Raw genomic sequence first — 72,089 nt, 5'->3', positions numbered from 1 at the left:
TTATAGCAGTTTTAGGTGCAATATAAATACATGCCAGTGTAATTCTCCACCCTTGCCAGCAGCCCCTTAGTACTACAAATCTACCATTATTATCTTTTTTCCTCTTCTGTCATTGTTGGAGCTCCTCTTGCAATTAATATAAGTTTTTACTTGGTCCCAGATATTCTACTGAATAACCATCTTGAAATCCTTTCTTTATCAAATTCACTTGCTCAGTTCTTTCCAAATATGTCTCCTGTAGCATAATTAATTGTACTCTACATTTTTAATATAGTTCACTACACTTTCTGTTTTGTGTATATCTGTAAGACCATTTACATTTAAATATGTGAAAGTGTTGTCATTATATTAAGAAATTATTATTCCCACCTGTTATGTGTATCAGTTTTTTTAAAATGTCTAGTTTCAGCTTTTGTTTTGCATACATACACTAATGTTTGGCAAGTTGATCTTTGATACAGTAGTTTCTTGTCATATCCATTTGAACCTATGTCACATTTTACAAAACTTTTTCTTTTAGTAAAAATCCTCAAAAAAATACCACCAAAACACCCCTAAAAACCTATTAACTTAATATTGAAGTTTAAGCCTCATAATAGGAAGAATTTTCCCAGATTGACAGCCACACTAATGGACTTGGATTAACCTATATGGAATGTTATCCATGTCCAAGCTAAGACACATAGTACAGCCTGTACGTCTACTTCCACTTAGTATTATGCATTTTTGTCTTATCTTTATTCATCTCACAGATTATAAAAGCACTTGAATGCTTTCAGAAAACATTACCCCCAGCCATCAAAAGATAAAAATATTCTGTTTTTATTGCTCCTTATCAGATTATCTCCATAGAGACATGAGAACAAGATACACAGTTGTGTTTACTATAAGCACTCATTTATTTGCTAGAGGAAAACTTTTATTTCGTTCAGTGTTCTTTTTTATTTATTTGCTTCCCCTTAAATCGAGTTACTAGATTAAGCCAACATGTATTTATATTGCATATAGGGCATTGTCAGACCACACTATGATGGACCTCCTGCATATCCACAAAGCAAACAGTACCATAATTACCAATTCTAAAGGCTTAAACCTTGCCTGTGATATAAATAGGGCCTGCTGAAGAGATAGGTATGTATCCCAGAGACTACCCCATCTGTGGAACAGGCTCCTCATCTATGTGAAGCAGAGTTCCTCCCTAATCTGATTCAAGTGCAGCTTGGAGAATTGGATAGGAAACCAGACATTCATCCCTGGTTTGACACCTGTGTCACTAATGGACACAGGTAACCTGTAAATGGTTCATCTCCCAGGCCCATGCTTACACTTATCAAGGGTATCAAAACTTGCCAGAGATTTGGGATGCATGGCTAGGCTTAAAAAGGCCCTTGTGGTCTTTTGCCTAGTAAACACCTATGCACCTACGCCAATGGCCTTAATCCAGTCACTCCCCTATGCAAGAGTAAGAAAAAGCATATAATTTTTTGTATCATGCCCTTTTGCCCAGACTTGTTTTTTTTTTTTTTTTACATTAAGAAAGAAGAAAAAACAGGGGCACTTGTTTACTTTAGTATCTCTATTATGCTTGAAAATAACTGATCAAGCTTTATTTTATAGCATACAGGTTATGTCATACATTACAAAAATACTACTGTTAAGAACAACATTTTATTTTACTTACAGTTAACTCTTTTCTTTCTCCTCCCCCGCCTCCTAAATGTTCTTCCAAACTTTAATGACATGAAGTAGGGCATATGCTTTGGAGACCCTACAAGTTTAACAAAGTCAAAGAAGTCCAATATTTCCAAGTTTTTCTTGTTCTGTCACATTTCAGAAATATAATTAATCCTTTGTAATCCCACATTTATTTGCCAATTCCTGAGCAGCTGCTTTTCTTCTTGTTGATCTCCATCTCCGAAATCCAGTCTCTGCTTCATTTGCAACATATTTCTGGTTCTTCTAGTCAACTCTTGCGCCTTTTTCTGTCTCTCAAGCATTTTCCTTTGAAACACTGGAAAAGGTTTCACTGGCACAGTCTCTCTATGGGTTTTATTAAAAGAAGAACCAGAAGCATAATCTTGTTTTGTTTGACAGCTCACTTTTTGTTAGATAAACTTTTGTATTTCCTCCTTAACATGCTCTGTATCAAAAAATGATTTTGACTCTCCAGGGAAGAATATTCTGAAAATAGCTGGATACAGCAGCTTGAATTTCATGCCCGCTTCTCAACATTCCATTGAAGGCGAAGGCCGAGGTACCAGAATCTAGTAAAGTGAAGTAAAGAAGTAAAGATTTATCCAGTTGGCTGCATTCTTCGTTTTGGTGTTTCTTTTTTTTTTTTATACTTTTGCCAGAATCAACTCTTTCTGCTGGTAGGATTGCATCTTCACTATTAAAGGTCTAGGTTGCTTTCTCATGGGCAGGTTTGGAGCTTACACATGATGTGTCCTTTCAACTCATAACTCCTTCTGTGGAATACCAGTCCAGTTGCTTATTTGTGCTTTCATAAAATTAACACAGTCTGTTACTTCCAGCTTCTCTGGTACAGCAAAAAATCTCAGGTTTGCCCTATTTGCTCTGTCCTCTAATTTAATTATATTATTATTTTTAAACATTTCTTCTTAAACTGTCTCATACTCAGACAGCTTTTTCTTCATCTTGACCTCTGATTTTTGCAGTTTTATTACCTCATCTGAAAATCCACTTAAAGCTTCTTCTATTTTTTCCAACATTTTGTTATTTGAGTTGATATACTCCTTCAGTGTTTCATTTATTGTAATCAGGTATGAGTACATTTGCCATATTTTTTTTCCTCTAGGTTACTAGAAGTCATGTCTTGCATTGCTTTTTGCTGAACAGGAGCAGAGTTCTTCCCAGTCAATGTTTCTCCTCACCTTCTCACCTTTTGTGATTGATTTTCTTTCAGGTTTTCTGAATTTCTTTTTTTGCTGTCATCCAGCATCCAGGCAGTGCACTTACTAGTCAGTTACTGAAATTTATCCAAAAGATGAGTTTACTGGCTCTCTTTTTCTGAGTTTCTTTTTTCACACTGTGATGGAATGTAAGCAGTTCAGTACTATGGCAGAGAAATGTTTTCTGAAGTCACAGATAGGAGCAAAATAATCCCATGAAAGTGAAACATGGTATGCATGTGTGTATGTCTGTGTGTGTGTGTGTGTGTGTGTGTGTGTGTGTGTGTGTGTGTGTGTGTGTGTGTGTGTGTGTGTGTGTGTGTGTGTGTGTGTGTGTGTGTGGGCCAAATACAAAGCTTAGTGACTATAAATTTTCTGTGCAGGTAATCCTTACTGTTGCACTCATGCCCTGGGATATGGCTTGAAAAGATCTGCATGTATTAGTTCACCTACCCAGCTTATTGTAGTGTCAGTGGCTTAACAGGAAGTGCACTTGCCCTTGGCATTAGAAGATATGAAAACCATGGGTCCTATACCCACCACAGGTGATTGGATTAATTTCCCAGTACTGACATTGCAATGCAGAATAAGGAGGTGCTGTACTCCTGAGTGTTCTGACTTTGGATAAAGTGTTAAATGAAGGCCCCATCTGCCTGAGTTGGTAGTAGCTCTTGTGATGTAAAATATCACATGTCACTTATAAAAAGAGTTAGGAAAGTTTTCCAGTGCCATGCCCAAATTTACCCTAGTTAGTATAAATACCACGTCAGGTATAAATAAAAATGCATATAAGGACAAAAAGCAAAAGCCGAGTCCAAAGGACAACAAAACAGCCAAATTTAATATTCAAACCACATTTAATACGATGTAAGCGCTTTCGTTTTTAAACTTTAAAAACTTCTTCAGACATAGTTCTAATTACAGAGTGCTTCTTAAATATCAAAGAGAGGCAAGTCATGTGATCACTAGCTCCAGATGAAAAATTTAAATACATATCCACATACTATGTATATGCTTAAACAGTTTGTGTTTAAAAATTACAAGCAATAATAAATAATGCAAAGATCAACACCATAAATCTAAAAAAATTCAGATAGCCTATATAGGTTGTCTAAATACTTTAAAAATACACTCCTATCTAAATGCATGTATTCTACTCATAAGGTTAAAAAATGAAAACCTTTGAATTTTTTTTTTTAATCTCTCAAAAGCTTTTAACTTTAACATGGCAGGGCTATACTAACTGCTTCATTAAGTCCTGGGTGCCTATAGGCTTCAAGTCACAGTTGCCATATTACTTCCTGTCTCTCCAAACATACTGACCAAAGTCCTCCCCTCGGATTCCTCTCCACCTTTTCTAACACACTAAATTTAAAAGTGTGTTCAGGGAAATTCTCCAAGTGCCTAAAAAGAGCATTAGTGGTCTTTTTCTTCTTTGCCATAATTATGCTCATAAATCAGGATATAGAATCTTCATTCAGTTTTTCCTGCATAAAAACCTTCACAATTTAGGCATTGAGCCCCATAAATCACCCCCATAGTGTCACATTATACCTCCCTTGAACTTTGATAGCCTTCCTTTAATTATTATGCTGTCACCCTCCAAAACATATCTACTCATACATCGCCCACCCTTAGTCATTCTTGGATGAATGACCTTTTTGGTGACTTTTCTTTCCACCATGTTCTTTATGTTCATCCCCCTTCTATAAATAATTCAGGGCCCACTTCCCAGAACATTTAATATACTAATATTCTCGCGAAAGATAATCTAGTTTTTTTGCATTATCCACTTAATTTTAGAACTATCCCTACTAAATGCAGTTACCAGTGCACTTGTATAGTTCTTTAAATCACTGTTCTGGTTAGCAGTTGTTCTGTCAACTACCCCTGTCTTGCCAATATAGGTTTATAATACCCTGTCTCCCTTTTAAAATGAACCTCATCAATTAATTCATGTACCATTAGATGGGGATAACCCCTCCTGTCGAACATGCTCGCTAATGTTTCACATTCCTTTAAAAAATCATTGTCCAAACTATGCACATGGGCAGCCCTGAAAAGCTGCCCCTTTACCATTGCCCTTTTCTGTTTGAACAGGTGGCAGCTTGAGAAATGTAGCAACATGTTCAAATATGTGGGCTTCCGGTACACAGTAGCAGTGTATCTTCCTAAATCCCTGTTTTTTCTATCAAAACATCCAAGTATGGTATGCTCTCCTGATTATACGAATGTGTGAAAGCCAGGAAGTCTGTACTTGCATTAATGTAGTGAATAAATTCCATTAATTCAGGGACCCCTTTACTCCAAATAAGGAAGATGTCATCCAGGTAACGTAAATAAAACTTTATAGCACTGTTATGCTGACTACTAAAGACATACCTACACTCCCATTCCAGCATGACAACATTTGCTAAGAATGAACCCACCGGGGACCCTATGGCTACTCCTTCTTTTTGTTTGAATATATTGTTCTCAAAATATATAAACTTATTCTTTAAGACTATCTCTAATAATTCAATAGCATTATTGATGTTCCCTAGTTCAATCCCATTTCTTTGTAAGTAATATTGTGTCCATTCTAAAGCTATATTGTGTGGAATGACAGTATAAAGATCCTGTACATCTATAGTCACCATAAAATCATCTTCATTATAACTGACATCATCCATCTTGTTCAAGAAGTCCCAGGAGTCCCTGCACAGGTACATTTCCTTCCCAAGTAAATATTTAAACTTACTATCTATGTATTGGGTGCATGCCACTGTTACTGATCCTCTCCCATCCACTATTGGTCTAAGTCGTGGATTTTCTATGGATTTATGAATTTTCAGAACCCCAAACATTGTGGGTGTTATAGGGGCTAAGATATTTAAGTATTTAAACTCATATGCTGAAATTCTCCCCTCTATGAACATGTCTCTTAATTGGTTGTTAATGTTGACATATGCTCTGTTTAGTTCCAAAACACTAACCAATTCATAAGCATCACTTTGCAATATAGTGTTTATATGAATGTTATAATCATCCTGTGTCATGATAACAATACCCCCCCCCAATCTGGTTTTATAGTGCTTCATTTATTGTTTTGAATGTAACTTAAAATGTCATTCTCTTCATGTTCCTGCCCATCAAATTTTCTTTTATTTTTCAGCATGGCTCGCAAGTCAGTTTCACAGAGCTTTTCAAATACATACAATATAGGGTGCAATGGGGTGTTGTACAAGCTACTTACACTAAGCTGGTCTAACACAGAGTTGTTGTCTTTAAACAAGATGTTAAAGTTCAATTTACGCACATACATTTTTAAGTCAATAAGTACGTTAGTTAAATTTGCATCTTTCATAGGGACAAAGTTCATACCTTGGGAGAAGAAATCAGCAAACATAGTATTCAAGTCCAAGTCCATAAAGTTAAACAGTTTAAAATCTCCTTCTGTGTTGTAAATAATATCAGGTTTATTTCTTGATGGATAAACCTCATAAGATGATGTCTCATATTCCTGCCCATAGTTAAATTGATCATTCTCTAAGATCTCCTCCCTGCATAAGGTGGACCATTGGCTTGATAAATAGTCCTCCCATAAGTTCTGCAAGACCCCCTGCCCTGGTCCTGATTGGGGTAAAACACCCTCTGCTGATTCCTGATGCAGTCCAACCTCCTCAGTTGGGGAAAATTCCGGTCATACTCCTGGTTTTCATCTTCCATCACGTTGTGCTGCCCGTCGCTGTTCTCCTCCCACTGTGGTTGTACCCCCAAAGGATATCCATTCATGGGTTCCACTTTTTCCTCATAATAATTGGCAGACTCTCGATTCCCCCAACTTTGAGATTCAGGTGGGAAGGGGTAAGCTGTTCCATTTCCATACTCCCTCCTGTCCCTTTCAAACATTTTCATCTTATATCCTTTTGTCTTGGCAATGCTTTGCTCAATACTGCAAAATATCCACCCATGTTCCACTTTGAAGTTAGCGTAACTGCTATCCCTCAAAATACTGACATTAAGTGAAGTAACCTCCATGGCTAGGTTATCGATAAACTTCACATTGTGTTTTATGATAAGCTCCATAAATTCACAGCCTTGTTTATCAACAAGGCCAGTAAATATCTATGCAATGCCGAGTCCTTTTTCTAGCCCAGTTGGGTATCTCCACTGCCGAAACCCCTTTGGTACTCATTTGACCTTTAGATTCTCAGCAAGATAAAAGTTCTCCAGTTGCAGTTTTTTTTAATTTGAACAGCTTATTATCTAATTTTTCCAGCTTGCTGTTCATATCCACATTTCCTTGCCTTGGAATCATGTGAGCAAACCCCACACCATTCTGTATCCACTCCTGTAAGTTGGGTACTATATTCCACGCTGACAAGTGTCCACGATTCATATCAGCCACTCTTAACCCACCATTTTGATAATTTCCTAGTGTATGGGTGGTAGCAGTACAATTTACTGTAATATTGTCATTTACAGTGTTAATTCCAGCAGTTTGTGATGAAACAACTCCTTGTCTGTTCTGTTGAACACTGTTGTAAATAGTGTTAAATGCAGGTCCTTGCAAAAGCAAACCTTCCACTCATTGCGACAACTGCTGTACAATTAATGTCCAATTCCCAATAGTTTGTTGTAATGCTGAAACTTCACCTATGAAATTAACATCATGAGTCCCAGAGAAAAGCGTCTGTTTAGAGGTCTCTGCCCAACTGCCATGACGAATACAAACTCAAAATACACAAAATAAAAACTGAATATAAAGACAAAAAGCAAAAGCAGAGTCCAAAGGACAACAGCACAGCCATACTTAATATTCAAACCACGTTTAATACGATGTAAACGCTTTCATTTTTAAACTTTAAAAACTTCTTCAGACATAGTTCTAAACACAGAGTGCTTCTTAAATATCAGAGGCAAGTCATGTGATCACTAGCTCCAGATGAAAAATTTAAAGACATATCTACAATCTATGTTTATGCTTAAACAGTTTGTGTTTAAAATTTGCAAGCAAAAATAAATAATGCAAAGATCAACACCATAAACCTAAAAAAATTAAACAGTTCATAAGAAGCATCCTTTCTAATGCTTCTCTCTAGGACAGTCAATTCATTACTTAAAGTTTGGATATCTTTTTCATTGTATTTAATTAACAGTTCGAGTAACTCTAAGCCGAAACTATCGAGCAGTTAACTAATGAACTGTTTAAGTTTGAGCACCTAAAAATCTATAACAGTATTGATCAGTACATTGAAAAATTGAAAACAGGAATGAGCAAAGGGCTTAGTAAAGATTTAAATGAATATGCTAATGGTTTGGCGTAGCCGAAACTACCGGCTCAAAATATAAGCGCAAACAAGGCAATAATTCTTATAGGATTCATCTCACTAATAATTTAGAGGATAATTTAGAAGTTGTGAATAATGTGGACATGGATGATAATGAAGTGATTAGAAATTATGACACTGAGTTTCCTGGCCTACGAAGATTGAAGAGAATCAGAAAGAAGAATGATTCTCAAGTCAGGCCTGGGCCACAGGCAGGGTTTCAAGGAGCAGGTTTTTAGAGGGCCAGACCCATGAACAAGAACTGGAGGGCATAATTAGAGCACCTGGATTTTTTTGTCATAATGAACTGAATGTTTCTGAGATGTATGAAATGGGAGATGTTAACTCCCAAAATTTGTTAGATGGATGTACTATCATTTCTAATGATCAAAATGACTTTAAAATCTATAATTTTTCTAAAGTGAACATGAATATGGAGGGTGATAATTTGTTAGCTAAGGGTATAACCTTCATTCCAATGAAACCATTTAATTTTGCAAATACAATTATAGATTTAAAACTCTATTTAAGAAAATTAAATTTTTCATTATTGTACCAAAATAATTTCTATGGAGGTAGAGAGAATACTTGAAGCATTAGTTCAACTTAAAACCTGCCCCTCCATCCTAGATTGGTGATGTATGAGAAGTAATGTGAACTCGATTTAAAGAGTTTGCAGAATTACAAAAATAGGCATTACCGTAATAATTTAACAAAAAATGAGTTGAACATCATAGACAGTTTGCAAAGAGAGAAAATAAGAGTTATGAAACCAGATAAAGGGGGCGGGGTTGTGGTTATGAGTTTAGACATGTATAATAAGAAGATGCATGATTTATTAGATACAGACACATATGAAAAGGTCTCTCTAAATTAATTAAATGGTGCATATAGAAGGATTCACACCCAGTTAAGTGACATATTTTTAGAAAGAAGAATAGATATTCATCTTTACAATTATTTGAAAATAATGACTCCCAGAATACCTGTGTTTTTTGGCATTCCTAAAATTCACAAGAGTATTGCCAATCCTCCTACGAGACTTCTTGTGGATGGAAGAGGTACTATAATGTCTGCCTGTGCACAGTACCTAGATTATGAATTAAAGGAAATAATAGAGAAAGGAACTCAAATTTGCAAGGATTCTTGGAGTTTTTTTGGCACATGTGAACCAAACTCCTTATAACACTGATGATATACTGGTTACTGTAGACGTTAGAGACATTTACACTGTCATCCCACAGGATATAGGATTGGAATGGGTCAATGAAATGTTGTTGGATCACCGTACACCTCATGATACCACCACTCTTATTTTAGAGATTTTAGAGTTAGTACTTAATAACAACATCTCTTTTGACAATAAATACTACTTGCAGAAAAAAAGGTATAGCCATTGGCTCACCATGTGCCTCACCATGTATGCTAACACAGTCATGGCGTACTGAGAGAGAGTATTTGTTTTCCAGTCTAGTTTCAATTCTCATATTAGACTGTATTATAGGTTTCAGGACAACATATGCCTTATTTGGAGGGGATGACTAGCAGAGTTGGATGAGTTTTTGCAATATATTAACCAGACAACTTCTTTCCTTAATTTTACTTGGAAGGTCAGCCTACAACACAGACTATCTAGATGTTCACCTATTTAAGGATGATATTAATAGCAGGTACTGTGCCAGGATTTATAGGAAGGAAATGTATTCCAACTCTTTTTTGCATTTTAATAGTTCACACCCATTTCATCAAAAAAGATCTGTTGTCAAAGTACAACTTGTAAGGGCAGCTCAAATGGTTACGATACATGAGGACTTTATTGATGAATGCAATATGTTGCGCTCAATGTTCCTCAAGACAGCATACCCTATGGAAATGATAGATGACTTAATCTCAGAATTTACAACAAAGAGAATGAATGGCTACTTTAGACCTATTTTACATGGACTAAATCCCCTTCATCTACCAATAGCTAATTTTTTTGAGACAGTTGCAATTGAGACTGGTATTAATACAGGAATGCAGTCTGTTACAGGAGAACAGGCCTAGAATTTTTCAAAGGCATTTCAGTCTCTGAGACTTATATTTGAGAAAAAAATTCCTATCTTAATAGAAGACTCTACTATCAGACAGTTTGTAGGTGACAAACCTGTTATTATTTATAGAAAAGGACTCAATTTTAAAAATCTCCTTAAAAATAGGCATTTTATAGAGACAGGTGGAAAGCATGGTATGTTCAGGTGTGGAGCTTGCACACGGTGTCACAAAATTAAAGTTGCAGACAGTTTTGTTGTGAGGAATTTTAGATACCAACTAAAAGTGAAATACACTTGTAATTCCAAAGCAGTAGTCTACTTAGCACTGTGTGACTCCTGTCCATGTTACTACATTAGAAAAACTGAGAGGAAACTATGGCAAAGAATTTACGAACATGACTATGTTATAAGAAAACAAAATTTGAACAATACCTTGGCCAAACATATTAGTAGCAACATGGACCACCAGTTCACCTTTGTAGTTATAGATCAGGTCATCATAGATGACAACAAACCACGGGGATTGAAATTAGAAATTAGTCAACTTAAGTGGCAAATTCGCCTACAGGTGGATAGTTGGCCAGGTATCAACGTGCGTAGCTCAATTTCCCCTGTATTAAAATTGAAAGCACTTGAAAGAAAGAAAAAAAGTCTTAGTACATAGTGTGGTAGTACATGAATATCCTTCTTTTTTATACATTGTTCAGACTTACATGAGGTGTATATACATTCTAGTCCTGATTTAAATATATTTTTAATTTTAATATTTTATATATAAATATTTTGTATAAGCACATATTTATATATATATATATATATATATATATATATATATATATATATATATATATTTTTTGATCAGGCAGGCATAGGGGTACAGTGTATAAAGATTTTCTGTAATGTGTGTGTTTTTTAATGTTTTAATATTAAAGCTGAAATTGTCCAATAGTAAGTTTTTAAGGGTATATAAGGAAGTGGTGTCATAAAGATGTCTGATGAAGTTTAATACCTTATTAAACGAAAGTGCTAACCAGTTTACTTGTCATTAAATAAAGTTTTTCTATTTCAATTGGAGACTTGTTTCTATAAAGTAACTGAACTATGTTTTGGGTCTGGTTTTGTTTCAACATTACATAATTGCTGAATTCCTGCCTTCCCTTAAACCTTACTCCTCTTCATGTATTGTTCCCACACTTTCCATTTATTTCTATGGAATTTGCTCCTTCCCTTTTGTAAAAATCTGTTTTTCAGTTCTTTTATTCCAATTATAATATTCAATACAGTTGATTTAAACTTTGATTTCCATTTTGCTTTTTTGGCAGCCAACAGAATTGAAATTAATCAGGCTTTACTATGTCTAAGCAATTCAGATCCTGTGTTCCAGCTCAAAAAATTCATATCCTCAGTTACAGCAATTTGCTCTCCCAATATTTCTGACATAATTAAAATAATACAGTAGAATAGTTCTGACATCAATATAAAAAAACAGCTGGACTACACTTACTATTTTCTATCTATTTCTATGAGAGACACTAAAGTCTAAGATCCTACTTACATACACACAGAGCAAAGCAAGTGCTGGTGAGTGGTCAGTTCTGAACACAAATGCAAAATGCTCTCCCTCTGTCTCTGAGAAAGTCCTTTAAATTGATAATACATCCTGCTGACTCATTTTAGATTACATCATTCTTAACAATTCTCTGGTTTCCCAGGCTAAGAGAAACTCTACATTAACATTTCTTAGTAAGCTTGCACCTGGTCTGGAAACTACAGCAATTAAAGACATTATATATGTAAAATCTAGCAATTAACTCTAGTCTCAAAACAATAGACAGAATCTGCTGATTCAGACACCACAGCTCCGAGCCCTGAGATCAAAACAGTCATAAAATGCTTGACTTAGCCTTCTTACAGCAGAGTGTACTGTTGTTACATTTCTGCAGTTCAACATCCAATACAGTCTTTTCACATTTAAGAGAACAAGCCTGTGGCTTATATTACTATTTACAAATGATAGAACTATCTACAGAATTCTAGCTAGCTAGGCTGGCAGTCTTCACATATCTTCACACATTTATATAAATTAAAACAAACCATATTGAGGTATTTTTAGTTGTAAACATTATACATCACTTATAATCTATCCAGTCATTGTCAGTCAGCCATTACATAGCTCATTCAAATCTTGCCTTTTTTAAACCTAATTCCTCCTCCAAAACATTATTTTGCATGTATTATCACAATTCCCACTTTTTCTATGCAATTTGCTCCTACCCTTTTCTAAAAGATCCCATTTCCAGTTGTTTTATCTCTGTTATTATATTCACCATTTCTAGTACAGTTAGTTTAGATTTTGATTTCCATTTTCCAGTAACTGCTTTTTTGGCAGACACCATAATTAGACTAAGCAAGGCCTTACTATGTCTAGGAAATTCCAATTCTGTATCATAGCTCAAAAAACAATTTCTTTAGTTATACCAATTTGCTCACCCAGAATTTCTGATAGAGTAGTCTGCATGGAATTCTTAAAGTCTGACAACTCATTACACTCCCAAAAATATGTTCTCAATTACCTCTTTCTTCCCCATCACACTTCCAACATTTACCATTTAACTGAGGAAAATTTCTTTGAAGTCTATGTGGGGTTTAAAAATACCAATGTAAACAACTTCAAGTAAACATACTAAATCTTCTAGACTTTGTTGCATATTTGGGAGACATACATATATCCCCCATTGCTTGTTTGTGAATTTCTTATCCAGTCTCTCTTCCCAATCCCTTCTGACCTCCCCTAATTTATTCTTATAGTTATCATGTAATATTTTATATGCTCTACTAATTATCAATTTTTAATGGCATATTTTATTGTAGATTCTTCTAAAAATCTACCAGTGCTGGTCTTTTGCTTAGGATCCCCATGTTTCTTTTTCTTTGCCTCTGCCCATACCTTACTTGGATAGAAGGAAGTTTCTCTGTTCACCTGTGAGAGAGGGGAGCTTTGAGCAACCTATCTGTCCTTGGAGGAGTGGTTCCAGCCCAGAAGTTAGTAGTTTATTGGCCATTTTGGGCTAATTTCTCTCTCTTTCATTTCCCTACTATAAAAACCATGTTTGCTCAGTTTTGCGCACCAGGCAGTGCCGGTTAGCTATGGTTAAATTATTCCCGGCTCCACTAAGTCTCCTCTTCAGTTTTTCCCTTGAAACTAGTCTAACTCTCAACCTAAGCACTCAAAAAATTCTTGCAGCCCAGCACTTGTTCAGACCTAATAGCAAGCACTAATATACCCTGACACTGATTGCCCAGCAGGGCAAGGCTCTTTATTCACCCCTCACCAACCAAGTGACTAAGCAGCTCACCCTACTATTCAGGCATGACCAAAGGGCAACTGCAGGTGCACTCTCCAGTCCAGCTGGTGAATCTGGGTATCCTGAGGCAATGTTACAACTGCCTCATGTACACAGACAACCCTCTCCTCCTACCACAAAACACTAACATATGCAAGAGATGCAATTATACAGCCAAACTGGAAGCTAAGCTGTCTCCACCCAAGACTGGAACAGACAGTCAAGAGGAGAAGGTTAGCACTTGCACCACAACTCCAGCTGCACACAGACCTACTAAAACAGCACTGGCAAAAAATACACATAAATACACAAAATCATACTCAGAGGCTCTAAATAAAAACCTGCAAAAGCATCAGAGACCTCCAAAACAGACACCCAAACAACCTGCACTTCCCGGCACAAACCAGACAACACATAAAACATAAAATCAGTGTGCCGCACTATCACAGTCCTTAACGCGAAATAACATACCTAACACACTAGTAATAGGTGACTCTATAGTCAGGCACAGTGACATCCCACTCACTAGGCTGGACAAGCAGATGGTTACTGTTAGCTGCCTTTTGGGAGCCAGAATCCGCCACATAACACAAGCACTCAGGTCACTCCAGAACAAGTACAAATATGACTCTGTCATTGTTCATGTTGGTGTGAATGACCTGAGACGTACCTCCCTGGACTACATGAAAAGAGACATGGAAGAGCTCTTTGATCATGTAGCCCAGACTGGTATGACCCTGACCCTGAGTAGCATCCTGCCCTCACCAAGAATGATACCTCAGTATAAAGAAAAAAATTATCAGTTTCAACAATTGGCTAAGCTTCTGGTGTCATTCAAAGGGGCTCCAGTGTCTGTCAGCCTGGGACAACATGCTCGACAAGCCACGTTGCTCTGCAAGAGATGGCTTGCACCTGTCACCCCTAGGCTTTTGAATACTGGCTAAGGTTCTTGCTGCCCCCATAGTGCTTTTTTTAGGCAAGGCTCAAAAGTCAAACCCACCTCCGTAACAGCACAATTCACAAAAAAACTGAGGGTTATGCTACTCAACGCCAGGAGTTTAAATCTCAAAATACTCAGTATGGAGAACGTCGACATCTGTGCAGTAACTGAAACCTGGTTCAAGGCTCCAGAGAGCACCCCAGCACTACTGGGCTACAACTCATACCACACGTTTCGGCCACAGAACACGGAACAAAACACAAAAGGGGGGGTGTATCCATATTAATCAAGGATACCTACACCTCCAGGTTAGTGGCGCAGCATGATACCTCTGAGATCATCCATGTGCAACTAACATCGGGCATATCTGCAGTGCAAATTGTGGCCTGCTACAGATCACCCTCCATGACCCAGGACCACCACTCCACCTTTCTGGAGACACTGGAAAACATGAAGGTCCTACCAAACACCCTGATATTGGGCAATTTCAATTACCATACCGTTCACTGGGAAAACTACTCAAGTACAAATTCCCAGGCCCAGCGCTTCCTGGAATTTATCAACTCAAATGCCCTGGATCAGCTGGTAAACTCCCCTACCAGAGGTGAAAACATATTGGACCTGGTCATCACCAACATGGGTGACAGGTGTTCCACACCTGAGGTCAACCAGTCACTGGTTAGATCAGACCATAAACTAATCACTCTGGATGTCCACACCCCACCACCACCCCAACTAAGTAAACCACAGTAAAAAACTTTACCTTACTTAAGACAGAGATGGTAAGTTTCACAGCCCCCACACTAAAGGATAATGCTGCCCAGGATGCAGAAACCTTTACAAATGCACTCTATGAGCATCTACAATGATGCATGGATCGTGCCATCCCTAGAAAAACCAAGACTCACCCTCTAAGAGAAGGAAACCAGTTTGGTGGACCCCTGCAATAAACAGGCTACACAATAGAAGGAGGAAACTAGTACAGAAAAAAAGCAAATCCCAAGAAGGAAAGACATCCCTGATCAGTATCAGTAAGAAACTGAGGTCCCTCATGAAATCATCCAAGGCTAACTTCGAAAGAAAGATAGTCAAGGATTCAAAAGATAACCACAAAGCCTTCTTTAGCTATGTTAAGAATCTAAGTGGCAACTCGCAGATATGCACTGAACTAGTGTAAAATAGCACAAAATATACTGAACCTACTGATACTGCCAACATCCTGGAAGATAGATTCAGTGCAAACTTCACCCCCCTCTCACCACCAAAAGGGCCCACAACAATACCAGAAAAGTGTAGTGTCCCAAAAATCACAGACGCACAGGTGAAAACAGCCCTTTCAAAAGCCAAAAACACAGCGTCAATGGGACCAGATGGTGTCCCAGGCTGCATCTTGCACGAACTACAGAAACAAACTAACCCCCCCCCCACCTAAACACACTGTTCAACCTCAGCCTCTCCACAGGCTATGTGCCCATAGAATGGCACATAGCAACGGTTATTTCTCTCCACAAAGGAGGGGCCACAACTGACCCTGGTAACTATCGCCCCATAAGCCTGACTAGCCTGGTCTGCAAGGCTATGGAGCGCATCATCATGGAACTCATTAACAAAGACATTGGAAACCTCCAAACACTTGACCCGACCCAGTTCGGCTTTGTTAAGGGCAGATCATGCTTACTAAACCTGGTTGACTTTTTCGACAGGCAGAACTCACACGGTAAGAATAGCGGGCTCCAGGTCCGACTCTAAAGCAGTCACAAGTGGTGTCCCACAAGGCTCGGTCCTGGGATCCCCACTGTTTGGCATATACTTCTCAGAAGTACAGGCAAACACAGGAGGACTATGGCTAACCAAGTTCACTGATGACTGCAAACTGGGAGCCACAATTGACTCTCCAGCGGACATGGACATCCTCCAAAAGGGCCTTACTGAAACGGACACCTGGTGTCAAAGTCATGGCCTCAAGCTAAATGCCAAAAAATGCATAGTCATCTTATTTGGAAAAAACAAAACACCCACGGATTACCACATAGGTGGCAGCCCCCTTAAAACAGAAGAGGTAATAAGAGATCTGGGGACCCAGGTAGATAGTAATCTCTCCTTTGATAATCATATTGCCAAAGTAGTTAGGAAATCCTTCTATGTGGCCCATCTAACTACTAAAGGGTTCGCATCTAGAAATAAAGAGGTTATAGTGCCCCTCTACTCGTCACTCATTAGACCCATCATAGAGTACAATGCCCCATTTGGGATGTACCTCACAAGACACTACCAATAGCTGGAAAGACCACAAAAGTACCTCACCAAGAGGATTACTGGTCTCAAACATATGTCCTATGCAGCCTGACTGAAAAAACTCTGGCTGTACTCAATGGCATATCGCTTACTCAGAGGTGATCTCTGCCTGACTTACAAAGCCATGTCCAACTCAGAATTGATGGACATGCTCCACCTAAAGAAATCCAAGTCACTGCGAGCCACATGCTCTAGTGAGCTAAACCTCACCACAACAATAAATAGAACATGTTGGAGGGATAGATTCCTGTCACAGAGACTCCCCATGCTTTGGAGAAAAATTCCAAATTACATCAGGCAGAGCCCCTTACTAACACTCTTCAAGAGAAATCTTGATGAGTGGATGGGTAACAGAAAATACACCTCTGGGATCACTTCATTGGCTCTGCTTGACAGAGGATCAGTTAATTAATCAATGGGGCAGCGAAAGCCAACACACTCTGGCTAGGCTTACAAATGCCCTCAGGCAGATAGCCTAGTACCTACCTATGAATCTATGAACCCATGCTCTGATGTCAATCCTTGATTGGAAAGATAGTCTCTAATCTACAGTCCAAATAAATTCATGGCCTCTTCCCATTCTATTACCTTTCCCTCTCTAATTATTTTCTCACAATACAATCATTCCTTTACCAGTTTTCTCCAGTAAATTCTAGCCCCCCTCTTGCCTAGTGTCCATATCCCTAATTGCATTCATCCCTATTGACATAATCTCCTTTCTCCATTCCTGTTTTGGCTTAGTTCTTAGAATACTTTCTGCTACTTTATGAATATAATATTATGTATGGTTATTGTTATTCCCCTTAAGGATTTGCATCCAAAATCCTAGTCTGTCCTTGTTTCTTTAGCTTCCCCCCTGTTTTGTCATCGTCACTTTCCACCTTGAATTATAGTCTTCTGCTTGTGCTATGTATAGGAGCCTTAACTGTGTAGCTCTGAAATACACCTTCAAATCCGGAAACCCCAAGCCACCTTGTTCAGTTGGAAGAATCACCTTATCCCACTTGATTTTTGCCGTCTTCCCCTCCCACATAAATACCTTCAACGCTTTATTAATTGCTATCCACAACTTCTCTGGTTGATAAAAATATGCCTGACCTGTATATAAAACTTAAGGGACTAAAAACATTTTGACTACTTCTTCTTGCTATCCATATCCATAAAATAGAGCTTCCAATTAGTTTTTATATTATTGTTTTGTTTAGTCTCTTCCTCACATATCCTTAGCTGTCGTAACCAAATATTTTTTAATCCATAATCCTAAGTAGCTAATTTTATCATGTTCTCATAAATATGAGTATTGCTGAACCAATTTATGTAGGGATACATAGTTTACAGCTATTGTCTTTGTTGTATCTTCATTAATTTTGTATCCCAAAAAGACCTGAAACTGTCCCAAAAATGTTCCACAACACTAGTGTCCTTTTCTGATTTTATTAGGTATAAAATAATCTGCAAATAAAACCTTCTTTTCTTCACTGCTATACCAATTATATCCTTGAATTTCTGAGTCCCTTATTTCTTTTGCCAGTTTTTCTAAATATAACACAAACCTTGCCTGGTTATGTTGTTCCAGCAGAACTTATCAGAGAGGAACCCATTCACTTTAATTTTCACATCAGCTCCCTCATGCATCCTCCTAATCAATCTTATAATTTTATAAGGAATTACAAATGCTTCCACTGCCCTGCTCATAAAATCCCAGCTTACTCTGTTGAATGTTTTATTTGCATCAAGACCCACCAACAGCAATGGTATTTTCTTATATTCTGCTTCCCTCTGGATCATCATTGTTCTATTAATGTTGTCAGATGTTTGCCTCTCCTTCATAAAACCACAGTGATCTATATCTATCAATTTAGCATCACCTTTGCCATTCTTTTAGCCATTATAGACATAAACACTTTATAATCATGGTTTAGAATTGAAATGGCCCTATATGAAGCTAAATCAGATGGGTCTTTACCATCTTTAGGTATTACAGCCACCACCACTTTCTTCCAAGATGTTGGTGCTTCTCCTCCTTTTAACAAACTGCTAAACAAAACCTTTCAGATGGTTATCAACTTTTCCCTCCTAGCTTTCAGACTTCCACAGGAATACCATCTATTCCTGAGGATTTCACTGTAGATTGGTTATACCATTTGAATCACATCTCCTCCTATCCAGGCTGTTAGTAATTGAGCCTCATCTACCTCTAACCCTGGCATATTTAAATCTTCCATAAACATTTTTATTTGCACCTTTTCTTGATTTCTGTATTTCTCTGCATTATACAGATTTTCATAAAATTAACTAAATATTTCTAGTACATCTACAGGACCTCTAGTTATCTTCCTTGTTATAGGTTCCCTAAGCTTGAAAACAACCCTTTTTACTTGCTGTTGCCTTAGTCATTGTGCTAAAAGTTCTTGTGCTCCAGAGTTATTGCAAAAACATTTTCTTAACAGCAGTCTTTCTAAACTCATCCATATCATCAAGGTAATCCCTTATTTTATGTTTAGCATTCTGAAATTGCTCCCCTTCTTGTTCTGTGAGATTCCTCCTCTTCTGCAATACTTTAACCTTTGTCAGGCCATCTAAATAATTCTTGTTACTTCTTAACCATATCTCTCTTTATTTTAATTCCATCCTCTTTTTAAAGTCCACTTTAATTTTGTCCCATTCTCTAGCTATATTTTCAGGAGAAATTTCTGTCTTCCGAAACAACTGCTAAATAATTTCCACTACCCATTCCTCGAATTACTCTAATTTTAGCACATAGATGGAAAAGCGCCAATGTCTAATTTTTATTTTATTACCCTGCATTTTTTATTTTACTTATCATTGGCACATGATATGAAATAATTGTTGAATGCATATCAAAACATTCAATTAAATGTACATGTTCCCATGAATTATAATTTCTGTCTAGCCTAGCCCAGTTGTTGTACCTTGGGGAATAATATTTAAATTCACTTAGAACTCCTACTGGTGAATTCACATATTCCATGCTGAATATTTTCATAAATTTCTTCAAACATCTACCATGTTTTGTTATATTTCCCCTTCTGGCCCCCAAGATACAACCTTACTGCTACAAATCAAACTCTAGTCCCAACTTATAAGTAATATTCCCTGCCAAAAGCTGATTATTTCTCCCAGAATTTTCTTAACTCCCATTATAGCAGTTTTAGGTGCAATATAAATACATGCCAGTGTAATTCTCCACCCTTGCCAGCAGCCCCTTAGTACTACAAATCTACCATTATTATCTTTTTTCCTCTTCTGTCATTGTTGGAGCTCTTCTTGCAATTAATATAAGTTTTTACCTGGCCCAGATATTCTACTGAATAACCATCTTAAAATCCTTTCTTTATCAAATTTACTTGCTCAGTTCTTTCTAAATATGTCTCCTGTAGCATAGTTAATTGTACTCTACATTTTTAATATAGTTCACTACACTTTCTTTTTTGTGTATATCTGTAAGACTATTTACATTTAAATATGTGTAAATATGTGTAAGTGTTGTCATTATATTAAGAAATTATTATTCCCACCTGTTATGTGTAAAAGGTTTTTTTAAAATGTCTAGTTTCAGCTTTTGTGTTGCATACATACACTGTTTGGCAAGCTGATCTTTGATACAGTAGTTTCTTGTCATATCCATTTGAACCTATGTCACATCTTACAAAGCTTTTTCTTTTAGTGAAAATCCTCAAAAAAAAAAACCCAGAACACCCCTAATAACCTATTAACTTAATATTTGAAGTTTAACCCTCATAATAGGAAGAATTTTCCCAGACTGACAGCCACATTAATGGATTTGGATTAACCTATATGGAATGTTATCCATGTCCATGCTAAGACACATAGTACAGCCTGTACGTCTACTTCCACTAAGTGTTATGCATTTTTGTCTTATCTTTATTCATCTTCCAGATGAGAAAAGCACTTGAATGCTTTCAGAAAACATTACCCCCAGCCATCAAAAGATAAAAGTATTCTGTTTTTATTGCTCTTTATCAGATTGTCTCCATAAAGACATGAGAACAAAATACACAGTTGTGTCTACTATAAGCACTTATTTATGTGCTAGAGGAAAACTTCTATTATGTTCAGTGTTCTTTTTTATTTATTTGCTTCCCCTTAAGTCTTGTTACTAGATTAAGACAACATGTATTTATATTGCATACAGGGCATTGTCAGACCCCACTATGATGGACCTCCTGCATATCCACAAAACAAACAGTACAATAATTACTATTCTAAAGACTTAAACCTTGCATGTGATATAAATAGGACCTGCTGGAGAGATAGGTATGTATCCCAGAGACTACCCCATCTATGGAACAGGTTCCCCATCCGTGTGAAGCAGAGTTGCTCCCTAATCTGATTCAAGTGCAACTTGGACAATTGGATGGGAAACCAGAAATTCATCCCTGGTTTGACATCTATGTCTCTAATGGACACAGGTAACCTGTAAATGGTTAATCTCCCAGGCCCATGCTTACACTTATCAAGGGTATCAAAACTTGTCAGAGATTTGGGATGCATGGCTAGGCTTAAAAAGGCCCTTGTGGTCTTTTTCCTAGTAAACACATATGAATCTAAGCCAATGGACTTAATCCAGTCACTCCCCTATGCAAGAGCAAGAAAAAGCATATAATTTTTTTATATCATGCTCTTTCATCCAGACTTTTTTTTTACATTAAGAAAGAAGAAAAAAACAGGGGCACTTCTTTACTTTAGTATCTCTATCATGCTTGAAAATAACTGATCAAGCTTTATTTTATAGCATACAGGTTAAATCATGCATTACAAAAATACTACTGTTAAGAACAAAATTGTATTTTACTTACAGTTAATGACATGAAGTAGGACATATGCTTTGGAGTCCCCTACAAGTTTAACAAAATCAAAGAAGTCCAATATTTCCAGGTTTTTCTTGTTCTGCCATGTTTCACAAATATAATTAATCCTTTGTAATCCCACATTTATTTGCCAATTTCTGAGTTGCTGCTTTTCTTCCTGTTGATCTCCATCTCCGAAATCCAGTCTCTGCTTTTTTGCAACATATTTCCAGTTCTTCTAGTTAACTCTTGTGCCTTTTTCTGTCTCTCAAGCATTTTCCTTTGAAACACTGGAAAAGGTTTCACTGGCACAGTCTCTCTGTGGGCTTTATTAAAAGAAGAACCAAAAGCATAATCTTGTTCTGTTTGATAGCTCACTTTTCATTAGATAAACTTTTGTATTTCCTCCTTAACAAGTTCTGCATCAAAAAAATTATTTTGACTCTCCAGGGAAGAATATTCTGAAAATAGCTGGATACAGCAGCTTGAATTTCATGCCCGCTTCTCAACATTCCCTAATTACTGGAATAAATGTACTCCTCTTCTGTCTGGTGTACAGTGAGTAATCATTTTCCACAAACTCTCTACTGTCTTCCACTTTTAGTACTTTGCCCTTCTGCCATACTTTTACCAGAATCAACTCTTTCTGCTGGTAGGATTGCATCTTCACTATTAAAGGTCTAGGTTGCTTTCTCATGGCCAGGTTTGGAGCTTACACATGATGTGTCCTTTCAACTAACAACTCCTGCTGTGGAATACCTTTCCAGTTGTTTATTTGTGCTTTCGTAAAATTAACGCAGTCTGTTACTTCCAGCTTCTCTGCTACAGCAGAAAATCTCAGGTTTTCCCTATTTGCTCTGTCCTCTAATTCTATTATTATTTTTAAACATTTCTTCTTAAGCTGTCTCATACTCAGATAGGATTTTCTTCATCTTGACCTCTGATGTTTGCAGTTTTATTACCTCATCTGAATATCAATTTAAAGCGTCTTCTATTTTTTCCAGCATTTTGCTATTTGAGTTGATATACTCCTTCAGTGTTTCATTTATTTTAATCAGGTATGAGTACATTTGACAAATTTTTTCCTCTAGGTTACTAGAAGTCATGTCTTGCATTGCTTTTTGCTGAACAGGAGCTGAGTTTTTCCCAGTCAATGTTTTCTCCTCACCTTCTCACCTTTTGTGATTTATTTTCTTTCAGGTTTTCTGAATTTCTTTTTTTGCTGTCATCCAGCATCCAGGCAGTGCACTTACTAGTCAGCTACTGAAATTTACCCAAAATATGAGTTTACTGACTCTCTTTTTCTGAGTTTCTGTTCTCACACTGGGATGGAATGTAAACAGTTCGGTACTATGGCAGATAAATGTTTTCTGGTCACTGGTAGGAGCAAAATAATCCTGTGGAAGTGAAACATGGTGTGTGTGTGTGTGTGTGTGTGTGTGTGTGTGTGTGTGTGTGTGTGTGTGTGTGTGTGTGTGTGTGTGTGTGTGTGTGTGTGTTTTGAGTTGTGTGAGGTAGAAGTGGACAGAAAAATGATAAATGATTCAATTGGTTGAAAGTAGGAAAGTTAGAAACAGTTTAACTTTTAAATTAACTGCAAGGGCATCATGGTTTCAGAGTCAAATAACCAAATAGGAGGGCAAGAAAAAAGTATGGACAGAAAATAGTTGGACTGGACTGGGGAGATTTTTTGGAGGAAGAGTACTATTACAAGCTGAACAGATTTAGGGGCTTACACATTCTTCCTATATCCATGTGTGTTTCTTAAAAACATTCTGTTTTTTTTTGCTAACTGCCAAAATACGAATCTTAGTGACTATAAATTTTCTGTGCAGATAATCCTTACTGTTGCCCTCATGACCAGGGATATGGCTTGAAAAGATCTGCATGTATTAGTTCACCTACCCAGCTTATTGTAGTGTCAGTGGCTTAACAGGAAGTGCACTTGCCTTTGGTGTTAGAAGATCTGAAAACCATGGGTCCTATGCCCACCACAGGTGATTGGATTAATTTCCCAGTACTGACATTGCAATGTAGAATAAGGAGGTGCTGTACTCCTGAGTGTTCTGACTTTGGATAAAGTTTTAAATGAACGCCCCATCTGCCTGAGTTGGTAGTAGCTCTTGTGATGTAAAAGATCACGTGGCACTTATAAAAAGAGTTAGGAAAGCTTCCCAGTGCCCTGCCCAAATTTACCCTAGTTAGTATAAATACCACATCAGGTATAAATAAAAATGCATATAAAGACAAAAAGCAAAAGCCGAGTCCAAAGGACAACAACACAGCCAAACCTAATATTCAAACCACATTTAATACGATGTAAGCGCTTTCATTTTTAAACTTTAAAAACTTCTTCAGACATAGTTCTAAACACAGAGTGCTTCTTAAATATCAAAGAGAGGCAAGTCATGTGATCACTAGCTCCAGATGAAAAATTTAAAGACATACCACATACTATGTATATGCTTAAACAGTTTGTGTTTAAAAATTGCAAGCAATAACAAATAATGCAAAGATCAACACCATAAACCTAAAAAATTCAGATAGCCTATATAGGTTGTCTAAATACTTTAAAAATACATTCCTATCTAAATGCATGTATTCTACTCGTAAGGCTAAAAGATGAAAACCTTTGAATTTTTTTTTAATCTCTCAAAAGCTTTTAACTTTAACATGGGGGGGGTATGCTAATTGCTTCATTAAGTCCTGGGTGCCTATAGACTTTAAGTCGCAATTGCCATATTATCTTCTGTCTCTCCAAATATAATGACCAAGGACCTTCCCTCTGATTTCTCTCCACATTTTCTAACACGCTAAATTTAAAAGTGTGTTCAGGGAAGTTCTCCAATTGTCTAAAAAGAGCATTAGTGGTCTTTTTCTTCTTTATGTCATAAGTATGCTCATAAATCCAGTTATAGAATATTCATTCGGTTTTTCCTACATAAAAACCTTCACAGTTTAGGCATCGAGCCCCATAAATCACCCCCATAGTATCACATTATTCCTCCCTTGAACTTTGATAGCCTTCCCTTTAATTAGTATGCCGTCACCCTCTAAAACATATCTACACATACTACATCGCCCACACTTAGTTATTCTTGGATGAATGACCTTTTTGGTGACTTTCCTTTCCACCATGTTCTTTATGTTCATCCCCCTTCTATAAATAATGCAGGGCTCACTCCCCAGAACATTTAATATACTAATATTCTCACGAAAGATATTCCAGTTTTTTTGCATTATCCACTTAATTTTAGAGATATCCCTACTAAATGCAGTTAACAGTGCACTTGTATAGTTCTTTAAATCACTGTTCTGGTCAGTAGTTGTTCTGTCAACTACCCTCTGTCCTGCCAATATAGGTTTATAATATCCTGTCTCCCTTTTAAAATGAACCTCATCAATTAATTCATGTACCATTAGATGGGGATAACCCCTCCTGTCGAACATGCTCACTAATGTTTCACATTCCTTTAAAAAATCATTGTCCAAACTACTCATACAGGCAGCCCTGACAAACTGCCCCTTTACCATTGCCCTTTTCTGTTTGAACGGGTGGCAGCTTGAGAAATGTAGCAACATGTTCGAATATGTGGGCTTCCGGTACACAGTAGCAGTGTATCTTCCTAAAGCCCTGTTTTTTTCTATCAGAACATCTAGGTAAGGCATTCTCTCCTGATTATAAGAATGTATGAAAGCCAAGAAGTCTGTACTTGCATTAATGTAGTGAATAAATTCCATTAATTCAGGAACCCCTTTACTCTGAATAAGGAAGATGTCATCCAGGTAACGTAAATAAAACTTTATAGCACTGTTATGCTGACTACTAAAGACATACCTACACTCCCATTCCAGCATGACAACATTTGCTAAGAATGAACCCACCGGGTCCCCATTGCTACCCCTTCTTTTTGTTCATAGGTTCATAGGTTCATAGGTAGGTATTAGGCTATCGGCCCTTGGGCCTATACAAGCCCAGCCAAAAAGGTACCCAGGCTTTTGCCACCCAAGAAAATTATTTTCCTGTGCCACTGTCGAGCAGAGCCACAGAAGTGATCCCCAGGGTGAATTTCCTATTCCCATCCAATCATCAAGATTTTTCTTAAAGAGTACTAATGAGGAGCTTTGTTTGATATAGATAGGTAGTTTATTTCAGAGTATGGAAAGTCTGTGGGACAGGATTCTATCCCTCCGGCATGTTCTATTTATTGTGGTGACAAGGTTTAGGTCCTTAGAGCGTGTAGCTCTGAGGGATTGGGACATCTTTAAGTGAAGCATGTCCAACAGCTCTGGGTTTGACATAGCTTTGTATGTTAGGCAGAGATCATCTCTGAATAGGCGATATGCGATGGAGTAAAGCTGGAGTTTTTTGAGACAGTCTGCGTAGGGCATCTGTTTGAGGCCGGTAATCCTCTTTGTGAGGTATTTCTGCAGCCTTTCTAGTTGTTGTAGATGTCTTGTGAGGTACATACCAAAAGCGGAGGTTGTACTCTATAATGGGTCTAATGAGTGATGAGTAGAGGGGAACAATGACCTCTTTTTTTCTGGATGAGAAACCTTTTGTGATGAGGTGTGCCACGTAGAAGGATTTCCTGACTACTGTGGCAATGTGATTATCAAAGGAGAGACTACTGTCCACCTGTGTCCCAAGGTCTCTTATCACACTTTCGGTGTTAAGTATACTACCACCTATGTTGTAGTTCATGGGTACAGAGTTTTTACCAAAGGGGATGACAATGCACTTTTTGGCATTGAGCTTGAGGCCATGACTTTGACACCAGGCATCTGTCTCAGTGAGGCCCTTTTGTAGAATGTCCACATCGTTAGGAGTTTCGATTATGGCTCCTAGTTTGCAGTCGTCTGTAAACTTCATTAACCAAAGACCTTCTGTGTTAGCCTGTAGTTCAGAGAAGTAGATACCAAACAGGAGAGGACCCAGGACTGAACCCTGTGGTACTCCACTTGTCACTGGTCTGAAGTCGGATTTGGAGTCTGCTACTTTCACAGTGTGGGTTCTGTCAGTGAGCCAGTTGGCAACCCATCTTGTGACATAGGGATTTATACCTAGTTTAGTAAGCTTATCTATAATTCCAGAGTGGGGGATGGTGTTGAAAGCCTTGGTAAGATCTACATAGGCTGTGTGAACCACCTTACCCTCATCTACAGCTTTGGTGACTGCTTTAAAGAAGTCTATCAAGTTTAGGAGACATGATCTGCCTTTTACAAACCCAAACTGGGTGGGGTCCAGAGTTTGGAGATTACCAATGTCTATGTTTATAAGTTCAATGATGATATGTTCCATGGCTTTGCAGACCAGGCTCATCAGGCTAATGGGGTGGTAGTTCCCGGGGTCCATGGTGGCTCCCCCCTTGTGAAGTGGGATAGCCGTCACTGTGCGCCATTCAGCTGGCACAAAGCCTGAGGTGAGGCTATGATTGAACATGGTTCTTAGGTGGGGTGCCAGTTCATTCTGTAGTTCATGTAGAACGCAGCCTGGGATGTTGTCTGGTCCCATGGATGTTGTGTTCTTGGCTTTGGAGAGTGTGGTTTTTACCTGTGCAGCCGTGATTACAGGAACTTTGCATTCTTCCCATATAGAGATGGGCTCTTTAGGGAGTGAGAGGGGGGTAAAGTTAGCACTGAACCTATCTGCCAGGATGTTGGCAATATCAGTTGGGTGTATATATTTAGTGCCATTGTGCTATAATTCGGAGAAGATCTGAGTGTTGCCATTGAGATTCTTGACATAGCTATAGAATGCTTTGTGGTTGTCTTTAGAATCAGTGGCAATTTTGTTTTCATAATTAGCTTTGGAGGATTTTATCAGGGTTCACAGCTTCTTACTGAGGCTGACCAGGGAGGTCCTCCACTCATGGGATTTTACTCTCTTTTGCAACAGTTTCTTCCTTTTGTTGCACAGATTGTTTATGGCAGGGGACCACCAGATTGGCTTCCTTTTTCTGGAGGATAGCGTCTTGGCTCTGTTTGGGATAGCACAATCCATGCATTCGTGTAAGTGCTTATAAAGTGCAATTGTGTAGGATTCAGTAGTCGTAACTGTATTGTCCATCTGCATGGGTGTCATGAAGTTCACCACTTCTGTCTTAAGAAGCATGAAGTTGGCTTTGGAGAAATTTTGTTACCGTGGTTTCCTTAATGGGGGGTGGGGGCAGGATGTGGATATCTAGGGTAATTAGCTTATGGTTGGATCGGACCAATGAGGCGTTGACTTCAGGTGTGGAACACCGGTCACTCATGTTGGTAATGACTAAATCTAGGATATTGTTTCCCCTAGTGGGGATGTGGATAAGTTGATCCAGGGCACTGGAGTTTATGAATTCCAGAAAGTGTTGAGAGAAGGAGTTGGTACATGAGTAGTTTTCCCAGTTAATTGTGGGGTAGTTGAAATCACCCATTGTTAGGGTGTTTGGTTGGACCGCTAATATTTTCCAGTACATCAAGAAACGAGTAGTGGGAATACTGGGGCATAGTGGGGGATCTGTAGCAAGCTACAATTTTGATTGCAGATTTGCCCAGAGTTAGTTGCACTTGGATAACCTTAGCTGCATTATGCTGAGCAACTAGCCTGGAGGTGTGGATATCCTTAATGAATATGGACACACCTCCGCCTTTGGTGTTCCGGTCCAGGTTACATGACCGAAAAGTGTGGTATGAGTGCAGAGTGCTCTCTGGAGTCTTGAAACAGGTCTCAGTCACTGCAAAGATATCAATGTTCTCCATTTTAAGAAGTGCCTCGAGTGAGTGCATTTTGAGATTTAGACTTCTAGCATTGAGTAGCATCACCCTCAGTTTTTGCTTGTATGTTCCTGTTACGGTGGTGAATTTGTCATTTGAATCTTGCCTAAAAAAGGCACTATAGGGGCGGCAAGAACCTTAGCCAGTATCCAGAATCCCAGGGGTGACAGGTGCAGGCCATCTCTGGCAAAGCATCTTGGTCTGTCGACCATGTCATCTCAGGCAGACTGATACTGGATCCCTTTAGAATGACACCAGAAACTTAGCCAATTGTTGAAGTCAATCATTTTGTCCTTGTACTGCGGTATCATTCTGGGTGATGGCAGAATGCTATTCAGGGCTAGGGTCATAACTGCCTGGGCTACAAGATCGGAGAGCTCTTCCATGTCTCTTTTCATGTAGTCCAGGGAGGTACATCTCAGGTCATTCACACCAACACGGACAATGACAGAGTCATATTTGTACTTGTTGTGGAGTGACCTGAGTGCGTGGGTTATGTGGCGGATCCTGGCACCCGACAGGCAGCTGACAGTAACCTTCTCCTTGTTTAGCCTGGTGAGTGGGACATCAGTGTGCCTGACTATAGAGTCACCTATGACTAGTGTGTTGGGTACGCTGTTTTGCCTTATTGGCTGTGGTTGAGTGGCACACTGAGTCTGCGGGCTATGTGTCATTTGGGTTGTGTTGGGGGGGGGGGGTTGCTTGCATTTCTGCTTTGGAGGTTTCTGTTGCTTGATCAGATTATTATTGAGAGCCTCCATGAATGTTTTTGTGTTTCTATGTGTGGATTTTGGTGGTGTAGATTTAGTGAGACTATGTGATGAGTGTGGTGTGGTGCAAGTGTTTACCTTCTCCTCTTGACTGTCAAGTTCAGTCCTGGTTGGAGAGAGCTTTACCTCCAGTTTGGCTAGATAAATGCATCTCTCACAGGTTGTAGTGTTGGGTGGTAGGAGGAGAGGGTTGTCTGTGTACATGAGGCAATTTCTACATTGCCCCAAGATGCCCAGATTCATCAGGAGAGACAGGAGAGAACACTGGGAGCTGACCCTTGCACATGCCTGAATAAAAAACTATTTTCCTCTAGATAAGTGAGGAAAGTGAGTACAAGAGCTGTTTTTCTTTAAGCAAGTGAGGAAAGTAAGTACCAAAACTGTTTTCTTCTAGGTAATGAGGAAGGGTGAGTGCTGTAATAATTAGTAGGTTATTTAGTGCTTACAACAAGTTCTGAACAAGTACTGATCACGAATAAGCAAATTCAAGTGCTAAAACTAAGAATCTGTATTTGGACTAAACTAGTTACAGTAAAGGAAGGAACAAGTGCAAATGTGGGCTTTTAAATCAGAAAGTTGAGAGAGATGGAAAAACTGTCAAAACGGCCATTAACTACAATTTCTGGGCCAGAACCACTCCTTATGTGGTAGATAGGTTACCTAGTGCTTACCACTCCCACTGATAAGCTAGAAGGCTTCCCTCCAACACAGAAAGCTTGGGGGGCTCAGAAGCTTACATACAGTCCTGGATACAGCAAATCTGAATCTGCACTACACTAGTTACAGGAAAGGTAGGAAACAGGCTTAGATTTTTTTTTATATACAGAAAAGTAGCTAAAAGCAGTAAAAACAATTCAAATGCAGTGCAAGCTAACACACTTGAGTATGTAGCAATGTTACACCAAACAGTTTAAAAAATGCAATTAAATTAAAATTACTAAAAACAAGTGCAGAAGGAGTCTATTAGGTAGAATGAGGTAAAGAGATGGGACTGGGGGAAGTGTCCCAAATCAAATCTACAGGCAACGGCAAAAGACTACAAATTTAAACAAGACGAGAGTGGGTAGGGGAAAACCAACACCTTCAGCAGAGATATGAAAAACTGTACAGTGAAGCAAAAATAGTGCACAACTCTGAAGACAGCCAGCAATGATATATAATTAGTCAAGCAACAATTAACAGTACACAACTCTGTTTGAATATATTGAAATATGAATATATATTTCTTGTTTGAATATATTGTTCTCAAAATATATAAAGTTATTCTTTAAGACTATCTTTAATAATTCAGTAGCATTATTGATGGTCCCTTGTTCAATTCCATTTCTTCGTAAGTAATCTTGTGTCCATTCTAAAGCTACATTGTGTGGAATGACAGTATAAAGATCTTATATATCTATAGTCACAATAAAATCATCTTCATTATAACTGACATCATCCATCTTGTTCAAGAAGTCCCAGGAGTCCCTGCAAAGCTATATTTCCTTCCCAAGTAAATATTTAAACTTACTATGTATTGGGCGCACACCACCGTTACTGATCCTCTCCCATCCACTATTGGTCTAACTGGTAGATTTTCTATGGATTTATGAATTTTTGGAACCCCAAACATTGTGGGTGTTCTAGGAGCTAAGATATTTAACTATTTAAACTCATTCTCTCCTCTATGAATGTGTCTCTTAATTGGTTGTTAATGTTGACATATGCTCTGTTTAATTCCGAAACACTGACCAATTCATAAGCATCACTCTGCAATATAGTGTTTATACGAATGTTATAATCATCCTGTGTCATGATAACAATACCCCCCAGTCCGGTTTCATAGCTCTTAGTTTATTGTTTTGAATGTAACTTAAAATTTAATTCTCTTCATGTTCCTGCCCATTAAATTTTCTTTTATTATTTTTCAGCATGGTTCGCAAGTCAATTTTGCAGAACTTTTCAAATACATACAATATAGGGTGCAATGGGGGGGTTGTACAAGCTACTTACACTAAGCGGGTCTAACACAGAGTTGTCTATAAACAAGATGTTAAAGTTCAATTTACGCATATACATTTTTAAGTCAATAAGTACGTTAGTTAAATTTGCATCTTTCATAGGGACAAAGTTCATACCTTGGGAGAAGAAATCAGCAAACGTAGTATTCAAGTCCAAATCCATAAGGTTAAACAGTTTAAAATCTCCTTCTGTGTTGTAAATAATATCAGGTTTATTTCTTGATGGATAAACCTCATAGGATGATGTTTCATATTCCTGCCCGTAGTTAAACTGATCATTCTCTAAGATCTCCTCCCTGCATAAGGTGGACCATTGGCTCGATAAATAGTCCTCCCATAAGTTCTGCGAGACTACCTACCCTGGTCCTGATTGGGGTAAAACACCCTCTGCTGATTCCTGATGTGGTCTGACCTCCTCAGTTGGGGAAAATCCCGGTCATACTCTTGGTTTTCATCTTCCATCATGTTGTGCTGCCCGACACTGTTCTCTTCCTGCTGTGGTTGTATCCCCGAAGGATATCCATTCATGGGTTCCACTCTTTCCTCATAATAATTGTCAGACTCTCGATTCCCCCAACTTTGAGATTCAGGTGGGAAGGGGTAAGCTGTTCCATTTTCATAGTCCCTCCTGTCCCTTTCAAGCTTTTTCATCTTATATCCTTTTGTCTTGGCAATGCTTTGCTCAATACTGCAAAATATCCACCCATGTTCCACTTTGAAGTTAGCGTAACTGCTATCCCTCAAAATACTGACATTAAGTGAAGTAACCTCCATGGCTAGGTTATCGATAAACTTCACATTGTGTTTTATGATAAGCTCCACAAATTCACAGCCTTGTTTGTCAAACAAGGCCAGTAAATCTTTATGCAACGCCGAGTCCTTTTCTAGCCCGATTGGGTATCTCCAGTGCTGAAACCCCTTTGGTACTCATTTGACCTTTACATTCTCAGCAAGATAAAAGTTTACCAGTTGCAGTTTTTTTAATTTGAACAGCTTATGATCTAATTGTTTCAGCTTGCTGTTCATATCCACATTTCCTTGCCCAGGAAACATGTGAGCAAACCCCACACCGTTCTGTATCCACTTCTGTAAGTTGGGTACTGCATTCCAATGCTGACAAGTGTCCACGATTAATATCAGCCACTCTTAATCCACCATTTTGATCGTTTCCTAGTGTATGGGTGGTAGCAATACCATTTACTGTAATATTGTCATTTACAGTGTTAATGCCAGCAGTTTGTGGTAAAACAACTCCTTGCCTGTTCTGTTGCAAACCTTCCACTCATTGCGACAACTGCTGCACAATTAATGTCAAATTCCCAACAGTTTGTTGTAATGCTGAAACCTCACCCATGAGATCAACATCATTAGTCTCAGAGAAAAGTGGCTGTGAAGAGGTCTCTGCCCCAGCTGCCATGACGAATACAAACTCAAAAAATACAAAATAAAAACTGAATATAAAGACAAAAAGCAAAAGTCAAGTCCAAAGGACAACACAGGTGAACTTAATATTCAAACCACATTTAATACGATGTAAACACTTTCATTTTTAAACTTTAAAAACTTCTTCAGACATAGTTCTAAACACAGAGTGCTTCTTAACTATCAAAGAGAGGCAAGTTATGTGATCACTAACTCCAGATGAAAAATTTAAAGACATATTCACATACTATGTATATGCTTAAACAGTTTGTGTTTAAAAATTGCAAGCAAAAATAAATAATGCAAAGATCAACAACATAACCCTAAAAAAAAATTAAACAGTTCGTAAGAAGCATCCTCTCTAATGCTTCTATCTAGGACCGTCAATTCATTACTTAACATTTCGATATCCTTTCCATTGTATTTAATTAACAGTTCAAGCAACTCTAAGCCAAAACTATCGAACAGTTAACTAACGAACTGTTTAAGTTTGAGCACCTAAGAATCTATAACAGTATTGATCAGTACACTGAAAAATTGAAATTAGGAAAGAGCAACAAGCTTAGTAGAGATTTAAATGAATATGCTAATGGTTTGGCATGCCCGAAACCACCGGGTTCACAATATAAGTTCAAACAAGGATAATTTAGAAGTTGTGAATAATGCGGACATGGATGATAATGAAGTCATTAGAAATTATGACACTGAGTTTCCTGGCCTATGAAGATTGGAGAGAATCAGAAATAAGACTGATTCTCAAGTCAGGCCTGGGCCACAGGCAGAGTTTCAAGGAGCGGGTTTTTATGGGGCCAGACACAAGAACTGGAGGACATAATTAGAGCACCTGGAATTTTTTGTCATAATGAACTGAATGTTTCTGAGATGCATGAAAGGGGAGATGTTAATTCCCAAAATTTGTTAGATGGATGTACTATCATTTCTAATGATCAAAATGACTTTAAAGTCTATAAATTTTCTAAAGTGAACATGAATATGGAGGTTGATAATTTGTTTGCTAAGGGTATGACCTTCGTTCCAACTAAACCATTTAATTTTACAAATACAATTATAGATTTAAAACTTTATTTAAGAAAATAAAATTTTTCATTATTGCACCAAAATAATTTCTATGGAAGTAGAGAGAATACTTGGAGTATTAGTTCAACTTATAACCTGCCCCTCTATCCTAGATTGGTGATGTATGAGAAGTTATGCGAACTCGATTTAAAGAGTTTGCAGAATTACAAAAATAGGCATCACCCTAATAATTTAACAGAAAATGAGTTGAACATCATAGACAGTTTGCAAAGAGAGAAAATAAGAGTTATGAAACCAGATAAAGGGGGCGGGGTTGTGGTTATGATTTTAGACATGTATAATAAGAAGATGCATGATTTATTAGATACAAACACATATGACAAGGTCTCTCTAAATGAAGTAAATGGTGCATATAGAAGGATTCACACTCAATTAAGTGACATATTTTTAGAGAGAAGAATAGATATTCATCTTTACAATTATTTGAACATAATGACTCCCAGAATACCTGTGTTTTTTGGCATTCCTAAAATTCACAAGAGTATTGCCAATCCTCCTATGAGACTTCTTGTGGATGGAAGAGGTACTATAATGTCTGCCTGTGCACAGTACCTAGATTATGAATTAAAGAAAATAATACATAAAGAAACTCAAATTTGCAAGGATTCTTGGAGTTTTTTTGGCACATGTGAACCAAACTCCTTACAACACTGGTGATATACTGGTTACTATAGACGTTAGAAACCTTTACACTGTCATCCCACAGGATATAGGATTGGAATGGGTCAATGAAATGTTGTTGAAACACCATACACCTCATGATACCACCACTCTTATTTTAGAGCTTTTAGAGTTAGTACTTAATAACAACTACATATCTTTTGACAATAAATACTAATTGCAGAAAAAAGGTATAGCCATGGGCTCACCATGTGGTGGAGCCTATGTTAACATGGCTTACTGGGAGAGAGTATTTGTCTTCCAGTCTAGTTTCAGTTCTTCATATTAGACTGTATCATAGGTTTCAGGATGACATATGCCTTATTTGGAGGGGACCACTAGCAATGTTGGATGAGTTTTTGCAGTATATTAACCAGATAACTTCTTTCCTTAATTTTACTTGGAAGGTCAGCCTACAACACATAGACTATCTAGATGTTCACCTATTTAAGGATGAAATTAATAGCACATACCTTGCCTGGATTTATAGCAAGGAAATGTATTCCAACTCTTTTTTTGCATTTCAGTACAAGCAGAGTGTTTAACTAAGCATGAGAAACACAGGGCTGTTATACCAGCTGATGTTCATTATCATTAGAGTCACTGCAAAAATATCCCAAACAATAAACTAAAACAATGAGTGAGAAGGTCACTGAAAAACCAATCAGTAAAAACAAAAATGAAAACTCCAGCAAAGCTAGAACTTCCGCTGAGTGACCTCCCAAACCTCTTGTACCAGAGGCACATGGGATATATGCAAATGAACATTATGAACATTAGGTGTTTCAACTCATTGGCAATTCTGAATGCCCATGACTTGTTTCATTGTTTTAATGGACAAAACAAATTAATTTAATGGAAAACTATGCTTAGTCAAACACTCTGCTTGTGCTGTGCTGACGTGCTCATAAGGCCAAAATATGCATATCCACAGCTAGTGGGGTTTGACTTTATTGGCCTGAAATTGCCCATTAAAATGATGAAACACGTCATGGGCATTTAGAATTGCCAATGAGTTGAAACACCTGATATTCATAAGGTTCATTTGCATATAACCCATGTGCCTCTGATACAAGAGGTTTGGGAGGTCACTCAGTGGAAGTTCTAGCTTTGCTGGTGTTTTCATTTTTGTTTTTTACTTATTATTGTATCAGGAAATATAAATGCTTCCATTGCCCTACTCATAAAATCCCTTCTTACTGTGTCAGATGCTTTCTCTGCACTAAGACCCAATAACAGCAGTATTTTCTTACATGTGCTTCCCTCTGGATCATCCTTGTTTTGTTAATATGAAATGTTTGCCTCCCCTCCACAAAACTATATTGATCAATATCTATCAATTTTAACAACACCTTTGTCATTCTTTTAGCTATTATAGACATAAATACTTTATAATCATGGTTTAAAATTAAAATGGGTCTAGATGAAGCTGGGTCTGATGGGTCTTTACTGTATTACCATCATTAGGTAACACAGCTACCTTAGCTTTCTTCCTAGATGTTGGGTTTTCCCTCCTTTTAAAATGCAGTTAAGCAAAATCTTCCAGATCTTTATCACTTTTTCCCCTCATTGCTTCCAGACTTCAACAGGAATGCTATCTGTTCTTGGAAACTTTCCTGAAGATTGATATATCACCACTTTATCTCATCCCCTTCTACCTTAAATGTTAGTTGTTCAGCATCATCTACCTCTGACAATGGCATAGTTATGTCATAAAACCTTCAAAATATCTCTAAAGCCTCTATAAGATCTGTGGTTATTTTTCTTGTTATAGGCTCCCTAGGTTTGATAACAACCCTTTCTACTTTCTGTTGCCTAGGTCATTGTGCTAAAAGTTTTTGTGCTCTGGATTTATTAGCAAAAAAAAGTTGTTTTAAATGCAGGCTTTTTAAACTCATGCATATTAGCCAGATGCTCCATTATTTTCTCTTTAGCACTCTGCATATATGGCTCTTTTATTATGTGAGATTCCCCTTATTCTGCAATATTTTTACCTTTCTCAGCCCCTCTAAGTAGTTCCTATTAATTCTTAATCTATGTCTTTCTCTTTTCTTTGCATCCTGTTTTTAAATTCCAGTTTAATTTTATCCCACTTACTAGTTATATCTTCTGAAGATATTTCTGTCTTCCCTAATAACTATCAAATAATTTCAGCTACCCATTCATTAAATTCCTCTCTTTTTAACAAGTAGGTGGGAAAGTACCAGTGTCTCATTTTTACTTCATTTCCCTGCGTTTTTATCTTAGTTTTTAATGGTGCACAATCTGAAATAGTTATTGTGTGTGTTAAAGCTTTCAATTTACTGCAAATGTTCCTATGAAATATAATTTCTATCTAGTTCAGTCCAGTTATTGTACCTTAGGGAATAATTTGAAAAATTTTGTCTGAATTCCTACTCCTGCATTCACATTTTCAGTTCCAAATATTTTCATATATTTCTTCAGAAATCTACCCTCTTTTATTATATTTCCCCTCCTAGATCCCCTGATGCATCCTCATTATTGCAATTCAAGTGCCATTCCCCATCTATAAATGACATTCCCTGCTGAAAGCTGATTATTTCTCCCAAAACTTTCTTAAAGTCCATAATAGCAGTTTTTGGTAAAATATAAATATATACCAGCATAATCCTCCTCCCTTGCCAATGGTCCATTGCAACTACATATCTGAATTATTGTTTTTTCCCCTCATATCACTATTGGAGACCTTCTAGCAATTAGTATAATTAACCCCCTTTTCCTTTGTCCCTGATATTTTGCTGAATATCCATCCACCCTAAAATCCTTTCTTTGTCAAATTCACATTCTCATTTCTTTCCAAATGTGTCTCCTGCAGCATTGCTAATCGCACTCTGCATTTCTTAATATAATTCGATACGCTTTCCTTTATGTCCATACCTGTAAGGCCACTTACATTCCAAGGTAATGTGGATAGCATAGCCATTATACTAAAAAGCTAATGTTCCCATTTATTATACAAGATCGTTTTTTGAATGCTTTTTCCAACTTTTGTGTTACCTGCACACACTAATGTTTGGCTGGCTTTCTTCTCATCTCCATTTGAACTTATGTCATATTTTCAAAACTTTTAGTTTTAATGAAAACCTTCAAACAAAAAGCTAAATACATTTTCAAAACACTCCCATCCCCTTTTAACTTAGAACAAGCATACAAACTATGCACATCTTCAGAAAATGAAGTTTAACCCTACAGATAGGAATAATTGCCCAAAATCAACAGCTCCATCTACAGTTATTACCTAACCTAAAATTAAGGCTACCCATACTAAAGCCTATGTCCTACTTACACTGCTCTCTGTTCTCTTCTTGCCTGTGTCACACTTGTACTGCTATCTGTTCTCTGTTCTCTTCCTATCTGTATTCCCTTCCCATGCACTTTATATCAGGATTTTTTAAACTAATAAGATCAAAAATAATTTTACTTGCAGTTACATTTTCCTCCCTCAGTGTCCTACTATACATTGACAAACAATTGACAGTATCACTAGGCATTACAGTAGTCTTATAATATATCTTACACACATCACCATAAGCATAGCCCTTGCTGCAAAACACATCCATTACTTTATCGGCTTCTGCAAAAATAGAAGAATCTTTCCATGGGGGAAGAGATGTTAAAAATGTGGAGGATGATAGCTAGCATCATGCACATAATTGAGTGTGCCTGTAGGCTCCCTGGATAATCTTGCTGCTCTTTTACTATTGCTAAAAATATACAGTGGCATCTAGAATAAGAAATTTACTGTTGTTTCACACAGCTAGTACACTGAAAACCAAACTGTTTATTAAGACAATTTCAGGAAATCTAAAATAATATATGTTGGTACCCCTTGCACAAGATGATTAAGTCATCAGTGTGAGAATATTTTAAGACACAGTTTTCAAAATGATCTTTATTATAAATATATTCTTTTTCATAAGCCCCATGTAGTTAAATTAACATAACTAGGGGTGAAAGGTGCACCCATAGCAGTATCAACTTTCTGGTGATAAATATTGTTGTCAAAAACAAAAAGAAATGCTCAAACAAAATTCTGTCAATGCTGTTATGTAAAAATGTTTTTAAAAACAATAATAAAGCATATGTACCATAAACCTGACTAAAATTAATATAAAGGTTTTGAACATTTAATGTAGTCCAGCATGTGTCTTCACACCAATCTATTTCAGTCAATTTGTCAATCAGATCGTCAAAACCTTTAATGTCATAAGTTCCAAGTCTTCTTTAATTATTCCTTCATTTAAATAGTAATTAATAAGATACCCTACATTACGTAACAGAGGACATTTAGTAGATAAAATAGGCCTGGGGGCATTGAGTAGAATTTTATGAATCATAGGAATGTAGTAAAATGCTGCCAGTCTGGTATTTTCAATTATAAGCTTCATACAAACATTTCTATCATCTGTGGACTCCCTTACCAAGCATTTTTCTAAAATTCAAGCGACAGTTGTCATATTGCTGTTTTACCACTTTCTCTTATGTGGGTATGTATTGTTCACATATATTAAAATATTGCTGTTTTTTTTTAGAATGAGTAAATTCTTATCTTTATCTGCTTGCCTAAAAATATTATTTTTAATAATTTGCTAAACATCCTATTCCACTTTTGTCAGATTATAATTAAGATCTTAAAATCAACTTCTCAACATCAGAATTAATCATAGCAGAAAATTCTTTCACAGTATTCCTCTCAATGAATCAGGGACAATTAGGGACACTTTTAAAATCCTAGCAGTATTAACTTGAGACATTAACAGAATAAAAAGAATAAGAATTAATGAACATTTTCTGAAGTAAAAGAAGTCTATAACTCTAATTATTGTCATTATATGTTAAGTGTACTTCATTAACTTTCACTAAAAGTACCAATTTTAGGAAGGATTAAAAGGCACAGAGCTAAAATTTTAATCCAAATCACGGATGTCCCTGAAAATCAGGGAGAGATGGGAGGTATGTTTCACAGTATAATTTGAAAATGTGGCATAAAACTGATTTTAATATCTATGTAGCCACTGCTTAAAAGAACATAAAAATGAATAAAATTCAAATCATCATCGCTACAAAACGAAAAAAAAATCCTTATTATATTGAACCAAATAGTCAATTACATCAGTCAACATGTTGGCATATTTGGTACTCTTTTTATTCTCTAGAAGCCCAGAAACAGCCAAGTGCAGCCTATTTTAGCCTTATGTAGCTTTGGTGTAAAGATGGGGACATAACCAATATTTCTGCCTATGAAAATTCATAGCCAGAAATGTTACCAGCATTATCAACATCACAGTTAGTTAAAAATGTTGTCAACATCAGTTAAACTTATTGCTTTATTGGATAAAAAATGTATCTTAGTTGTACCTTACTATTTTGTGATCTATGTCATTTAATTGCTGGCAGATATCCTCCTCTATTACTGGCATAAATCCTTTTTCACCCCTATTTAGATGAAAATTGTCTCTCTGGGCTGCATTCTTTCTGTCTTGTACCCTGCAAACTGTTTCCTGCAGATCTGCTGAACACACTGTTGCTTATACTGCTCATACTAACTATAGGACTTGTAGTATCTGACATATGTGAGCATTCCCTATGCCAGAAGTCGTCTTTTTCGGTTTCCATAAAAAACACCTGCTTGGTGGTATAATCCCCAATATCCTGTTTCAGTTTATTTATTTATTTTTACATTTGATAATGGTTAAGTATCCTGCTCAGGAACAATCCAGGTTATTTTTTGTATTTAATAAGTTCCAAGTCTTCTTCTTTGACTTTATTAACAGTTTTTATTAAACTGTCTAAACATGAAGCCAATAACTGTTCATTGAGCATACAGAGTCTTCATTTTACCTTCTACTTTCCTCAGCTGTGTCCCTTTCAATTAATAATTGCAACCATGTGTTAATGCAAAAATGTGTAGCAGCCAACCACCTATCAGCAAACGGATGTCATTATCATCCTAAAATTAAATGGTGTCATCAGGATCTTAAACAGTCTGAGGCCCCATAGGAGTCACATTTAACTCTGAATACTTTCTCAAAGTATGACTATTGAAGTATGTATTGTTTTTTGTAATCATCAGTTTTTCAAACTTTATAAAAAACAAAAAAGCGAGGTTGTAGAAGAGCAGTCACACAAAGATTGTTGACTTAAACACAAGTTTAGTAGCGCTTTCGGAGGGAACAATGTCTCTCCTTCCTCAGACAAAATTCAAATAAGTTAAGTCAAGTATTTATAACAATCAAACAAATACCAATTAACTAATTAACCACAACGCTCTGCACACATTAGTAAGACACCCAACATAAACCTCTGGCACATAAAAACGTTTTGTAAAAACCTCTACAAAAGACAAACGCATAATAAAATAAAAATAGCAAAATACAAATATTATTTAAAAGCTAGATAGCGCTGTATAGCGCGATTCTTAAAAAACTTTGCATTTTAAACAAAAATACAATTCTAATTGCCTGTATAATATTATACCAACACAAAAAATACAATACAAAAATTATTATTAAAATGCCAATACTGTTAGAACAATTAAAAACAGACTGAACCCGTACTTAAAAAAGCCCAAGTCACCTTCTCATAGTAAGTTGTTTGAGAATGCAACTAATGGACACATACTCGTTGAGTCCAGGATACATATAAGCGGCAGTTCTTATCTGCCAAAATACCTCTTCCATCTCTAACTGGACCTGCCAAGGACCACTGCTTATGTCGATCTCAATGTGTTTAAGAATAGCGAATTTAAAACTATGATCTGTAAATTCTATAATGTGCCTAGCCAAAGCATTGGTGGCATCTTTTTTACTGATGGCATAATAGTGCTTGTAAATGCACTGCTTTAATTTCCTTTCGGTTTTACCTATATAAAAAGCAAAGCATTTCTCGCAGCAAGCAGAGTATACCACACTTCTAGTATCACAATTGTGCTTACCTCTAATGTTGTATATTTTATCTCTAATTCTAACCTTAGGGTCTGTACTGACATACTTACATTGTCTACATGACCCACACTTGGTCATACCAGTATTTTTAACATGCCTAGTGGGCTGCTTAGTTTCAAGAATAGATTTTAGATTTTGTCCCCGCCTATAGATAATTTTAGGACTTGCTCCAAACAAATTAAACAGGGCACTATCCTCAATAATGAGGGCCCAATTTTTATATGTTCTCAGAGTGTAATGAGTTGGCAGACTTTAAAAATTTCCCTACAGAGTAGTCTGTCAGGAATATTAAGCAAGCAATTGAGTGTAACTAAGGACATTATTTTTTGAGCTGGGATAAAGGATCTGAATTGCCTTGATACAGTAAGACCTTGTTAAGTTTAATTCTGGTGGATCCTCTGTAATGAATCTGGTAAATTTCTTAGAGAGGCTAACACAAACTGAGGACAGTGGTCATGCTGTCCATACAGAATGCCCTCACCTTACCAAAGCATTTGATACCATGCCACATGTCAACATTATCAGCAAGCTAAATGCACTCCAAATTGATCCATTTTTTGTTAGATGGATAGCTAACTGGCTGAGGGGACAGAACCCACACTATGAGGGTGGCAGGTACAGCCACAGAAAAAGCAAGAAAGTAATCAGCAGAGTACCCACAGGGTTCCATGATAGATCTTTGCTGTTTATATACAGTTTTATTGTATTTGGCCAACAAACCCTCCACCCAGCTTAAAGCAGAGAAAACACTCACCTGAAAAATGAAGATGTGACAGACCTGGGAACAAGGGTAGATAATTCCCTCTTTTTTAACCATCATGTTGTATCTGTGGTCAGTTAATCCTTTTGCCTGGCAAAGCTGATTGCAAAGCATATTCCTCTAGGTCAAAGACATTCTGATGACTATATTCTTCACTGATCAGGCCTATCATAGAATACAATACCCCCTTTGGAATGTACTTTACTAAACATTGCAAGCAGTTAGAGAAACCTCAAAGATTCCTCACAAAATGTAATTATAGGACTAATGATCAAGAGAGGCTGAAGACTTTGTCCCCATATTCAGTGCCCTACAGACTCCTTAGTGGCAATCTATGCCTTGCCTTCTAGGCCATTAGGGACCTGGCAGGGCAAGATCTCTTACTTCTCTACAAATCAAACAGTCCAGCAAACATAGGACCAGAGATCTGAACTTGCTTCTGGAAATAAATTAAGGTGGAGAGACAGATTCATCATGTAGTGGCTCCCCCTTCTCTGGAACAAACTTTCTCTTCAAATTAAGCAAGGTGAAATACTGTCTTACTTTAAGAATTAATTAGACAATTGGATAGATATTCATGAATTCACGCAGTATGACCAGCCTATTGTAGTTTTTTAGGTTTGTAAGAGAATACTATGCTAACTGTCTTGAAGGATCATTTTAAGACTAGCCATAATCCATGGTCAGAACAAACCCTGTACCTTCTGATTATAAAGTGAAGACCTTAACCATTATACTAAACCCACTCCAAATTTTTCATTTTTCTTTTCCTTAGATTCATGGTTTCATAAGATCATAGCTAATTATTAGGCTAGCCTTAATGAGGGATTATAGGCCTAGCCAATTTCCTCCTAAAAGTGAGAATCAAACACTGCACCTTTTGTCTGTGAGTCAAACACCTTAACCGTTATACCAACCTCCAGCCATTTTGTTCCTTGAAAAAGGAGGTAAAGTCTATGGGTGGGCACTGGCAAGATATAAATGCCCACATGGCCACATTGCCTTGCACTTTCTCTGATTCTATACTTCATATGAGTCTTGTTGTTAAAATATTGTTATTAAACATCTTTATAAACATAAAAATTACTTACATTTACCCATCGTAGAAGTAACAATACTGGACTAAACCATAAAACATCAAATGTAAATCAAGAAGTGAATAAGGTAATGTATTGAATAAGGTGGGAGGGTGGCCTAATTGTTAAGGTGTTTGCCTTACAAACACAATGTGCAGGGTTTGAGTCTCACAAGGGGTAATTGTCTAAGCTTAAAATGGCTCACAAGGGCAGTTAGCTTAGTACTAATCTATGAACCTAATCTATCTATGAACCTATTTTTTGGAGTACACATATATTTTCAAGGGTAAAGTAAATGAATCAAAGATCCCTGATTATTATTTAATAAATTCAGGTTGTAGATATTATAGTGCGTGTCAGTAAATATATTAATCCAGGTAAATTAAACAGATGGATAAAACATCTATAAAGATACAGCCAGAGAAGAAATTAAGAATTATAGATGATTTGATATTAGATTTTCCTAACACATTTCCAGTAGTCAAACTTTTTTTCTAATCCTTTTTGTCGCTGTGTTTGCTGACCTTCAAACCTCTCCCAGCCAAACATGGTCCATTTGTTCCCTACCTGAGAATTCCAAATAGCCTCAGAGTGGGAGCTGTCTGGAGGGACAGCCATGAAAGTGTTTACACAGCCTTCATCACAGTTTAATAGGCCATCAAATGACTCATGAGTACCACTATGCAGACTATCCTAGTTGGCAGCTCAAGATCCTAAAGGGGAAGCCTTGATGTATCACCTTTGAACTCGTCATGCAGCCTCAAGGCCCATCAAATGTTTAGCAAATTCCCATGCCTCTACTAGTCTCCTGGCCTGCTGATGAAATTACAGTCAAGCCCTCATCAATGGTCATCAGCAAGCCTCTGCTTGCTGGAAGCACCGGCAAACCAGAATCCCCTCTTACCCTCCCTCTCAAGTGGTTGAGCTGGCAAAGGCTGTTCACTCCTACCCCCTTCCACCTGCTTGGCTTTTCCAGTGCCTGAGTTCCTACTCAAACTAGGATCATATGGGTCATAGCCAGAGTACTATTTGTCTTTCCAACAGAGCTAAGCCTTACAGTCCTCAACTTGTTCACAAATTTATTTAAAAAATTGCAGACGTTAAGGTATTTTTATATAAACACATATTAATAAACTGTTTTATAATATAAATATAGAGATGTCAATGATTAACAAGATTTTCTATTTGTTGCTCAAGTGACTCTAAATGTAATTTGTTTTCAAACACGTTTGTGCATGTTAAACAGGTATTCATGTACAGACATTTTCTGGGAGGATTTCAAAACATTTTCCATTCTGACCTGCAATACCATTATATGCCTGCTCCTGAGCCCTGTAGCAGAAGAGAGCAGCAAGGGACAAAAGGCAAAGCAGAGAGGGTGACCCACCATTTATTTACTTGCATATTAATTGACTGGGTTATTCATTTATTCTTTGTTGTCTGGGACAGAATGCTGATCTAATTGAACAGTTTCCATGCTCAACCTGGGAGAATACAAGTAGTATGATGGCAAAAGCGCAGATAAGACAGTATTAGACAATGGATGTAAAACATTGCTAGTCAATGGAAAACAATATTAAACACTGATAAGCATATTAAGCATTGGTAGCCACAAAAAGCATTATTAGGATTCACAATAGAAGTGTAATAAGAAAATGGACGATGAAGTACTAAAAAGGGGAGACAGAGTGTTTGTGGAGAATGACTGACTACTCTTTTTACACCAGGCAGAAGAGGAGTACATTTATTCCATTATTCGGGGACTGTTGAGAAGCAGGTATGAGATTCAAATTGCTGTACCCATCTGTCTTCAAAATATTTTTCCCTGGAGGGACAAAATACATATTTTTAATGAAGTACATGCTAAGGAAGAAATGCAAAAGTTTGTCCAACAAAAAGTGAGCTGTGAAACAGGAGATCCTGCTTCTTGTTCTTTTGGTAATAAAGACCACAGGGAGACTGTGTCAATGAAATATTTTCCAATGTTTCAACAGAAAATGCTTGAGAGAAAGAAAAATCATAAGAGTGAACTAGAAGACTCAAGAGTACATTGGAAATAAAACACATACATGATTTGGGAGCTGGAGATGAACAGGAATAAAACCAGTAACTTGGAAATTGACAAATGTGGGATTATAAAGCAATAATTATATTTGTGAAACATGACAGAATAAGAAAATCTGGAACTATTAGACTTTTTGGACTTTGTTAAACTTGTAGGGGACTCTAAGGGATATGCCCTACTTCATGTCATTAATGTTTGGAAAAATATTTAGGAGAGGGGAAAAGGAGGAGAAAGCTAACTGCAAGTAAAACAATTTTTTTCATAATGGTACTATTTTAATAGTGCATGGTTTTCTTTGCATGCTATAAAGTAAAATGTTCTCAGTTATCTTTAAGTGTAATTGGGATACTGATGTAAATAGGTGTTCCTGTTTTTTTTCTCCCTTTTTCTCTCTTTCCCCTTGTTCAGTTTTAAGAAATGCAGGCGCTGCAATGTATATTAAAAAAAAAGAAAAATCTGGTTAAAAGAACATGATAAAAGAAAGAAAACAGTGTGCTCTTTCTCATTCTTGCATAGGAGAATGACTAGGTTAAGGCCCTTAGCTTAATCTAGTAACACATTTTAAGAGAAAGAAGTAAATGAAAAAAATATTGAATATTATAAGTCTATTTTCTAGTAAGCAAATGTATGCTTGGTAGTTTTGAGTCTGGTTCTAATGTCTCTAGGAGACAATCTAATAAAGATAAATGGCTTGTAGAAAATGTTTTCTGAAAACAATCAAGTGTTTTTACCAGCTGAGACAGCTATAAAGATAAGACAAAACCAGACAGCATGTTGTAGAAGCACAGGCTGTACCATGCATCTTAGCATGGATAACCTTTCTTTTAGGTAATCTCATGTGGCTGTCAGTTTAGAACAGCTGCTCCTATTAGGAGGGTAAAATGTCATTATTTGAAGATGTACATATTTTTGTGTGTTATTACTAAGTTAATAGGTTTTAGGGGCATTGTGGTGTTTTTTTTTTTTTGTTTGAGGGCTTTCAGTAAAACAAAAAGCTTTGTAAGATGTGACATAGGCTGAAATGGAAATGACAAGAAACAACTGTATAAAAGACTAATTTATCAAACTATATATGCATTTAGCACAAAAGCTTGAACTAGATATTTAACAAAAAAAATTAAAAGATGGGAATAATAACTTTTCAAGACAATGATGCTTTCTGTAATTTCTTTAAACATCAATGGTCTCATAGATAAATACGAAAAAAAGACTGGTGAACTATATTAAAAACATAGAGTGCAAATAGCTACAGGAGGCATACGTGGAAAGAAATGAACATGTAACTTTGATGAAGAAAGGTTTTCAGGATGATTATTCAGCTGAATACCTAGGGCAAAGGAAAAGTAGAGTACTTATTTTAATTGAATGGGGAGCTCCAATAGTGATAGAAGAGGATAAAAAGATAATAATGATAGAGTTGTAGTACTAAGAGGCTACTGGCAAGGGAGGAGGATATACTGGCATGTATTTATTTTCCACCTAAAACTGTTATAATGGAGCTTAAGAAAATTCTAGGACAAATAATCAGCTTTCAGCAAAGACTATTACTTATAAGTGTAGACTGGAATTTGATTTACAATAGTGAAAATGTGTCTGGGAGGCCCAGAAGGGAAAATATAACAAAGGAAGATCAATTTTTGAAGAAATTTATGAAAATATTTGTCATGGAAGATGTGAATTCAGTACTAGGAGTTCAGAATGAATTTACATGTTATTCCTCAAGATACAAAAACTGGACTAGGCTTGACAGAATTTACATTTTACAGGAACATATGTATTTAATTGAAGGTCTTGATATGCACCCAATAACTGTTTCAGATCATGTATGAATAATGACTAAAATAAAAACATGGGGTAATGAAAAAGTTTCCCATGCATCTGTTGCAAAGAGAGGACTTTAACAAATGGGTAGTGGAAATTACTCAGGAGCTATTAGTGAAGATAGAAATTTCTTCTGAAAATATAGCTAGGGAGTGTGATAAAACTAAAGTGGAGTTTAAAAATAGGACAGAAATAAAAGAAAGGGAGATATGGTTAAAAGTAACAAGAATTGTTTAGAGAGACTGACGAATGTTAAAGTATTGTAAAATAGGAGGAATCCACAAAACAAGAAGAGGAGCAACTGCAGACTGTTAAACAGAAAATAAGGGATTACTTCCATAATATGTATGAGTTTAGAAAGATAGCTGTTAAACAGCTGTTTTTTGATAATAACTCTAGAGCACAAAAACTTTTAGCACAACAACTCAGGCAACAGAAAGTAGAAAGGGCTGTCACTAAGATTAGGGAGCCTATAACAAAGAAGATAACAAGAGATCCTGTAGAAGTATTAGAAATATTTCAGAAATTCTATGAGAGTCTGTATAAAGCAGAGAAGTATGGAAATCAAGAAAAGGTACAAATGGAAATGTTTATGGAAGAATTAAATATGCTAAGGTTAGAGTTAGATGAGGCTCAATTACTAACAGGATGGGAGGAGGTGAGATAAAAATGGTGATGTATAATCAAGCTGCAGGAAAGTCCAGAGAATAGATGGCATTCCTTTGAAAGTTTGGAAGCTAGGAGGGAAGAAACTAATGGAGATCTGGAGTGTTTTGTTTGGCAGTATTTTAAGAGGAGGAGAAGTACCAATATCCTGGAAGAAAGCAGTTGTGGCTGTAATACCTAAAGAGGGTAAATATCCATCAGCTCCAGCTTCATACAGGCCTATTTCAATACTAAACCATGTTTATAAAGTGTTTGTGTGTATAATGGCTAAGGAGGTGGCAAATGTGGTGCCAAAATCGATGGATGTGGATCGGTGGGGTTTTATGGTTAGGAAGCAGGCATTTGGCAACATTGGAGGAGCACTGATGATCCAGAGGGAGGCAGAATATAGGAGAGTGCTGCTGTTGTTGGTGGGTCTTGATGTGGGGAGGATATTTGACAGAATTGACTGGGACTTTGTGAGTGGGGCAATGGAAACATTTGCTTTCCCTGATAAAGTTATAAGATTGATTAGGAGGATTAGGAGGGATCGGAAGTAAAAATTAAAGTGGGAGGGGTCCTCTCTGATAATTTCAACTTGAGCAGCGGAACCAGTCAGGGGTGTCCTGTTTCCCCTTTTTTATTTGCATTATATTTAGGACATTTGTCAGGGAAAATGGGGGACTCAGAAATTCAGGGATATAGTTGGTATGGTAATCAAGAAAAGCTAGCTGTATTTGCAGATGATATTTTATACTTGGCAAAACTGTGTTGTGGAACATTTTGAGACAGTTTCATATTTTTTTGGATAGAAAATTAATGAAGCTAAAACAAAGGCAATAGCGGTTAATTATGTACACACACACAAATTGGTTAGTTATATTCATATTTATGGGGACATGATAAAATGAAGAATTTAGGGGTATGAATTAAAAATTATTCCGGTGTGGCAGCTAAGAATATATGGGAAGAGACTAAACAAAAGATAATACAAAAACTGAGAAAATCGAAGCTCTGTTATATGGATAGTAAGATACAAGCAGTAAATTGCTTTTAGTCCCTTTTGTCTTATGTACATTTCAGGCATATTTTTTATCAACCAGAGAAGAGCTGAAGGATTTTATCTGGGAGAGGAAGATGGCAAGAGTCAAGTGGGATAAGATGATCCTTCCAATAGAACAGGGCAGATTAGGATTACCTGATTTGAAGGGGTATTTCAGATCAACACAGTTAAGGCTCCTATACATAGCACAAGCAGAAAACTGTCATTCAGGGTGGAAGGGAATGGTGATGAGATGGGAGGAAGCTCATGAAACAAGGGAGACTGAGATTCTGGATGCAGACCTTTAAGGAGAATGACAATATTCCTATAGAATTTTAGATGCATAAAGTGGTGGAAAGTATTCTGGGAACTAGGCCAACATGGGAATGGAGAAGGGAGATTCTGCCGATGGGGATGGCTGCAATTGGGAATACAGACAATAGGCAAGAGGGGGCAGAAAGTTATTGGACAGGATTGGTGGGGGAACCGGGGTGTTCAGAGCGGATGGCTACGGTGGGTAATAGAATGGGAAGATGCCAAGAATTTATTTGGACTACAGTAAGAGACTGCCCTCCATATCAGGTACTGGTGTCAGAGTATAGGTAAAGACAAGGAAATAGGAGGGTCCTAAACAAAAGGCCAGCACTGGTAGAGTTTTTAGTAGAATCTAGAACAGAAGTTGCTGTTAAAAGTAGAATAATTAGTAGAGCATATAAAATATTACATAATTATATGAATCAATAAGAGGAGGCTAGAAAGGATTGGGAAGAGAGATTAGATAAGCAATTCATAAAGAAACAATGGGGGATATATGTATGTCTTCCGAATATGCAACAAAGTCTAGAAGATTTAGGATCTTTGCTTGGAAGTGTTTACATAAGTATTTTTATACCCCAAGTAGACTCCAGAGAACTTTTCCTCGGGTAGATACCAAATGTTGAAGGTGTTATGGGGAAGAAAGAGGTAACTGGGAATATTATCTGGAAGTGTAATGAGTTGGCAGACTTTAAAGATTCCTTTTAGACTGCTCTATCAAGAGTGCTGGGTGAGCAAATTGGTGTAACTAAGAAAATCATTTTTTTGAGCTGTGATACAGAATTGGAATTGCCTAGACATAGTAAGCAATTACTACAAAATGGAAATCAAAGTCTAAACCAACTTTACTAGAAGTAGCAAATATAGTAACAGAGATAAAACAGCTGGAATTGGGATCTTTAGAGAAGGGTAGGTGCAAATTACATAGGAAAAAATGGGAATTGTGGCAACAACACATGCAGTGGGGGAACAAGATTTAAAAGAAGGCAGAATTTGAACGAGCTATGTAATGTCTGACTAACAATGACCAGATAAATTACAAGTGTCAGTTATGTCAACATTGTTATTTGTAATGTATAATGTTTGCGACTAGAATTGTGCCAGTGCGTTTTGTTTTCATTTATATAAATGGAAGATTGTTTATGTCATATGCGATAATTTACCAAACAAAAGAAACTTATAAAACTCAAAGAAATAAATAAAAAGACAGCAGGCAGATAGGCTTCTTGCTTCAAACCAATTTTATGTAACCGCTTTCATCCATATAAATGCAATTAACTTCTTCAGGCAATCATTTATATGGACGGAAGCGCTTACATAAAATTGCTTTGAAGCAAGAAGCCTATATGTGATAATACAAAAGATGTTTCTTGTTTTAAAAAATATATATATATAATTTTACTATGTAGACAAATGTATATGGGGAAGATGAGGGTGGTGAGGGAAATGTTCAGTAGGTGAATGAGAGGGTTAAATTAACTAGAATTAGGTTTTATCTAGTCAGGAGTTCTCTTTATTAATCTCAAGTAGGTATTATACCCATGGTAACCATTTATTCAAGAGTGCATGTCTAGCTTTTCTTAAACATACCCTCTTGTTCACCTTGGTCAACACACACAGTAGTTTAATCATATCTTTATTCAGAGGCTTGGCTGACTTCCACTTTCTCATTATTAGCTTCTTACTTAGTAGCATGATAATGTTTACTAGTTGCATGTCATGTCTTGGAAGTTTTAACTCTGAATTTATACCCAAAATGAAATAGTTTAAGAGTTAACTGGATTTCTGTTTGTAAAAAAACTGCAGTTAAATCTTGGGGGTTCTTTTTAACATTTTCATATGGTATACAGCCTCAAAACACATGAATCCAATGTCCCATCTCCCAGGCTGCACCTCCAGCATCCCCATTATTTATTGGCAACATTTTTTTTAAATTGTGGCAGGTGTATAAAAAGTACCTATATAGGCACTACACACTTTTGTAGTACATCTTGATAAATACATATTTGCTTTCACTCTTTTTCAGCATAAGAACAATTTAATAATGCCTGCCATTCCACTTTAAACCTTTGGAACTCTGGTTCCTTAAATCACCACAGGGCCACATATGTTTGCCCATCCAAACATATTTCTACTGCTCTAGCATTCTTAGTTCTAATTATCCACTCCACCAGTTTTGGCACCTGGCTGTCTTAACTTTTCTGGCTATCTCTCCTCCTTAGTTCACTAATTAATATCTGAATCATAACCATAGCTCCCTTGTCTAAGTCAGAATTTTTCTAATAGTCTGCTACCCTCCATCAGTTAGTGCCAGGACATTAAAGGACCATCAGAACAGTTCTAGCTCCATAACAGATTTTCTAGTTTCCTATCTCTGATCCAGACCTCTACTGGCACCATCCTCTTAAGCCACATTTTGCATAACCTACTCCCAAATAATATCTTAAACTAATCAAATATGTTCTTTAAGTGGTAGATTTGTAGCCAGAATATCTAGGAAATATTCCACCAAATGGAAAACATAAATTGATGTTTTTATTTATTTATTTATTTTATTTGCAATTTGTTTATTGGGTGAGTAGACTGGTCCGATGGACCCTTTTAGCTACATATACAAATATAATTAATAAGCTTAAGTAGAATTCTTACATAAGCAGGTAAGATACAAAATAATTACAGAAAATATATAAGTAAAAACTTAATGGTATAGAATACATTTAGAAATAAGCACAATTAGAGATAGTGTTGTAAAAAATTAAAGAAGTATAACAATGATGAAACATTCACAGAAGGAAAATGCAAAGCTAAATGATAAAATGTGATGATCTTTACATATTGACATTGTTATAATATCTTGCATAGAATTATGTATTTAAATGTTTACAATGTTTCACCACATTCTTTTGACACAGAGAGGGAGATTGTTGGTATCAGTCAACAGAACTATTTTGATTGTAGCTGGGTAAGTGATGAAGGTACTCATTTAACTCAAATTTGAATATTTATTTTAATGTCTTTATTAATTCACAGTTGAAACAACATAAGTACACACACATTAATAAAAAAGTAAAGAAGCCACAGTGATGTTTCTCATTATTTTCATGCAGTATATGTGTATGTTTTCTAACAACTATCAATCACTCTATTACATAAATTGCTGAATTTCTGCAATCCTTTAAACTTCACTCCTCCTCCTGTACATTATTCTGCATCGCTCCCAAAATTCCATTTATTTCTATGTAATCTGCTCCATTCCTTTTCTAAAGATCCCATCTCTATTTCTTTTACCTTCTCTACAATATTTAGTGCTTCAGTTACAGTTGTTTTAGATTTTGATTTCCATTTTCTAGCAATTGTTTTTGGTGGCCAATAGCATTAAACTTAGTAAGGCCTTATTATATCTAGACAATTCGTATCCTGTTTCCCAGCTGAAAAGAATCATTTCCTTAGTTACAATCATTTGCTCCCCCAACATTTATTACAATATACTCTCTATTGAGATTTTAACATATGCCAAATCATTACATTTCCAAAAACATGTTCCCAGTCACTTCTCTCTTTGCCCTTACATCTCCAACATTTGCTGTCTACCTGAGGAGAACTCCCTTTAGTCTGATTGAGTGTAAACTTACCTATGCCAACAATTCCAAATTAAAATCCTAAACCTTCTGGACTTACATACTTGTGATTTATTTTATTTTCTCCATGATAATACATTACACACAAAAACACAGCAGAACAGATCTAAACTAATACACACAAAAACACACTCTGTTCTAATAGCATAATACTTTAACAATTTCCACAACAAGAAGAGGGTGCATTGGGCACTATACATAAGAAAAAGATATATTAGTGCAACTGATGCATGGGAGAAACGAATGTCAGAAGAGGATAGAAAAGAACAGATAACTAATGTTCAAATTGTGGTTGAGTCCAGGAGACCACCTTTAAAAAAAAGTCAAAAGATTTAAGGTGAGAGTAAGCATAGCACTTGAAGGAAAATAAAGGGTTTATTCAGGGAGGAAGGAGGAGAAAATGAGAGAAGAGAGGAGCTAGGAGAGAGTCAGAAGAAGGGAACCTAGGGGAGGGATGGAACTAGGATAAATTGAGATCTAGGTAGGAAGTATACAATTACATTTCCAATTTTGGAAAAGGTGAGAATGAAGAGTAAACTGAAATAAGATTTTGGTGGCTAGATCTTAGGGGCCTTGGAGGATTGTATATGGTGAAGGTATTAGATAATGCTGGGCAAGCAGTGGGTTTAAAGATTAGTTTGTGTGCAGTAGTAAGTTGAGGCAGATGCAGTGGTGTGTAGAATGAGTGCAACTTTCAAGTTTTGTGGAGATAGAAGTGGAGAGATTGGATAGAAGAGGAGCACCATACAGTAGAGAAGGGAGATTTGTCTTGAAGATGGAGTAAGAAAGTTTGCATTTCTATAAAGCATGAATATGATTATGTAGAGATATCCTTCATTGCTCCTTTGTAAATTGCCTTTCCATTCTCTCTTCCTAATCTTTTCTAACCTCCTCTGATTGATTCTTATAGTTCCATTACATTGTTCTTTATGCCATTCTAATTATCCCTTTTTTAGCAGCAGCTTCTATTGTAGGCTCAATTAGACACTTCACCAGAACTGGTATTTCACTTAATACTTCAATATCCCTTTCTCTGTGCCCATACTCTGATATTAATTCTTGGTTTGGAAAACAGTCTCTATCCTGCAGGCCACAATTCTGCTCGGCTTCATCCCACTCTGTTATATTTCCTTCTCTAGTTATTTGCTCCCAATACCTTGGTTCCTTTACTAATGTTCTCCAGTAAATGCCATTCCCTCTTGCCTATTTTCTACACCTCTACTACAGTAATTTGTATTGGCAAATCTCCTTTCTTAGAATATTTTCTGCTGCTTTATGCATATAATATAATATTCTGTATAACTGTTACTATATTTCTTAAGGACCTGCATTCAAAATCCTGCTTGTTCTTTATTTCTTAAATCCCCCCCCCCACTAATTTCATCATCATCCCTTTCAACTTTGATATATAACCTTCTGCTTGTGTTATGTTTATGAGCCTTAACTGTATTTAAAGAAGCTATTCAAATCAGGTAATCATAAACCACCTTGTTCTTTGGGGAGAATCAACTTTTTCCACTTAACTCTTGCTCTCTCCTCTTGCCCCCTCATTCGACTCCGTATTTATTATCATCCACAACATATCCTCTAGTTGATAAAAATATGTCTTTCCTGTGTATAAAACTAAAGGGACTACAAACATTTTCAGTACATGTATCTTACTATCCATATCCATAATCAAAACCTTCCAGTTTCTCCAAGTCTCTTTCTCCATATCCTTTGTTGCCATAACATAATGCTATTTAATCAATAGATCTAAATACTTCATATTACCATGTTGCCATAAATGTGTGTATTGCTGAACCAATTCATATATGGGTACATTGTTTACCTCCATAGCTTTTGTTATATCTTCATTAATTTTGTATCTTGATAATTCTTGAAACAGTCTCAAAATGTTTCACAGCAACAAATTTTCTTTTTTTTTGGGATGTTTCAAGTACACAATAATATCATATGCAAATAAAACTAACTTTTGCATTTATTTTTTAAACACCTTAATTAAATCATGACTTAAGACATAGGCAAATATACATTACAGAGAAGAAAACAAACCATATTAACATTTTTTTTCAGTTTACATACCTTACACATAATGTATCTTCTCTTTCTTTGTAACTGTCATCAGTCCAACATTACATAAATTGCTGACTTTCTGCCTTCCCTTAAACATCACTTCTCCTCTTCCTCCTGAACATTATTCTGCATGTACTGTTCCCACAATTTTAATTTATTTCTATGCGATTTACTCCTTCCTTTTCTAAAGAGCCCTCTTCCAGGTATTGTACCTCTCTTAAAATATTCACTACTTCAAATACAAATAGTTTAGACCAATTTTCATTTTCTAGTAATTGCTTTTTTGGCAGCCAACAGAATTAAACTTAATAAAGCCTTACTATGTCTAGGCAATTCAGATCATCTGTCCCAAATAATCATTTTGTAGATACAGCCATTTGCTCACCCTTTATTTCTGACAGAGTACTCTGTTGGGAATCTTCAAAATCTGCCAACTAATTACACTTCCAAAATATATGTTGTCAGTTACCTCATTCTTCCACATCTCACCTCCAATATCTTCTAACTGCCTGAGGAAAAATTCTTTGAAGTCTGCCTGGAGTATAAAAATACTTATGCAAACACTTCCAAGCAAAGCCTCTAAACCTTCTGGAATTTGTTGCATACTTGGGAGCCATTCATATGTCTTCCCATTGTTTCTCTTGTAAATTGCTTTTCCAGTCTCTCTTCTCAACATGTTCTGCCCTCCATTGATTGATTTAGTTATCATGCAGTATTTTATATGCTCTACTAATTATCCATTTTTTAACAGCAGCTCCTGTTATAGATCAATTTAAATACTCCACCAGACCCAGTCTTTTACTAAAGATTTCCCAGTCCCTTTCTATTTACCTGTATTCTAGTCAATAATCTCTAGTCTGTAGTCCAAGCATTTTCTTGGCCTCATCCCACTTCAGTTGCCTTTCCCTTTCTAGTTATTTGCTCCTGATACCTTGGTTCCTTTGCTAGTGTCCTCCAGTAAATTCCAGCCCCGTCTTGCCTATTTTCTCTACCCCTACTTGCGGTCATCCTTATTGGCAAAATCTCCTTTCTCCATTCTCATGTTAGCTTGATTCTTAGAATACTTTTTTACTACTTTATGAATATAGTATTATGTATGGTTGTTATTATTCTCCTTAAGGATCTGCATCCAAAATCATTTATCATCTCATTCCATTTTAAATTATAACCTTCTGCTTATGTTTTTTTCCCCAATAAACATCTTTATTACATTATCATGTATGACATAGGTATTACATTTATATAAATGAAAAACAAACAACAGTGACATGAGTTTAGTTGCAAACATACATCACATTCCATTGAAACAACTGTAGTTGCAAACATTATGCATCACTTATAGTCTATCCAGTCATTGTCAGTTAAGCATCATATGGGTCATTCAAATCCTGCCTCTTAAACCTTGTCCTGCATATAGTGTTCCCACAGTTCCCAATTTTTCCTATGTAGATTGCTCCTTTACTTTTCTAAAGATCCCAATTCCAGTTGTTTTATCTCTGTTATTATAGTCACTACTTCTAATAAAGTTGGTCTAGACTTTGATTTCCATTTTCTAGTAATTGCTTTTTTGTCAGCTGCCATAATTAGACTCAGCAAGGCTTTACTATGTCTAGGCAATTCTGAATCTGTATCATAACTCAAAAAAATCATCTCTCCAGTCAAAACAATCTGCTCAGCCAGCATCTCCTATAGAATGGTCCACAGGGAATCCCTAAAGTCTGTCAGCTCACCTCACCCCCAAAAATATGTTTCCAGCCACCCCTTTTCCTCTGGATCATTAACGTTCTGTTAATATTGTCAGATGTTTGCCCCCTCCAGAAAAAAACACACTGAATCATATCTATCAACTTTGATCTCACTTTTGCCATTCTTTAGCAATTATAGACATAAACACTTTATAATCATGGTTTACTATTGAAATGGGCCTCTATGAAGCTGGATCCAATGGATCTTTACCCTCTTTAGGTATTACCGTTACCATGACTTTCTTCCAGGATTCAGGTACTGCTCCTCCTCTTAAAATACTGTTAAACAAAACCTTCCCAGATCTTTATCAGTTTTTCCCTCCTAGCTTCCAAACTTCTGCAGGAATACCATCGTTTCCTGGGGACTTTCCTCTAGATTGGCTGTGCATAGCCATGTTTATCTCGTCTCTTCCTATCCTGTTAGTAATTGAGCCTCATCTACCTCTAACCTTGGCATATTTAATTCTTCAATAAACATTTTCATTTGTACCTTTTCTTGATTTCCATATTTATCTGCTTTATACAAACTTTCCTAATATTTCCAAAATATTTCTAATACTTCTACAGGATCTCTTGTAATCTTACTTCTAGAATTACTATAAAAAAATAGTCGCTTAACAGCAATATTTTTAAACTCCTGCATATTAACGAAGTAAGCCCTTATTTTCTGTTTAGCATTCTGCAGTTGCTCGTTTTCTTGTTCTGAGAGAATCCTCCTATTTTATAATACTATATCATCTGTCAGTCCCTCTAAATAATTCTTGTTACTTCTTAACTGTATCTCTCTTTCCTTTATTTACACCCTAGTTTTAAACTCCACTTTAATTTCATCCCACTCCCTAGCCATATATTCTGAAGAAATTTTTATCTTCTGTAGTAAATCCTGAATTATTCCAAAACCCATTCCTTAAATTCTTCTCTTTTCAACCGATTCGTGAGAAAGTGCCAGTGTCTCATTTTTATTTCATTACCTTGCATTTTTATTTTAGTTATTATTGGCACATGATCTGAAATAGTTATTGGGTACTTTTCAAGACCTTCAATTAAATGCACATGTTCCTGTGAGATATAAATTCTATCTAGCCTAGCCCAGTTTTTCTATCTTAGACAATAATATTTAAATTCACTCTGAACTCCTAGTACTGAATGCACATCTTCCATGCCAAACATTTTCATAAATTTCTTCAAAAATCTGTCCTTCTTTGTTTTATTTTCCCTTCTAGGCCAACCAGACACATCTTCACTGTTGCAAACCAAATTCCAATCTCCACCTATAAGTAATATTCCTTGCTGAAAGCTGATTATTTCTCTCAGAAATGTCTTAAGCTCCATTATACCAGCTTTAGATGGAATGTAAATGCATGCCAGTGTAATCTTCCTCCCTTGCCAGTAGCCCTTAGTACTATATAACTTCAATTATTATCTTTTTTTTCCTGTTCTATCACTATTGGAGCACCTCTTGCAATTAATATTAAGTACTCCTATTTTTCTTTGCCCCAGATATTCAGCTGAATAATCATCCTGAAAACCTTTCTTTATTAAATTCACATGTTCATTTCTTTCCAGTTGTGGCTCCTGTAGCATAGCTATTTGCACTCTACATTTCTTAAAACCTTCTGCTTATGTTATGTACATTAGCCTTAACTGTGTATCTCCAAAATATCCCTTCATATCAGGTAATCCTAAACTACCTTGTTCTGTTCATAGGATCAACTTATCCCACTTAACTCTTGCCCTCTTTCCTTTCCAGATAAATTCCTTCAACTCTTTATTAATAATTGCCCACAATTTTTTTTCTGCTTGATAAAAATATGCCTGACCTGCAAATAAAACTAAAGTTACTAAAAACATTTTCTCTGCTTGTATCTTATTAACCATATCTATAAACAAGAGCTTCCAGTTTCTCAGTTTTTTGTATTACCTTTTGTTTAGTCTTTTAATCCATACTCCTAAATAATTCATTTTATTGTGTCCCCAGAAATATGAGTATTGCTGAACAAATTAATGTGTGGGTACATAATTTATGTTTTATCTTCATTAATTATATTTCATCAAAAGACCTGAAATTGTCTGAAAATGTTCCATAACACTGAAAAAATGTTCCATGACACTGAGATGTCTTTTTCTGGACTTATCAGTTACACAATAAAATCGTCAGCAAATAAAGCCAGCTTTTCTTGATTAATATGCCAATTATATCCTTGCATTTCTGAGTACCTTATTTTCTTTGCCAATGGCTCTAAATATAAAGCAAATAAAGAGGAAGGAGGACACACCTATAAGTTCATAGGTGAATACTAGCTTAACTGCCTTGAAGGGCCATTTTAAGCCTAGCCAATATCCTGAGGTTAGACCCAAACCCTGTACCTTGTGTCTAGGAGGTGAGGACCTCAATCATTGTGCCAAATCATTTTTTTTCAGTGAGGAACCATCCCACTTTAATTCTTGCTATTGATCTTTCATATATCCTCCTATTTAACCTTGTATTTGTATCAGGGAATGCAAATGCTTCCATTGCCTTACTCATAAAATCCCAACTTACTCTGTTGAATGTTTTCTCTGCATCAAGACCCACAAACAACAGTAGACTATTCTTACATTCTTCTTCCCTCTGGATTACCATTCTTCTATTTATGTTGTCACTTGTTTGCCTCCCCTCTGCAAAACCGCATTGAGCTATAACTGTCAATTTTGGTAACACCTTTGCCATTGTTTTAGCTAGTATAGACATAAACACTTTATAATTGTGGTTTAAAATTGAAATAGGTCCATATCTAGCTGTGTCTGATGAGTTTGTACCATCCTTAAATGATACAACCACCATAGCTCTCTTCCAAGATGTTGGTACTTCCCTTCCTTTTAAAATATTGTTAACCAAAAATCTTTCAGATCTTCATAAATTTCTGCCCTACAAACTTCCAAACTTCCACAGGAATACCATCTATTCCTGGAGACTTTCTGAAGATTGATTATACATCACTATTTTTATCTCATCTCTTCCAGTCTTGACTGTTAGTAGTTGAGCGTCCTCTACCTCTGACCTTGGCATGATTACGTCTTCCATAAATATTTCTATTTGTGTTCTTTCATGATTTCCTCATTTCCCTGCTTTATACACACTTTCATAAAATGTTTGACATATATCTAATACCTCTATAGGCTCTCTGGTTATTTTTCTTGTTATAGGCTCTCTAAGTTTGGTGACAACCCCTTCTACATTCTGTTGCATAAGTCATTGAGCTAAGAGTCTTTGTGCTCTGGAGTTAATATTAGAAATAGTTGCTTAACAGCAAACTTTCTATACTCATGCGTATTATCCAGATACTCACTTATTTTTTCTTTAGCATTTGCATTTGCACCTCTTCTTGCTCTATGAGATTCCCCTTATTCTGTAATACTTAAACCTTTTTCAGCTCCCGTAATTCCTTTTACTGCTTAACCTTTTCAGCTCCATTAAGTAATTCTTATTACTTCTTAACCATCTCGCTCTCTTTTATTTATGCCCCATTTTAAAATCCATTTTCATTTTATCCCACTCATTAGCTATAACTTCTGAAGATATTTCTATCTTTCCTTATAATTCTCAAATAATTTCCACTATGCATTCTTTAAATTCCTCTCTTTTCAACAGGTAGGTGGGAAAGTGCCAATGTCTCATTTTTACTTTATACCCTGCATTTGTATCTTATCTTTTATCAGTGCATGATCTGAAATAGTTATTGGATAATTAGCAAAGCTTTCAATTAAATGCACATGTTCCTGTGAGATATAATTTCTGTCATCTAGCCGAGTTGTTGTACCTTGGGAAAATATATGAATTCTGTTAGAGTTTCTTTTACTGAATTCACATCTTCCATACCAAATATTTTCATATATTTCTTCAGAAATCTACCCTCTCTTGTTATATTTTCCCTTTTAGGTCCCCCAATACATCCTCATTGTTATAAAATTGTTCCCACGTATAATTCCTACTGAAAGGTGATTATTTCTCCCAACATTTTCTCCATAATAGCATTTTGGTGGTATATAAATACAGGCCAGCATAATCCTCCTCTCTTGCCAGTAGGCACTTACTACCACAAATCTACTATTATTGGCTTATTTCCTCTTATATCACTATCAGAGCCCCTCTAGCAGTTAGTATAACTACTTTCCTTTTTCTTTGTCCGTAATAATCTGCTGAATATCCATCCTGAAATACTTTCTTTGTCAAATTCACATATTCATTTCTTTCCCAAATGTGTCTTCTGCAGCTTTGCTATCTGTACTCTGCATTTCTTAATGTAATTCAATACTTTTCCTTTTTATCTGTACCTGTAATGCTATATGCATTCCAAGATAATACAGATAGCATAGACATCATGATAAAAAGCTGTTCATCCCACCTATTATACACAAAATGTTTTCTGAATGTGTAGTCCCAACTTTTGAATTACATGCACACATTAATGTTTGTTGGGCTGATCTTTTATGCAATTGTTTCCTCATATTTCCATCTGAACCTTTATCACAATTTTCAAGACTTTTTGTTTTAATGAAAACCCTCAAAGAAAAAACTAAATGCATTTTCAAAACACCCACCCCCTATTAAATTAGAACAAACACACAAAGCTTTGTAAATCTTCAAAAAAATGAAGTTTAACCCTCCAAACAGGAACACTTGCACCAAATTGACAGCTGCAACCACAGGCATTACATAACCTAAAATTAAGGTTACCCATGATAAAGTGCATGCTATAGCCTGTGCTTGCACTTGCTGTCTGTTCTTTTCTTATCTTTATTGCCCGTCTGTTCTTTTCTTATCTCTATTCCCATTCCAGATGTGAAAAACAACTTGTATGCTTTCAGAAAACATTAGCCATAAGAAAAAGTGCACTGGCTAGCTTTAAATAAATCTAAACTATGCACTGTTCTATTAAATGTTTCAAAGTATTAAGGCTACAAGGGAGGCTGCTATCTCTTATTCACTTTCCATAATTTCCAAGTTTATTTTTCACCAAATGATTTCCCATTGTACCTTTAAATATTGCATTACTATCAGCAAAGAATGCTCACAGTTAATTGTTTGACCATACAGACAGTTCATCTTCATGTTAAAGTAGTCAGCGGTGAATATTTTTACATTTTACTCAGCACAGAATGTACAACACATGTCATGTTTCTTTAAACCATTGAACATTTGCTAATGTACAAAAAGCTTACTATCTTTGCAGATGTAAGAAAGATAGCATTTTCCTGGTTTTCATCATTTTGTCTTATTTTTCAAGCCTTCTTGCTTATGAAAACACTTGTTTATCATCTAAGTTAAGGGCATTGATCTAGACATTCACCCTTGAAAAAATAAGAGAAAATGTCTTAATTCTTTGCATAATATAATCAGTGTAATTTTACACCTCACCCAAGTAGCCCAAGATCACAGCATATTAACATTAAACTTGCTTTTGTCCAGCCTTTCTTCAGTTGTTATATTATATAGCCTATATTTTTTACAAATAAAAAAAATAATTGTTTACTTTAACACATACCACAGTCACCAAAAAGACTCCCCACATTTAAAATACCCCTGACTACACACTATATACAACTACTTTACTATATATAACATGCAGTTTATGTTATGAAATGTTTTATACAAATACTAATAAGAATAAAATTGTTTTACTTACAGTTACATTTTTCCTCTTTTAGTGTCATTCTAAACCTTAATGACATAAATAGTGTATACGCTTTACAGCCCACCCACAAGTTTGAAAAGTTAGCAAAAGTCCAATTTTGCTCATCCACTTTTTCTTGCAAAGCCATATTTCACAAATGTGATTGACTCTTTATAGTCTCCCATTTATTCAATAACTTCATTGTTGGTTATCCTGTTTATCTCTGTCTCCCAACACCAGTCTTCAATTTAAGACCAAGGAATTCCTAATTCTTTTTAAGAAATTCTTTACTGATTTAACATATATACAGTATATACACAGAAAGGAAGAAATTCAATATCACATACTGTTATAAGATGTTAGGAATACATTGAATCATCAGAGTAATCTTGTATGGTTAATACATTGAGGTTTGGTATTTCAATAACAACATTTCAAGGGTATCCCAACAACTAACAGTCTTAGTATGATTTATAGATCTTATTTGAATCACTTATTTTTCAGTTTTATGTCATATTGCTGTTAAGTTTAAACATTCTTTGAATGTAATAACTGAGTTCAGTTCCCAATTTTATAGCTATTGCCAGAAGACTCCAAAACATTTTTTGTTGTTTGACTTTTACAGGTAAAGGAAATGGAACATTCCATTAGTATTATTGATTTAGTTAAATAATAATTATCAGACCATAACCCCTTATATCATACTTACCTCTTCCTAATATACATTTAATTTCTCACAGTCCATAAGCATATGTGCCCAATCATCTTTTAAATATTTACTACATCTCCACAAACTGAAGAGGTCATTTTTCTAAACTTAGAGATTTTATATGGGTTAGCAAACATATATATATTTATATGTACAAACTTGAAGAAGTTTGAATAACTGACTTAAGTAACACAGTTTTGTTCTTACCATCAACTGAGTCATTCAATCCACTATTATATAAAAAGTTCCATAATTTTGCATCAAAGTTATTATTATTTATATAACTTATATAACTTGGACAAGTTTCCTTTGTAGGTCAATTTACCTTCAGTGTCATAATTCATATCCTTATATAATGGGAAAGGAGCTACTGCTTCTTTTAATCAACTCCTGAGCTTTTTTCTGTTTCTCAAATATTTTGCTTTGGAACATTGGAAAATGTTTTACTGGCAAAGTCTCTCCATGAACTTTGCTTTTCATTCTTCTGACAATAAAATCCCCTTCTGTTTGCTGATTCACTTTTTTGTTGGATACATTTTTGTATTTCCTCCTTAGCCTGTTCCCCATCCAAATGTCTTTGATCCATCAGGAAAAAAATATTCTGAAGATAGTTGGATACAGCAGCTTAAATCTCATACCTGCCTCTCAACATTGCTTGATTCCTCTGATAAATTTGCTTCTTTTTTGCATGGTGTATAATGAATAATTATTTTCCACAAATACACTGCTTTCTTCAATTAATAATACCTTTCCCTTCTTCCACAGTTTTATCAGGTTCAATTCTTCCTGCTGGTATAATTGCATCTTTACTAATACAAGTCTTGGCTGCTTTCATGTGGCCAGGTTTGGTGCATATACTTGATGTACCCTATCAATTAAAAAAAAACTGTTCCAGGATATTAATCCAGTAAATTATTTGTGCTTTCATAAAATCAATACAGTGTTCCTTCCAGTTACTCTGGTACAGCAGAAAATCACAGATTTTCCCTGCATGTTCTGTCTTCTAACTACCATTTTTGAAACAGCTCTTCTTGAGAAGTCTCATAGTCTGCCAGCCATTTCTTCATTTTGACCTCCAATTTTTGCAGTTTTATCAGATCATCTGAATAGCTAGTTAAAGCTTCTTCTATTTTCCAGTCTTTTGTTATTTGAGTTAATGTACCCCTTCATTGTTTAATTTATTTTAATCTCCTGTGAATACATAAGATTTATTTTTTCCTGTAATTACTGGAAGCCATCTGTTGTACTAAAGCTGAAGCTTGAACTTCTTTTTGCTGAAAAGCTATACATTTTTCCCAGCCAGTGTTTTCTCTTCACCTTTTCTGGTTGATTTTCTTTCAGGTTCCCTAAATTTCTTCTATGCTTGCATCCAGCAAACTTACTAGTTAATAACCAAATTTTACTCAAGCTGACAATATTGCTGGTTCTTATTTTTTGGTTTATTTTTTCCAGTGGATAGCTGAAATTAAGCTGTTTATCAGGGTTTAATAGTCTTGGAATTCCAAAACTAACTTTTCTTGATTACCATATCAATTATATCCTTGAATTTGTGACTCCCTTATATTATTTACCAGTGACCCTAAATATAAATCAAATAAGAATGGGGAAAGAGGACACACCTGCCTTTTTACTCTGTTTAAACATAGCATGTTGGAGAGAAACCCTCCCACTTTAATTCTTACTTTTGACCCTTGAGTTATCCTCCTCATTAACTTTATTATTCTCTGTAGAAATGGAAATGCTATTATTGCCCAGTTTATAAAATCCAAGCTGACTCTATTGAATGCATTCTCTGCATCAAAACCCACCAAAAATAATGAGAGTTTCTTACATTCTGCTTCCCTCATGATCATCATTGTTCTATTAATGTTGTCAGATGTTTGCTTCCTCTCCACAAAACCACAATGATCCATATCTATCAATTTTGACAATACCTTTGCTATTCTTTTGGTTAGTATAGACATAAACACTTTATAATTGTGGTATAAAATTGAAAACAGAAAAGTTGTTGTTTAGCAAATATTTTTGATAACAACTGCAGAGCTCAAAATCTTCTATCACAAAGTCTTAGACAACAGAAAATAGAAAGGATTGACACCAAATTTAGGAAGCCTATAACAAGAAAAATAACTTGAGAGCCTGTAGAGGTATTAGACATATTTTGGACATTTTATAAGAATTTGTACAAAGCAGAGGAATGAGGAACTCAAGAAAATCATAGATGGAAATATTTATAGAAAACATAATCATGCCATGATTATAAGGGGATGAGGCTCAACAATTAATAGCTAAGATAGGAAGAAATGAGATAAGAATGGTGCTGTATAATCAGTCAAGAAATTTGCAGGGAGCAGACAATATTCCTCTAGAAGTTTTGAAGATGAGAGGGAAGAAAGTGTAAAGATTTGCAAGGTTTTGTTTAACAGTATTTTAAAAGGGAGGAAATACCAGTACCATGGAAGAAATATGTGGTGGCCAATTTACACAAACAGGTTAAAGACCCTTAAGTTCCAGATTCATATATACATATTTCAAATGTTAAACCATGATTATAAAGTTTAAATCCAAATAAAACAGACAGCCACAGCACAGCAAAATGTCCAGATTAAACACACAAGAAAACTTCCAGAAATTCCAAGTAAGTAAACAGGTTTAATGCTTCAAAAACAAATTTAAAAATAAGTTAAATACAGAGGTAAGTTCTTTCATAGCCTCTTTTCACTAGCCACTTCATCAGATATAACTAGTAACAAACTAACATTTAAAAAGAGAGATGCACTGCTACTTCATCAAATCACATGACTTCAGTATAGGTCTTAAAGGGACAGCTTCATTTATTTTATGTATTTATTTATTTATTTTATTTTATTTTATTTTACATTTGTTGACCGGGATAGTCCGATTTGATTCATGTCCATTTTCAGCGGAGGCCTGGGGGGAAAAGCTCCAAGGTATGAGCAGATAAGATTACTTAATACAATTTATGCACTGCTTACATACTTAAATACCAAGTTATACAGTTCCAAAGTTTGAGAAAACGCAGGTGTAAAACCAGGATATGTAACACAACTAAGCTAAATTATAGTTGTGTAACACCATACTAGAAGACAGTTAATCAAGTTTGATACACTGACATAGCCAGTTTAGTTTCAAATACTGTTTGAGCCTTTTCTTAAATTGACTCAGAGTGGTATGTAGGGTAATATCAGCTGGGAGGGAGTTCCAGGTTCTACCTACAGAGTTGGCAAACAGAGAGTCTCTGGCTGAGTTATTAGTTTTGATAGTTTGAACTAGCAATCTATTGGAAGATTGAAGAGGTCTACGATTATTATAGGGGGTAATAATATTTTTAAGTGCAGCAGTATTGTCCGGATTGTTAAGAACTTTAAATGCCACAATAAGTTGGTTAAACCAGTCCCTTTATCAGCTTGCATTTCTAAAATACATTTTGTTTCTATACATTCAATCTTGGTTCTAATGTCACCACCACTTTTATTGCAGTTAAGCAATTCTAATACCAAAAATTTAAACTGATGAGAAGTACCACATTTTAATACATATTTATATAAAGCATTCCTGCTATCCTGTTTTCTTATACTATATAAGTGCTCACATTTCCGGTCCATCAGGCATCTATTTGTTTTACCCACATAGTAGCTGTTACAGAGCACACAGAATACAAGGTAGAAAAGATTGCTGCTTTTGCAGTCTGCATAGAAATGGGAAGTATAATTGTGTCTTCTGGTGGGATGCGCATATGCATCACCATTAAATGTATATTTACAAAAGTTACAAGTCCTGCAGGCATATGTGCCTTTCCTTTCTGATATATTCTTCTTCTTAATAAGGGGTTTGTAACATAGAATCTGTGTTAAAGACCTATTGTTCTTAAAACAGAAACATGGTGTATCACCTAGTATCTTCCTATTACTCATAGCGGATGTTAAGATATGCCAGTTCTTCTTAACAAAAATAATTCTAATACTCTAAAAGGATTCTTTCATAGTATCATCACTTACATTTAAGCTTGCATTCCTATAAAACTGTCCCTTTAGGACATTTTGATGAACAAGTTTCGGGTGCGTGCTATTTTGATACAATACATTGTTCTTCTTACATTCCTTCTTATAAAGTTTTGTGCTCAAGTCATTATCTATCAGAAATACACTTAGATCTAAAAAATTAACAGTTGTTTCAGAAACAGATGATACAAACTTCAAAAAATATGTTGTATGGTTCAGATACGATATAAATTCTTGTAACATTTCATTTGAACCAGACCAAACCAAAAAAATATCATCCACAAAGCATGCATAAAAAGACACATACTTCAAAAAGAAATTGCTTCTCTCAAAGATGTAAAGTTGTTCCCAATACGCCAGCACCACGTCAACATAGCTGTTCGCAAACATGGTGCTCATTGCTACGCCAACCTTTTGAAGGAAATACTGGTCATTAAAAATAAAAACATTATTTTCCAATATAATATTTAGGAATGTACAAAAAAGGTATATCTTGTCTGTACTGTATGTTGAATTTTTAGACAAAAAGAGTGTCACATACTCAACACCTATATCATTAGGGATTACTGTAAATAATGAGGTAACATCTAAAGTCACCAAAGTACATGTGTTCAGTGTGTTCAGACTAGACCAACTATATAATCTATTCAGAAAGTGCTTGGTAACCTTTCAGACTAGACCAACTATATAATCTATTCAGAAAGTGCTTGGTAACCTTTACGATAATGTCTACCATATCAAGAATAGGGTGTAACATTTTTTCAGTATATATAGACAGTGGTTCTGTGGCTCATCCCCAGCCAGACACAATAGATCTTAGAGGTGAATCTGTTAAAGATTTCTGCACTTTAGGCAGACCATATATAGTGGGAAAAGTTGGAAATTCCACCAAAAAATATTCGTAGAGATTGTTATCTATAGCACCTTCCATTAATTAATCATGTATTTCAGAATTCACATTATTTACCAGACTACACACCTCAGATTCCTCACACTTCTTCTAGGTTGATGAGTCACTTTACATCAAGTTCATACCATCCAAATACCTGGTGGTGTCCATCAAGACAAAGCCACCCCCTTTATCTGCGGGGTGCACCTAAACACATTCTAAAGATACTCGTTAAGTAAAGTGGTCCTTTCCAAACTAGTCAGGCTGTAGAACTTATAGGTACTTTGCTTCATTAACGCATCATATATATCATAATCACAATTTTATTTATTTATTTACATTTGTTGACTGGGAGTGTCTGGCTGGACGTAGGTCCATTTTCAGCAGAAGCCCGGGGAGAAAAGCTCCACAGTTAAAATATACAGACAGTAGTTACATTGGATTTACATAGCAATTAACAATTTGATCAACATAGCAATTAAAAATTACATAGTTTCAGATGAAGAACATAGTACATCAGTAGACAACTAGAATCTTTATCATCTGTGAAGTACATAACAGACATTAGCAATTGTTACAATAAGAAGTTCCTGCTGTATAATAAGTAGTTAGGCTTAGTTAAGTTACCTTAAATTTTATAGAAGGCATCAACCAATGGTGGATTTACTGGTATGAATTGATTGGGCTTCCTAAAACCCATACCTAAGTGTGTGCTGTTATTGCCATAAAGTAGTCTAAATGAAATGTTTCTGATGAAACACTCTAAATCAGTTAATATATCAGGTATATTCAAACTTCTATAAGGCACAAAAAAGCCATTTATTTAAAGCACTATACTGTTAGCTGGTTAGTTCATGAGATGAAATATTTATAACCAAGTCTGTTGTATTTTGCTTTGCACAGATGGTCCCAATTCTAGCTGTTCCAGCAGAACTAATTTCTTCTGTAGTTGTAGATTCCTGCTCATTGACCTACCTCTTTTTCTCTCCTCTTCTCTCTTACCAGCTCTCTTACTGGAGTCAGTGGAGTGAGATGTAAAAAAGGGTTTGAAACTCTACCAGTGTCTGTGGAGGCACCCATTGAAGTTTTTGTAGCCCCATAATCACCTAAAGTAAGAATTAGTTTACTAGACAGAACATCCAATGTCTCCACCACCCCCCAAATCAGAATTAACAGATGCAGCCATCTTTTTATTGACAGTGTTAGGCTGTTTAATAGCTTCAGGTGCAGCAGTTGTAGGTGTATCCTCCTGGAATCCCACATTCATACTATTTCTGGCATTTGGAAGCCTGTGTGAGTTAGATTGGGTTTATTTTATTGTTTTGTTGTTACCTGCACAGTATTGAAGTTTAAAAACAAGTTAAAAACAGAGATAAGCACTTTCAACAATAAATAATTAAATAATTACACAATCCTATTTTAAAAGTTCCTGTGGTTGTTATTAAATGAATCCTGTTACCATAACATTATTCAGTCCTAGTTAACCTTTCAATAAACCTAAAAAGCATTTGTGTACAAAGTGGCATATAAAGAAGTTGTAGAATTCTTCTTCTTCATATCACAGATGCCTTCTCTTTTAAAATGGGTTTAAAATAGGATTGTGTAATTATTTAATTATTTATTGTTTTAATTGATTGCTTGAAGTGGGAGGGCACACTGTAAGGTATATTAAGTGAATTGTGCAGTATATATATTTATCTGATGAAGTCTGGGACAAAAACGCTTATCTTTGTGTGTTTTTTAGAATGATTAAAAATCTGTCAGCTTTGGAAACCTGTGCAAGTTGGATTTGATTTATTTTGTTGCTTTTTTTCTCAAAAAACTTTTTATTGAGTTTTACAACTTAAACAAAGATAAATAAAAACAAGTAAGGTTGATGCTTAGATACATATTGAAAATATTGCAATTCTGTTGTACAACCAGAATGAATCAAAACACTGTAAGTTTTAAACAACAATTAGGTATATACATAAAGAGAAGTGATAAACGTATAAAGACTGCAAGGTGTAACAATTGTGATATTCATAGATGAGAGAAATACAAACCTGAGTATCTGTGCTATTGCTGCCATGCAAAAGTTAGTCTATACTACAATTTAACTAAACTGACTTAAAGTATAAGGGGGAGGGAAAGAAGGGAAACTAAAACAGAGGGATTAAAACTATACTAACCTATGTACACTATTTACATATGGATGTCACTCATTAGTAGTGGGGATTTCTTGAAGTTAGCAACAATTGGAGAAAGGGGGTTAGCGTGAGTAATTAATATAATGCTGTGGTTTATAGACTCCAGATTAGGTATATCTAAACAGTTGGTGGAGTTTGAGAGAATCAGGCTAGGGTGAGAGTTCTATAGGTTTTTGGAGACGGGGTTCGATTTAGGTTTATTTTGTTACTTTTGAGTTTTGTTTTTAAACTTGTTTTTGAAGCATTAAACCTGTTTACTTACCTGGAACTTCTGGAAGTTGTCTTGTGTGTTTAACCTGGACATTTTGCTGTGCTGTGCCATGGCTGCCTGTTTTATTCGGATTTAAACTTTTTTGTTTGCTTACCATCCTTTGCCTTGCATCTGGTGTTTTTCTGATAATTATAAAGCATTTATATCTATACTTGCTAAGAAAATTGTAAAAGTGCTACCAAAATGTATAGGTCTGGATCACTGTGGTTTTCTGTGATATGAAGGACTGGAGGCAAGAATTAAAGTGGAGGGGTTTTTTTTTGTAAGTTGTGTTTAAATAATGGAACCAGGCAGGGGATGTCATCTTTCTCCTTTGCTATTTGTTTTATATTTTGAGTCACTGGTTAAGTAAATATGGGACTCAGAAATTCAAGGATGTAATTGGTATGGTAATCAAGAAAAGCTGGCCTTATTTGTAGATGTTATTACTTTGTACCTGATAAATCCAGGAAAGGACACCTCAGTGTTGTGAAACATTTTCAGACAGTTTCAGGTATTTTCAGGACATAAAATTAATGAAGATTCAGCAAAGGTTATAGCTGTAAATGATGTACCTACACACAAATTGGCTCACTAATACCTATAAGATATGCTTAGTAGTAAGGATTAAAAGGCTTTTGTTATGGCAGATAATGATATGTATGAAGAGAATAAACAAAAGAGAAAACAAAAACTGAGAAACTGGAAGCTCTTGTTTATGGACATAGAAAGTAAGCTACAAGCATTGAAAATGTTTTTAGTCCCTTTAGTTTATATATGGGTCAGGCATATTTTTATCAACCAGAGGAAAAGCTGTAGACAGTAATTAATAAAGAGTTGAATGAATTCATCTGACAGGGAAAGAGCATAAGCTTGGACAATATAATAGTGTGGTTTACGATTACCTGATTTGAACTGATATTTTAGAGCTACACAGTTAAGGCTCATACATATAACACAAACAGAAGGTTACAATTCAGAATGGAAAGGAATGATGTTGAAACAAGGGTGAAGTTCAAAAAAATTAAGGAGAGAGTAGAGTTTTGGATGCAGATCCATAAGGAGAATAATGACAGCCATACATAATATTATATTCATAAAGTAGCATAAAGTGTCCTAAGAATTAATCCAACATAAGAATGGAGAAAGGAGATTTTGCCAATAGGGATGACTGCAAGTTGGAGTACAGAAAATAGGCATGGGGTGGAATTTTCTGGAGAAAACTGGCAAAAGACCTAAGGTATTGGGAGCAAATAACTAGAGAGGCAAAGGTGATAGAGTGGGTTGAGCCATTTGGACTGTAGACTAGAGACTGCCTTTCTGACCAGGGATCTAGGCAAAGGAATATGGAAATCCTATGTGAAAGTCCTACTCTGGTAGAGTTTTTAGATGATTCTTGAATGTAGAACAGAAGATGCTGTTAAAAAGGGATAATTAGTAGGCACATAAAACACTGCACAATAACTATAAGACTCCATCAGAGGAATTTAGAAAAGACTGGGAAGAGTGACTGGAAAAGTAACTTACAAGGGAACTATTTGAAGACGTATATATGACTCTCAAGTATGTAAAAAAGTCAGGAGAGTTTAGCATTTTTGCATGGAAGTATTTACATAGGTATTTGTATACCCCAAGCAGACTTCAAAGAATTTTTCCTCAGGTAGGTGGTAAATGTTGGAGGGGTGATGGGGAAGAATGAGGTAACTGGGAACATATTTTTTAGGAGTGCAATGAGTTAGCAGATTTTGAAAATTCCCAATACAGCAATCTTTCAGAAGTATTGTGTAAGCAAATGGCTGTAACAAAGGAAATGATGTTTTCTGAGCTGGGCACAGGATATGAATTTCCTAGACA

Source organism: Protopterus annectens, chromosome 6.part0 (genome assembly GCF_019279795.1).
Source record: "Protopterus annectens isolate FY-2018-M chromosome 6.part0, PAN1.0, whole genome shotgun sequence".
In the NCBI taxonomy this organism is placed as follows: domain Eukaryota; kingdom Metazoa; phylum Chordata; order Ceratodontiformes; family Protopteridae; genus Protopterus; species Protopterus annectens.
Note: the sequence above shows the minus strand (reverse complement) of the source record.